Source organism: Triticum urartu, chromosome 5A, assembly GCF_056163025.1.
Source record: "Triticum urartu cultivar PI428250 chromosome 5A, HENAU_Tu73, whole genome shotgun sequence".
In the NCBI taxonomy this organism is placed as follows: domain Eukaryota; kingdom Viridiplantae; phylum Streptophyta; class Magnoliopsida; order Poales; family Poaceae; genus Triticum; species Triticum urartu.
This window is the reverse complement of record NC_141877.1, coordinates 356,362,326-356,434,414: the sequence shown is the minus strand read 5'-3', so window position 1 is coordinate 356,434,414 and position 72,089 is coordinate 356,362,326. Positions and strand designations below refer to the sequence as shown.

The 72,089-nt window shown below is 45.1% G+C and overlaps 1 protein-coding gene and 2 pseudogenes across 2 annotated transcripts; 2 read left to right on the top strand and 1 right to left on the bottom strand.

The window, feature by feature from the left end:
* Window positions 1-26,330: 26,330 nt before the first annotated feature.
* On the top strand, window positions 26,331-26,672 carry LOC147971376 (uncharacterized). The gene has a single exon (XM_087523944.1). The coding sequence runs from the start codon at window positions 26,331-26,333 to the stop codon at window positions 26,670-26,672; it is 342 nt and encodes a 113-aa protein (XP_087380070.1).
* A 9,727-nt stretch (window positions 26,673-36,399) lies between these two features.
* LOC125555944 (SKP1-like protein 1A) lies at window positions 36,400-37,421 on the top strand (annotated as a pseudogene).
* A 6,867-nt stretch (window positions 37,422-44,288) lies between these two features.
* On the bottom strand, window positions 44,289-47,375 carry LOC125555945 (putative L-type lectin-domain containing receptor kinase S.7 pseudogene; annotated as a pseudogene). Its single transcript, XR_015603305.1, has 2 exons — window positions 45,365-47,375; window positions 44,289-44,675 (listed from the first exon to the last, which is right to left on the bottom strand). The product of XR_015603305.1 is annotated as a putative L-type lectin-domain containing receptor kinase S.7 pseudogene (transcript).
* Between the last annotated feature and the right edge of the window lie 24,714 nt (window positions 47,376-72,089).

Sequence of the window (72,089 nt, the reverse complement as noted above, 5' to 3'; positions counted from 1 at the left end):
TCCCCTTTTATTACCTATATTACATGGGATGTTGTGAAGATTGCCTAACTTGCGACATTGCTTTCAATGCGGTTATGCCTCTAAGTCGTGCCTCGACACGTGGGAGATATAGGCGCATCGAGGGCGTTACAAGTTGGTAATCAGAGCCTTCCCCGACCTTAGGAGCCCCCATTGCTTGATCGTTTTTAGCAGCCGTTGTTGAGTCTAGAAAAATGTTTTGAGTCATTTAGGAATTATATATCGAAGAGTTTAGGAATTCTTTTTACTCCCCAGTCCCTTCATCGCTCTGGTAAGGCATCCTGACGTATAGTTTTGACTCTTCTCTTCTCAAATTTCACTAAAAAAATTTAGGATCACGCGGGTATCTTGGAATCGTTCCGATGGTTTTTTGACGAGAACATTGTTCTTGGTGCCTCCTGTCTTTAGGGGTTGTGGCAGTGTCCCGGGGAGTTGAGCTCCGAGGTGTTGTCGTCACAATTTTATCGTTGCAGTTCTGGAATACCTGAGTTTAGTACGCCGACATCGAAAATCTCTTTTATGCAGTTCGTTGGTGAGATAACCTTGACGCCACCCAGTACAGGGGCGGGAGTTCGGGAGTATTGCCATAACTTGTATAACGGATGCTTTTCGAAGGTTGAGGTAGATGGTTTCCGAAGTTTTTCTCGGTTATGTGTTGAAGGATGGATACAGCTGGATGTAGGATTTGCTAGATTTGGGTGAGATATTATGCTTCCCATGTATCCCCAACACCTGATTGCATAACCGAAAAGGTTCGGGAGTTTCATAGGTGGGAATTCTTGTATCTCTAGTTCTTCTTCCACGGATATTTGGTTAGAGATTGGGATTTCTTACCGAGTATTCGTTCTTGATCTGTACCTTGTTGATTTATTCCTCTACCTAAATTCTAAGTGGCTTCTCAATTTATGGATATGTGACCATTTCAAGTGGAATGCATTCGTTCTTATGTTCGGATGTGAAGACTATATGTTGCAATTTCAACCCGTTTGGTTGCTTCATTTGATCTGTCAATGTGCTAATGGTTGTCATCCTCTTCAGGATGGCTCCCGCTAAGAGCAGCAATCAAAATCAGAATCAGAATCAGGATCCGCCACCACCTCCACCTCCTCTGGAGGCATGGCAAGCTGTGATGGCCGCAACCAATGCAAACACACAGTTGATCATGCAAATTCTTCAAGAGCGCAATCAAGCGAACCAAGGCAACCAAGGCAACAATCAGAATCACTTTGCTACACTCAACCAGTTCCTTGCTAACGGGCCAAAGACTTTCAGCAATTGTGCTGAGGCAACTGATGCTGACGATTGGCTCATGGATCTGTGCAAGCATTTCGAGTGCAGTAACGTCAGGCCTGCGGACTTTGTCAAGTTCGCTTCCTTCCAACTCAAAGACCAAGCTGCAGAATGGTTCCAGCAGTACAAAGATTCTAGAGGAGGCCGTGTGATTACCTGGGATGAATTCCATCAAGATTTCAAAGCTCATCATGTTCCCCAGAGCGTGGTTGAAAGCAAGCGTGAGGAATTCCGCAACCTGAAGCAAGGCTCTTTGTCTGTCTATGACTACAACAAGTTGTTTCAGAAGCTCGCCCGCTTTGCTAAGCAGGACGTCCCTGACGAGAAGAGCATGATATACCAGTTCAGGGGTGGTCTCAGAGAAGAAATTCAGCTAGCTCTTGTTCTCTTTGAGCCCTTGAGGTACGATGAGTTCTACAACATGGCATTGAAGCAAGAGGCCGCTCAACTGAGGTGTGATGCTTCCAAGAAGCGAGTCAGAGATGCTACTCCTTCTTCCTCTACTCAAGTGGCCAAGCAGCAGAAGTATTGGCTTCCTCCTCCTCCGTTCCGTCAGTCGTATCAGAAGAGCAAAGGTGGCAGTGGATCTTCCCACCCACCCAACCCTGGCTTTCAGAACAAGACTTCGTCTCAAGCTCCAAGATCGAGTGCTCCGTATCACCGTCCGCTTTCAGAGGTCATGTGCAACAAGTGCCAACAGAAGGGTCACTATGCCAACAAGTGCTTCAATCAGAGGTGTCTTCCCCCTCCTCCTCCTGTGAGATCGGCAAGTACAGCTGTGGTCAAGCATAACCTCAAGTACGCCAAGGTTAACATGGTGAATGCAACTCAGGCAGAGGACTCGTCAGATGTCTTCATCGGTAACCTTCCTGTTAACGATGTTCCTGAAAAAGTTCTCCCCATACTTCCCCACCTTCCGTGGGGTTAGACAAGATGATCCTTTCTCCCCATTCCTCTTCAACATGGTGGTTGACGCCCTTGCTTCCATTCTCGACAAGGCGAAAGCCGTTGGGCACATTCGAGGTCTTGTGCCACACTTGGTGGGAGGGAATGGTGTATCTCTTCTCCAGTATGCTGATGACACCATTATCTGTTGGGGAACATAGTATTTCAAAGAAAATCCTACAATCACGCAACATCTATCAAGGAGAAGCATAGCAACGAGCGGGGGAGTGTTTCCACGTACCCTAGTAGACCGAAAGCGGAAGCGTTTAGTAACACGGTTTATGTAGTCGAACGTCTTCGTGATCCAGCCGATCCAAGCACCGAACGTACGGCACCTCCATGTTTAGCACACGTTCAGCTTGATGACGTCCCTCAATATCTTGATCCAGTTGAGGGTGAGGGAGAGTTCCGTCAGCACGATGGCGTGGCGACGGTGATGATGAAGTTACCGGCGTAGGGCTTCGCCTAAACACTACGACGATATGACTGAGGTGTGTGACTGTGGAGGGGGCACCGCACACGGCTAAGAGAAGACTTGGTGTGTCTTTGGGGTGCCCCCCTCCCACGTATATAAAGGGGGAGGAGAGGAGGCCGGCCATAGGGGGCGCCCGCCGTAGGGGAGTCCAACTAGGATTCCCAATCCTAGTTGGAGTCCCCTTCCTTTCCAAGAGAGGGAGAAAGAGGGAAGGAGGAAGAGGGGAGAAGGAAAGAGGGGGCACCGCCCCCCTCCCTAGTCCAATTCGGACTGGCCATGGGGGGGCACGGCCTCCCTTGTGGCCCTTCTCTCCTTTCCACTTAGGCCGATGAAGGCCCATGAACTTCCGGGGGGGTCCGGTAACCCCCGGTACTCCGAAACTTATCTGAAACGACCCAAACCATTCCAGTGTTTGAATGTAACCTTCCAATATATGAATCTTTAGCTCTCGACCATTTCGAGACTCCTCGTCATGTCCGTGATCTCATCCGGGACTCCGAACAAACTTCGGTTCATCAACTCACATAACTCACGATACAAATCGGCATCGAACGTTAAGCGTGCGGACCCTACGGGTTCGAGAAATATGTAGACATGACCGAGACACATCTCCGGTCAATAACCAATAGCCGAACCTGGATGCTCATATTGGCTCCTACATATTCTATGAAGATCTTTATCGGTCAAACCGCATAACAACATAGGTTGTTCCATTTGTCATCGGTATGTTACTTGCCCGAGATTCGATCGTCGGTATCATCATACCTAGTTCAATCTCGTTACCGGCAAGTCTCTTTACTCGTTCCATAATGCATCATCCTGTGACTAACTCTTTAGACACTTTGCTTGCAAGGCTCATAGTGATGTGCATTACCGAGAGGGCCTACAGATACCTCTCTGATACACGGAGTGACAAATCCTAATCTCGATCTATGCCAACTCAACAAACACCATTGGAGACACCTGTGGAGCATCTTTGTAATCACCTAGTACATTGTGACGTTTGATAGCACACAAGGTGTTCCTACGGTATTCGGGAGTTGCATAATCTCATAGTTTGAGGAACATGTATAAGTCATGAAGAAAGCAATAGCAGAAAAACTAAACGATCATTATGCTAAGCTAACGGATGGGTATTGTCCATCACATCATTCTCTAATGATGTGCTCCCGTTCATCAAATGACAACACATGTCTATGGTCAGGAAACTTAACCATCTTTGATTAACGAGCTAGTCTAGTAGAGGCATACTAGGGACACTCTGTTTTTCTATGTATTCACACATGTACTAAGTTTCCGGTTAATACAATTCTAGCATGAATAATAAACATTTATCATGATATAAGGAAATATAAATAACAACTTTATTATTGCCTCTAGGGCATATTTCCTTCATTATCATGGTCGAAGGAACCACTAAGGATCTGCAACATTCTGATTCGTATGTATCTTGCAACTCTTTATGTCTCCCTCCTTGACTTGATCGCAGATGGAATTGAAGTGTATCTTGATGTGTTTGGTTCTCTTGTGAAATCTGGATTCCTTCGCCAAGGCAATTGCTCCAGTATTGTCACAAAATATTTTCATTGGACCTGATGCACTAAGTATGACACCTAAATCGGATATGAACTCCTTCATCTAGACTCCTTCATTTGCTGCTTCCGAAGCAGCTATGCACTCTGCTTCACACGTAGACCCCGCCACGATGCTCTGCTTGGAACTACACCAATTGATAGCTCCACCATTCAATATAAATACGTATCTGGTTTGTGACTTAGAGTCATCTGGATCAGTGTCAAAGCTTCCATCGACGTAACCGTTTACGACGAGCTCTTTGTCACCTCCATAAACGAGAAACATATCCTTAGTCCTTTTGAGGTATTTCAGGATGTTCTTGACCGCTGTCCAGTGATCCACTCCTGGTTACTTTGGTACCTCCCTGCTAAACTAATAGCAAGGCACACATCAGGTCTGGTACACAGCATTGCATACATGATAGAACCTATGGCTGAGGCATAGAGAATGACTTTCATTTTCTCTCTATCTTCTGCAGTGGTCGGGCATTGAGTCTGACTCAACTTCACACCTTGTAACATAGGCAAGAACCCTTTCTTTGACTGATCCATTTTGAACTTCTTCAGAACTTTATCAAGGTATGTGCTTTGTGAAAGTCCAATTAAGTGTCTTGATCTATCTCTATAGATCTTGATGCCCAATATATAAGTAGCTTCACCGAGGTCTTTCATCGAAAAAATATTATTCAAGTATCCTTTTATGTTATTTTGAAATCCAGTATCATTTACGATCAACAATATGTCATCCACATATAATATCAGAAATGCTACAGAGCTCCCACTCACTTTCTTGTAAATACAGGCTTCTCCAAAAGTTTGTATAAAACCATATGCTTTGATCACACTACCAAAGCGTATATTCCAACTATGAGAGGATTGCACTAGTCCATAAATGGATCGCTGGAGCTTGCACACTTTCTTAGCACCTTTTGGATCGACAAAACCTTCTGGTTGCATCATATACAACTCTTCTTTAAGATATCCATTAAGCAATGCAGTTTTGACATCCATTTGCCAAATTTCATAATCACAAAATGCGGCAATTGCTAACATGATTCGGAGAGACTTAAGCATCGCTACGGGTGAGAAGGTCTCATCGTAGTCAACTCCTTGATCTTGTCGAAAACCTTTCGCAACAAGTCGAGTTTTGTAGACAGTAACATTACCGTCAGTGTCAGTCTTCTTCTTGAAGATCCATTTATTTTCTATTGCTTGCCGATCATCGGGCAAGTCAACCAAAGTCCACACTTTGTTCTCATACATGGATCCCATCTCAGATTTCATGTCCTCAAGCCATTTTGCGGAATCTAGGCTCATCATTGCTTCCTCATAGTTCATAGGTTCGTCATGGTCAAGTAACATGACCTCTAGAATAGGATTACCATACCACTCTGGTGCGGATCTTACTCTGGTTGTCCTACGAGGTTCGGTAGTAACTTGATCAGAAGTTTCATGATCATCATCATTAGCTTCCTCGCTAATTGGTGTAGGAATCACTGGAACGGATTTATGTGATGAACTACTTTCCAATTCGGGAGAAGGTACAATTACCTCATCAAGTTCTACTTTCCTCCCACTCACTTCTTTCGAGATAAACTCCTTTCTCTAGAAAGGATCCATTCTTAGCAACGAATATCTTGCCTTCGGATCTATGATAGAATGTGTACCCAACATTCTCTTTTGGGTATCCTATGAAGACACATTTCTCCGATTTGGATTCGAGCTTATCAGGTTGAAGCTTTTTCACATAAGCATTGTAGCCCCAAACTTTAAGAAATGACAACTTGGGTTTCTTGCCAAACCATAGTTCATATGGTGTCGTCTCAGCGGATTTAGATGGTGCCCTATTTAACGTGAATGCAGCCATCTCTAAAGCATAACCCCAAAACGATAGCGGTAAATTAGTAAGAGACATCATAGATCGCACCATATCTAATAAAGTACGATTACGACGTTCGGACACACCATTACGCTGTGGTGTTCCAGGTGGCGTGAGTTGCGAAACTATTCCACATTGTTTCAAATGAAGACCAAACTCTTAACTCAAATATTCACCTCCACGATCAGGTCGTAGAAACTTTATTTTCTTGTTATGATGATTTTCCACTTCACTCTAAAATTCTTTGAACTTTTCAAATGTTTCATACTTATGTTTCATCAAGTAGATATACCCATATCTGCTCAAATCATCTGTGAAGGTCAGAAAATAATGATACCCACCGCGAGCCTCAACACTCATTGGACCGCATATATCAGTTTGTATTATTTCCAACAAGTATGTTGCTCGCTCCATTGTTCCGGAGAATGGAGTCTTAGTCATCTTGCCCATGAGGCATGGTTCGCAAGCATCAAGTGATTCCAAAAGTCCATCAGCATAGAGTTTCTTCATGCACTTTACACCAATATGACCTAAATGGTAGTGCCACAAATAAGTTGCACTATCATTATTAAAATTGTATCTTTTGGCTTCAATAATATGAATATGTGTATCACTACTATCGAAATTCAACAAAAATAGACCACTCATCAAGGGTGCATGACCATAAAAGATATTACTCATATAAATAGAACAACCATTATTCTTTGATTTAAATGAATAAACGCCTCGCATCAAACAAGATCCAGATATAATGTTCATGCTTAACGCTGGCACCAAATAACAATTATTCAGGTCTAAAACTAATCCCGAAGGTAGATGTAGAGGTAGCATGCCGACGGCGATCACATCGACTTTTGAACCATTTCCCACGTGCATCGTCACCTCATCCTTAGCCAGTCTTTGTTTAATCCATATCCCCTGTTTTGAGTTGCAAATATGAGCAACAGAACCAGTATCAAATACCCAGGCACCGTACTACGAGCATTAGTAAGGTACACATCAATAACATGTATATCAAATATACCTTTCACTTTGCCATCCTTCTTATCCGCCAAATACTTGGGCCAGTTTCGCTTCCAGTGACCAGTCCCTTTGAAGTAGAAGCACTCAGTCTCAGGCTTAGCTCCAGACTTGGACTTATTCACTTGAGAAGCAACTTGCTTGCCGATCTTGTTGAAGTTCCCCTTCTTCCCTTTGCCCTTTGTCTTGAAACTAGTGGTTTTTTAACCATCAACACTTGATGCTCCTTCTTGATTTCTACCTTTGCAGCCTTTAGCATTGCGAAGAGCTCGGGAATTGTCTTATCCATCCCTTGCATATTATAGTTCATCATGAAGCTTTTGTAGTTTGGTGGCAGTGATTGAAGAACTTTGTCAATGACACTATCATCAGGAAGATTAACTCCCAGTTGAGTCAAGTGGTTGTGGTACCCAGACAGTCTGAGTATATGTTCACTGACAGAACTATTCTCCTCCATCTTGCAGGTGTGGAACTTATTGGAGACTTCATATCTCTCAATCCGGGCATTTGCTTGAAATGTTAGCTTCAACTCCTGGAACATCTCATATGCTCCATGATGTTCAAAACATCATTGAACTCCCGGTTCTAAGCCGTAAAGAATGGCACACTGAACTATTGAGTAGTCATCAGCTTTGCTCTGCCAGACGTTCATAACGTCCGGAGTTGCTCCTGCAGCGGGTCTTGCACCTAGCGGTGCTTCCAGGATGTAATTCTTCTGTGCAGCAATGAGGATAATCCTCAAGTTATGGACCCAATCCGTGTAGTTTCTACCATCATCTTTCAACTTAGCTTTCTCTAGGAACACATTAAAATTCAAAGGAACGGTAGCACGGGCCATTGATCTACAACAACATAGACATGCAAAATACTATCAGGTACTAAGTTCATGATAAATTAAAGTTCAATTAATCATATTACTTAAGAACTCCCACTTAGATAGACATCTCTCTAGTCATCTAAATGATCACGTGATCCATATTAACTAAACCATGTCCGATCATCACGTGAGATGGAGTAGTTTTCAATTGTGAACATCACTATGTTGATCATATCTACTATATGATTCACGTTCGACCTTTCGGTCTCAGTGTTTCGAAGCCATATCTGCGTATGCTAGGCTCGTCAAGTTTAACCCGAGTATTCTGCATGTGCAAAACTGGCTTGCACCCGTTGTATGTGAACGTAGAGCTTATCACACCCAATCATCACGTGGTGTCTTGATACGTCTCCAACGTATCTATAATTTTTGATTGCTCCATGCTATATTATCTACTGTTTTGGATGTTTATGGGCTTTATTATACACTTTTATATCATTTTTGGGACTAACCTATTAACCCAGAGCCTAGTGCTAGTTTCTGTTTTTACCTTGTTTTAGAATATTGCAGAAAAGGAAAATCAAACGGAGTCCAATTGACCTGAAACTTCACGGAACTTATTTTTGGATCAGAAGAAGCCCAGAAGACTTGGAGTGCACGTCAGGGGATCTACGAGGAGGCCACGAGGCAGGGGGACGCGCCCACCCCCCTGGGCGCGCCCTCCACCCTCGTGGGCCCCTCATGGGCCCCCTGACGTACTTCTTCCACCTATATATCTCCATATAACCTAAAAACATCCAGGAGCACAATAGATCAGGAGTTCCGCCGCCAGAAACCTCCGTAGCCACCGAAAACCAATTTAGACCCGTTCCGGCACCCTGCCGGAGGGGGCATCCCTCTCCGGTGGCCATCTTCATCATCCCGGTGCTCTCCATGACGAGGAGGGAGTAGTTCTCACTCGGGGCTGAGGGTATGTACCAGTAGCTATGTGTTTGATCTCTCTCTCTCTTGTGTTCTTGAGGTGATACGATCTTGATGTATCACGAGCTTTGCTATTATATTTGGATCCTATGATGTTTTATCCCCCCTCTACTCTCTTGTAATGGATTGGGTTTTCCCTTTGAAGTTATCTTATCGGATTGAGTCTTTAAAGATTTGAGAACACTTGATGTATGTCTTGCTGTGCGTATCTGTGGTGACAATGGGATACCACGTGATTCACTTGATGTATGTTTTGGTGATCAACTTGCGGGTTCCTCCCATGAACCTATGCATAGGGGTTGGCACATGTTTTCGTCGTGATTCTTCGGTAGAAACTTTGGGGCACTCTTTGAGGCTCTATGTGTTGGTTGAATAGATGAATCTGAGATTGTGTGATGCATATTGTATAATCATACCCACGGATACTTGAGGTGACATTGGAGTATCTAGGTGACATTAGGGTTTTGGTTGATTTGTGTCTTAAGGTGTTATTCTAGTATGAACTCTAGCGCTGTTTGTGACACTTATAGGAATAGCCCAACGGATTGATTGGAAAGAATAACTTTGAGGTGGTTTCGTACCCTACCATAATCTCTTCGTTCGTTCTCCGCTATTAGTGACTTTGGAGTGACTCTTTGTTGCATGTTGAGGGATAGTTATGTGATCCAATTATGTTATTATTGTTGAGAGGACTTGCACTAGTGAAAGTATGAACCCTAGGCCTTGTTTCAACACATTGCAATACCGTTTACGCTCACTTTTATCATTAGTTACCTTGCTGTTTTTATATTTTCAGATTACAAAAACTATTATCTACCATCCATATACCACTTGTATCACCATCTCTTCGCCGAACTAGTGCACCTATACAATTTACCATTGTATTGGGTGTGTTGGGGACACAATAGACTCTTTGTTATTTGGTTGCAGGGTTGCTTGAGAGAGACCATCTTCATCCTACGCCTCCTACGGATTGATAAACCTTAGGTCATCCACTTGAGGGAAATTTGCTACTGTCCTACAAACCTCTGCACTTGGAGGCCCAACAACGTCTACAAGAAGAAGGTTGTGTAGTAGACATCATGTCTCGGCACGACAAGCTATAGCAACGGTGCATACTCAGGGAGAACACTTATACCTTGAAATTTTGTGAGAGATCATCTTATAATGCTACCGCTGTACTAAGAAAAATAAGATGCATAAAAGATAAACATCACATGCAATCAAAATAAGTGATATGATATGGCAATCATCATCTTGTGCCTTTGATCTCCATCTCCATAGCACCATCATGATCACCATCGTCACCGGCTTGACACCTTGATCTCCATCGTAGCATCGTTGTCGTCTCGCCAACTATTTCTTCTACGACTATCACTATCGCTTAGTGATAAAGTAAAGCAATTACATGGTGATTGCATTTCATACAATAAAGCGACAACCATAAGGCTCCTGCCAGTTGCCGATAACTTTTACAAAACATGATAATCTCATACAACAATTTATATCTCATCACATCTTGACCATATCACATCACAACAAGCCCTGCAAAAACAAGTTAGACGTCCTCTACTTTGTTGTTGCAAGTTTTACGTGGCTGCTACGGGCTTCTAGCAAGAACCGTTCTTACCTACGCATCAAAACCACAATGATTTTTCGTCAAGTGTGTTGTTTTAACCTTCAACAAGGACCGGGCGTAGTCAAACTCGATTCAACTAAAGCTGGAGAAACAGACACCCGCTAGCCACTTGTGTGTGAAGCACGTCGGTAGAACCAGTCTCATCAACGCGGTCATGTAATGTCGGTCCGGGCCGCTTCATCCAACAATACCGCTGAATCAAAGACGTTGCTGGTAAGCAGTATGACTATTATCGCCCACAATTCATTGTGTTCTACTCATGCATATAACATCTACGCATAGTCCTGGCTCGGATGCCACTGTTGGTGTCGTAGTTTTGTCACGGTAGATGTCCTAGAGAAAGGACTTAGTTGTGGAGCCATCGCGACGGGTTAGCTTGAAGGGGTTAAAGCGGACACAAGGACGCAAGAGGATTTATACTAGTTCGGCCCCTTCGATGAAGGTAAAAGCCTACGTCTAGTTGTGATGGAATTGATGGGTGTTTCGATGACTAGGGAGCAAACAAGCTTCGCCTATGTCTCGAGTTGTGTCTGTTGTCCTTGAACCGCCGCCGGGTCGTCCCCTTATATACATGGGTGACTCCCATCGGTTTACAGAGTCCCAACACCGGCTCATAGATGTGTCCGGTTTGGTCTCTACTTATTCCTAACTTACAATACAAGTTACATATTGATGCCGGTTTACGGCTACAGGCTCTCAACCGATTATGGGTCTTGAGCCCTCATCTATCTTCATGGGCTTTAACCTGCTTAACTACTGATGAAGTTAATCCGGCCCAGATAGGCTGGTTTACGCCCAGTAGTAATATCCCCAACATTAGGCCCCAGATTGATTTGAACAGGTTCATGTCAATCCTTAGCAAAAATTTCATCTTCAACATCTTCTTGTAGTTTGGTGAACCGCCGTGATGTCATCTTCTCTGATTGCTGTAAACCGGCGTGACGTCATCTGTCATAAAGAAATTATCCATGATACCTTCTTGTTTAATAGATTTGCGATAATCGAGGCGACAGCTCTGTTTCCAAACTTGCGGCCCCTTGATTTTCGCGCCTGATCCTTGTCCTTTGCTTTACAAATAGGACCGAAGGGTCATTTCTTTTTTCCCCTTCGTGCCCTTCTGCTTCATCTTCCTCGCGTCGCCCAGTCTTCGGAGCTCCGCTGCCGCCGTCGACCTCTACACCAACCTTGGCCGCTGCATCACCCTGAGCGTACCAGAGCACCGCGGCGACCTTCCGCTTCTTCCTTAGCTCCGGTAAGTCTTCTATCCTTTCCATCATAGATCTGTCCTAGGGTTTCCATGTTCTCCCGTGTTCATCGCTTGCTTCTTGTTCATATGATAGATCCTTAGACGAGTCTGTGAATCTTCGCTCTGTGTAGCAGTAGTTTTTATCCTCCGTTTTCACTTTCGCATATTAAGACCATAGATCTTATCCGTACCTTCGCTTGTTGATTCGGCACTGCTCCTTTTGGGCCTTGAATATTTATCTCCTTTATAAACATGTTCCAGATCCAAAGCTGTAGTATAATCTTGCGAAATCTGTTTTTGTGTACTTACTCATCTGTAGTCTTGACTGTTCAATGCTTAGACCAGGAGGTTTAACTTTGTAGAAAAATTTGACAAACCGGTATATACCATTAGTCCCCTTGTTGAACCGCCGGATGTTGGTTTCTTCATGAAACTCCGGTTCAGATTAAATGCATTTTTGAATTGGGATCTTCTGCCTTGTATATTCCATCATGGCCAAGCAAGTATATGAGTGCAATTGGGTTCCTTCTCGCGTCACAGAGGATCAACTGGACGATCTAGTCCTGATTGGCGCTTTAGGCAGTAAAGATACCATACATTGGAGGGCTCCTGGCAAAGAATGCCCTCCCACACCTCGAGAAGGAGAGGTTGTTGTTTTCGTAGATCACTTAGCCCGGGGCTTTAAGCCGCCCGGTTCTAAATTTTACCGGGATGTTTTAGCCGATTTCCAACTCCATCCGCAAGACACTGGCCCCAACTCTATTACCAATATGTGCCACTTCCAAGTACTCTGTGAGGTGTTCATTCAAGAGGAGCCCATAGTGGAATTATTCAGAGATCTTTTCCATCTAAACTGCCGTACCGAGTTTACTGATGGCTCTAATACGGAGTTGGGTGGCATGGCAATTCATAAAAGGAAAGAGGTCACATACCCTCACGCCAAGCTGCACAGTCACCCCAAGGAGTGGAATCAGACATGGTTCTACTGCAAAGACACCTCCCCTGCTGGTGAGAATCCCTTGCCTGGCTTTCGTCCAGAGCGGCTCAGCAATACACACCCTTTTCCTCAAAGATTGACTGCCCAGGAGAGAAGCAAATATGCTCCCCAGCTGTCAAAGCTTAGAGCCTTTATGGCTAACGGTTTAACCGGTGTTGATCTCGCTCGCTATTGGATATCATGGAGCATACTGCCCCTTAGTCAGCGCTCTGGTTTGATGTGCGAGTATACTGATAGTGTTGATGACCCACTGCGACATTCAAAACTCCAACTCTCTGGTGAAGAAATCACAGAGGCTGTGCGCAAGATATTGAATGAACCGGAACATGTCTGCGCTAGAACCGGCCTGCTTCCCTTCTGTGCCACCAACAAACCGCCAGCTGTAAGACTTTGATTTTTCTCTTTGCTGAATCTGTTGTTGATATGTCTGGTCATTGTTTATAACATCAGTGTCTGCATAATCAGGGCGATGATCCGTTTTGGAGCAAAAAGCTGCCGCAGGAGAAACCAGAGAAACCAGACAAACCGGAAAGAGCAATCCGGCAAAAGACTAAAGCTGTGAAAAAGACTGCCCACAGGAAAAGAACCACTGCATCTTCTAATCCGGCCCCTGATGATGAGGTGGATAATCCGGACTTTGAGGTAGAGCTTGACTCACTTGGTCTATTTTTCATGCATCTTATTGATGATGATATTTGTCAGGATGATGCCGAAGCCAGCCACGTGGATGTTGCAGAGGTAATTATTCTCTCTTCCGATTCAGAAACTTTGCTTTCACAAAAAATCCATCAGGCAAACTAGAGAGTTAAATTTTCTCATCCTCTTGCTTATTTGGATCCTAAACTTCTTATGAAGACTCAACAACACGAAGCTCGCCGCACCACCCGGCACAGCGGCCAGGTAGTTACCTCCGCCGGTTTACCAAACAGTCCGGTTCGGAAATGTCATTCCGAGGTCTCTAATTCGCTTGTCAGTGCTTGTCCTAAAGCGGGCTGCTTTCATCAACCTCTTAATCCGTCTGACTCCGATTACCAGGTTATTTCCCACTCATCTTCTGGCGAGTCATCGGCTACTTAGCTCCCACCGCTCAAAACGGTGCTTGGGTAAGCTATATTTATTGTGATGTTTGCAGTATATTGCCTTATAACATATGCTGTATTTAATTTTGTTATTCTTCTCAGGGCCAAACCTAGCCAAGCAAGAAGGCCCGCCTGGACAAAGCGGCCGAAGAAGATGTCATTCTTGAACCGGGCAAAACACCCAATCTTGAAGCGGCTGTCCCTGAGGATATTCCCAATGATCCACCGCAGCCAGATGATGATCTTATTGTTGAAGAGATACCTACTGATACCTCAGGTCCTACCCATCAGCCCACAGGTTCCATCCGGATTGAACACTCCACCGGTCCAGCAAACCCTACTGACAAGCCAACAGCTCCAGTGCAAACCGGCGGTACCAGGGATGATGAGGTTGTCATTACTGGTACTGGCCATACTGAGCCAAGCAACCCTGTCGCTTTATCCAAACATTCTGCCAAGGAAGAGTTTGCTGCTTTTGGCAAAGGCAAGTGGAACGCCGACCTGACGACTTACGCTGCTCTGAACGCCCAAGATATCCATTCCGGCTATCTGAACCGGCTGTATACCAGCCGTGACTATGAAGCCGGTCTGGTTAACATGATGAAAGATAAATATGAGGTAACTTCCATATGCTCCTTCCTGCTTGTATGCTTTCATTCTTGCTGACTCTCCTAGCCCCTAAGGGCTGGTTTGAAATATTCTTTCAAACCGGGACTTAATAATATAAACCTTGATGCTTTGAAAATTTGCTGATGTAGCCCCCAAGGGCTGGTTCAACTTAGTGTAGTTAAACCGGTACTTTAAGAAATTGAAACTGCCGCATCAGAATACATATGATCAAATAGCCATTAGCCCCCAAGTGCCAAGTTGAATGCTTGTATTGATCTTGGGACTTTGTAAACAATTGAAAGATGAAGATCGAATACGCATTAGCCCCCAAGTGCTAAGCGCATAACTTGTTATGTGGTTGGTACTTGAATCCTTCTACCAATTTGTTGAAACATATATCTGTATGCCTGCAGGTGGAGCTGAAGGCGAAAGAAAACCAAGTCATCGATCTGCAAGAAAACCTGAAAACCCAACAGGCTGAAACCTCCAAAACAAAAGAGGAATTGGCCAGTGCCTTAAGCGCCATGGAACAACTTAAGGAGAACTTCAAGAAGAAACGGGCGGATTGGGACACTGAAAAGTCTGCTTTGGTCAAACGAGCAGAGGATGCCGAGGCTGCACTAAAACCAGTGACGGATGAACTGACTAGCATAAAGCAGCATGTTCATGCCATGACCACTGCTATCTTTGGTAAGCCAGCTTGCCTTCTGAATTGGTTCTGCCTTCTTACAGAGTCGCCGGTTTATTAACCCTTTATGGTATTTCAGGGACACGCATTGGTCACTTGGGGTCAGATGTGCGGAAGAAATTGAAAGCCACCTATACCTTGGTTGAACAATTGTATACTGGTGCCCAGCGGATCATCTGTACCGCGTCTCATAACAAACCGGCGCCCACTTTGATTCAAGATACTCTGATGAAACTGTCAGTGCTTCCTGCCTGGGTTGAAGAGCTGAAGAAATCTGCTGCTCGAACCAGTGCAATCAATGCTTTAATCCGAGCAAAAGCCTGGGTGCCGGATTTTGATCCTATTAAAGCGGCTCAGGGCTATCCCAGCTTGAAGAAAGACGGGTCAGAATTTGGTGAAGCGGATTTGCGAGCAATAAACCGGGAGGTACGTCCACTAGCTTGTCAACTGGCTGAGGAAGCAGACTTGTCTCATTATCAAGCCCAATATGATAGCCAGAACAAGCAAATAGCTGCACCAATCCATGAATCGGAAAATCTGATCCCTCCAATCCGTAAGCATACTTACGCTCCCGATATTAACCCGTCTTCGCTAATCCATGACGAAGCTGTATTTCAAGCTTTAATGGGAATCGACTGGACAACTGTGGATTTCCAGCCACTGGGTAGAGAAACGGAAGCTGAAGCGGCGTAGGATGACCCGCAACCATCAGGCCAGGCTGGTGGCCAAGCTTAAACCGGAAGCCGGTTTTAAAACTGCCTCTCCTTTGTGAAAAACAATTATGTTATTATGGGCACCATGTTGCCTTGTAATAGGCTAGCTGATACCTTTGATGTTGATATGCCTTCGTGCATAACTTGTTCTTCCCGTGGTAATGAACTTTCCAAAACACTTTCTAAAATAAGAAATTCGTCAAGTGCCACCGCGGTTGTACCGTCAGGCGGAATATGATGTCTGTATATATAAAGTCAAAACATCCAAAACAAAATTTTAAGTATATGATCAAAATTTTGAGATACATAATACCTGCCACCGTTGAGTGTGAAGTTGGCTTGGCCAACCTTGAAGCGGAGTTTTGCAAACCCACACTGTTGGAGGAAATAATAACTCTTGTATATGTATATGACACTGGTTACCATGTAAACCGTGCCGGGTTATAATAAACACCGTGTTACTCCATAAGAGGATGTTAACAACAAGGATCAAACCGGACAAATAGTCTCCGGATTGACGTGAACTGTGTTCCGTCAATTGATTGGTTAAAAAACTTTGTCGGTTTAAAGAACACAATAAAAAGCAAAAAACCCCCTTCAAAGAAAAGTATGAAGCAAAAGCAACGACAAAAACGTTTGCCAAAAAAGATTTATTTAAGCTGATCAAATGGTGTAACCATGGCCAAACACGACCAAGCTCCCGTTAGGTGTAACTATGGTTCTAGTTAGCCAGGTCCCCAAGTGATTCTTGTGGCATTTATGCCGACCAAATGGCGTGGTCATGGTTCGGGTTCGACCAAGCCCCCAAGTGATTCTGTGGCCTTAGGCCGATCAAGAGGCATGACTGGTTCAGACATGACCAAGTCCCCAAGTGATGTGATGGCTTTCTCCTATCAAGAGGCATGGTATTGGTTCGGACACGACCAATCCTCCAAGTGATATAACACGATGCTTTTAGCAAAGCGAACTCAAGGGGTAAACCGGAGGCCGCTTTAGAGCAACTCCGTGTAACCTCACATGATGTAAAAGAACAGATACCCCGCTTTAGCTGAGGTTCTGGTTTAATATCATAATATATACATTGTCGTAATATGTACATAAGTATAGCCAATGGCTCAGGTATAGTAAGGCCGAAGATGAGCTATATTCCATGGCCTGCTAGTCCCCTCCTCTGATGTACGTGAGTCCTTATGCTCTCGAATATCGATCAGATAGTACGACCCGTTGTGCAGATTCTTGCTGACCACGAAAGGCCCCTCCCAAGGTGGGGATAGCTTATGCATACCAGTCTGATCTTGGATGAGCCGAAGCACCAAATCTCCTTCCTGAAAGGCTCTGGTTCTGACTCGGCGACTGTGATAACGACGAAGATCTTGCTGGTAAATCGCCTATCAGGCGGCTGCGATGTCACGCTCTTCATCCAACCGGTCCAAAGCATCTTGCCGTGCTGTCTTGTTGTCCGCTTCAATATAAGCCGTGACACAAGGTGAATCATGACGGATATCACTGGGGAGAACCGCCTCCGCTCCATAAACCATGAAGAACGGTGTGTATCCTGTTGATCTGTTGGGTGTTGTATTGATGCTCCATAACACAGATGGTAATTCTTCCACCCAACAACCCGGCGTTCTCTGCAAAGGAACCATGAGCCAGGGCTTGATGCCTCTCAAGATATCTTGATTAGCTCTTTCTGCTTGACCATTGGACTGTGGATGTGCCACTGATGAAACGTCGAGCCGGATGTGCTCCCGTTCGCAGAACTCCTTCATAGCACCTTTGGACAAATTGGTACCATTATCTGTGATAATACTGTGCGGAAAGCCAAACCGGAAAATCACCTTTTTGATGAACTAAACCACCGTGGCCGCATCACACTTGCTAACAGGTTCTGCCTCCACCCACTTTGTAAACTTGTCGACCGCCACCAGGAGGTGGGTCTTCTTATCTTTGGACCTTTTGAAAGGCCCAACCATATCCAGCCCCCAAGTCGCAAACGGCCAAGTAATTGGAATCATTCTCAATTCTTGAGCCGGTACATGAGCACGTCTTGAAAACCTTTGGCAACCATCACATCGTCTGACCAGATCCTCCGCATCAGCATGAGCAGTTAACTAATAGAAACCATGGCGAAACGGTTTAGCCACCAGAGACTTTGAACCGGCGTGGTGACCACAATCTCCTTCGTGGATCTCACGCAAAATTTCATGGCCTTCTTCAGGAGACACGCAACGTTGAAAACCTCCTGATACACTGCAATGATGCAACTCACCGTTGATGATAGCCATGGACTTGGATCGCCGGATTATCTGCCGGGCCAGAATCTCATCTTCTGGCAACTCGCCCCGGTTCTTGTACGCCAGGTAAGGAAGCGTCCAATCCGGAATAACATGAAGAACTGCTACCAATTGAGCCTCCGGATCAGGAATAGCCAAATCCTCTTCACCAGGGATCTTCACCGACGGGTTGTGCAGCACATCCAGAAAAACATTGGGCGGGACCGGTTTGCGCTGAGAGCCCAGCCGGCTTAAAGCGTCCGCCGCTTCATTTTTCTGCCGGTCCACGTGGTCCACCTGATAGCCTCTGAAATAACCTGCAACAATATCCACCTCACGACGATATGCTGCCATGAGTGGGTCCTTGGAGTCCCAAGTGCCAGACACCTGCTAAGCCACAAGGTCCGAGTCACCGAAGCACTTAACTCGACTTAGATTCATCTCCTTAGCCATCCGGAGACCATGGAGCAAGGCTTCATACTCAGTTGCATTGTTAGTACAAGGGAACATTAAACGGAGAACATAACAAAACTTATCACCTCGTGGGGAAGTTAATACGACTCCAGCCCCTGAGCCTTCCAACTGCCTCGATCCGTCAAAATGGATGGTCCAATACGTATGATCCGGCTTTTCTTCAGGTGCTTGCATTTCCGTCCAATCATTGATGAAATCAACAAGTGCTTGATACTTAACCACTGTCCGAGGCACATACTTCAAACCGTACGGCCCCGGCTCTATGGCCCACTTTGCAATCCGGCCAGTTGCTTCCCGATTCTGGATGATATCTCCCAAAGGAGCAGAACTGACTACCGTAATTGAGTGCCCTTGGAAATATTGTTTAAGCTTCCGGCTTGCCATAAAAACTCCATACACCAGCTTCTGCCAATGCGGATACCTTTGTTTGGACTCAATGAGCACCTCGCTGATATAATAGACCGGACGTTGAACCGGATGCTCCTTGCCTGCCTCTTTTCGCTCCACCACAATAGCTACGCTGACCGCCCAAACATTAGCAGCAACATATAGCAGTAATGGTTCCTTGTCAACGGGAGCAGCGAGCACAGGCGGATTGGCCAATTGCCGCTTTAAGTCCTCAAATGCTTCATCAGCAGCAGGACTCCAGATAAACTGATCCGTCTTTTTCAACATCTGATACAAAGGGATTGCCTTCTCACCTAGGCGACTGATAAACCGGCTTAGCGCAGCAATCCGGCCTGCCAGGCGTTGAACATCATTAATACACTTCGGTTTAGCCAGGGAGGTGATAGCCGTGATCTTCTCCGGATTAGCCTCAATTCCCCTGTTGGACACTAGAAAACCCAATAGCTTGCCCGCCGGTACACCAAAGACACACTTGTCCGGATTAAGCATCATCTTGTATGTTCTGAGGTTATCAAAGGTTTCTCTCAAATCATCAATTAGAGTCTCCTTCTCCATGGATTTAACCACGATATCATCCACGTAAGCATGTACATTACGGCCAAACTGCTTATGAAGACAATTTTGTACACACCGTTGGTAAGTTGCCTGGGCACTCTTGAGCCCGAAGGGCATAGACACATAGCAGAAGGCTCCAAAGGGAGTTATAAATGCTGTCTTCTCCTGGTCCTTAACTGCCATTTTGATCTGATGATAGCCAGAATACGCATCCAAAAAACTTAAACACTCACAGCCCGCCGTAGCATCAATAATTTGATCAATACGGGGGAGAGCAAAAGGATCTGCTGGACAAGCCTTATTAAGATCTGTGTAATCCACACACATGCGCCAGGTGCCGTTTTTCTTGAGAACTAGCACCGGATTGGCAATCCACTCAGGGTGAAAAACTTCAACAATAAAGCCAGCTGCTAAGAGCCTGGCTACTTCTTCTCCAATTGCCTTGCGTCTTTGTTTGTTAAACCGGCGGAGGAACTGTTTCACCGGTTTATATTTAGGATCCACATTAAGTGTGTGCTCAGCGAGTTGCCTCGGTACACCTGGCATGTCAGAGGGCTTCCATGCAAAAATGTCCCGATTCTCACGGATGAACTCGATGAGCGCGCTTTCCTATTTCGGATCCAAGTTGGCACTGATGCTGAACTGCTTGGACGAATCACCAGGTACGAAGTCAACAAGCTTAGTTTCTGTTGCCGATTTGAACTTCAGGGCCGGATCATGCTCCGTAGTTGGCTTCTTCAACAGAGTCATGTCCGCCGGATCAACATTGTCTTTATAGTATTTCAACTCCTCGGTGGCACAAACCGACTCTGCATAAGCCGCATCTCCTTCCTCACATTCCAAAGCGATTTTGCGGCTTCCGTGAACCGTTATTGTCCCCTTGTGACCCGGCATCTTGAGCTGCAAATACACATAACAGGGTCGAGCCATAAACTTGGCGTATGCCAGTCGCCGAAACAGGGCATGATATGGACTTTGGATTTTCACCACTTCAAACGTCAATGTCTCCGACCTGGAATCATGATCATCCCCAAAGGCCACTTCAAGAGCTATCTTACCAACGGGATATGCTGATCTGCCAGGCAGTACACCATGGAATACTGTATTGGACGGTTTGAGATTCTTATCTGTTAGTCCCATACGACGGAAGGTTTCATAGTATAGGATGTTAATGCTGCTCCCTCCATCCATGAGCACCTTGGTGAACTTATAACCTCCCACCTGAGGCGCCACCACCAGAGCCAACTGACCCGGATTATCGACCTGGGGTGGGTGATCCTCTCTGCTCCATATGATTGGTTGTTCATACCAACGTAGATAACGGGGTGTGGCCGGTTCAATAGAGTTGACTGCCCATCTCTGAACCTTCCGATCTCGCTTGTCCAAGCTAGTGGTAAAGACATGGTACTGCCCACTACTCAACTCTTTGGGTTGCTCTGGTAACCTGACTGTTGCTGTTGTTGGTTGTAACCACCCTGGTTATTCTGATTATTTTGACCATTATGTCCGCCCGGATTACCATTAAATCCTAAACCGGAACTTCCTCCACCGTAACCCGGCCCGGACCCTGAGCCACCACCAGATCCGTGATCATATCGGAAATTATTAGAATTCTTGAACTCCTGCATAATAAAGCAATCCTTCCAAAGATGGTTTGTTGGCTCCTCCTTCATCCCATGTCTTGGACAAGGCTGGCTTAGCAAATAGTTCAGGTGGTTTGGGTTAGGGTTGGGTGCTCCACTACGATTTTTTGGCCTACCCTTGCGCCGCTGGCCATTGTCCTATGCGTTGGTATTAGCCACAAAATCCATGTTACCATCCGCTTTATGCTTGCCTCCTCCGCCATTGCCTACCCAATGATGATGCTGACCTTTGGAGTTGTTGTTCTTCTTCCCCTTCCCTGTCTTGTCATCATCAGATTCAGGATCCTTGGTACTATCAGAATCAGCATATTTTACCAAAGCGGCCATGAGGGTCCCCATGTCGGTGCAATGACGCTTCATCCGTCCCAATTTCAACTTCAGGGGCCCAAACTGGCAGTTGCCTTCTAGGGTTAATACTACAGTGTCAGCGTTGATGCGGTCTGAGGAGTGCAACACTTGTGAAACCCGGCGCACCCAATGAGTCGTTGATTCTCCTTCCTCCTAGACGCATGCAGCTAAGTCCACTATCGACATAGGCTGTTTACAGGTATCCTTGAAATTGTTGGTAAACCGGGCTCGCAATTGGGCCCATGAACTGATAGAATTAGCTGGCAGGCTTTTTAACCAAGTACGGGCCGTTCCTTCAAGCATCATGGTGAAGTATTTCGCACACGCCGTGTCATCCACATCCAACATCTCCATGGCCATCTCATAGCTCTCCACTCAAGTCTCTGGAGGTTGATCCGCCGTGTAATTTGGTACCTTGCGCGGGCCTTTGAAATCCTTGGGCAGGCGCACATTGCGTAAAGCGGGGATAAGGCAAGGCACCCCCAAAGAACTGGAAGCAACACCAGGTTCGATCAAGATGGTTGGACGAACCTGCGTGAGCTGCCGAGCCTGATGCTGTGCGGGTAACTCGGCCTCCCTGCGCGCTCGGGCCCGGTTCACCACTTCCTGAGCGTCATCAGCACCACCCGTCGGGTTGTTGCCACGGGGTGCTCCACGTCGTTCATTACTCGACACTGCTGGTTCCTCCATATGCCTGCTATAGCTCCGGCTTGGACGGGGGGTCGAGTGGATCCGGTCGCGGCTGTACGAGTACGCTTCCTGTTGGGCCAAAGCTATCCTCAGCAGTTCCTTGACCCGTCGCGTCTCTACTGCCTGCGGCGAGTCACCTTCAATTGGAATGGCCTCCATCCGTGCAGCAATGGCAACAAGATTGTCCATTGGGTTGGAGTAATGACCCGGAGGTGTTAAAGCATCCTGAGGTATAACGGTGTTTTGATGAGGCGGGTTCATCTGACGGGGCTGAACCGGTGCACCGGTCCCAGGGGCTTCTGCCCGGTTCCCCTCCAGCGGATTGCCGGTTCTTGGTCCTGGAGTGTTGAAAAGGTCTCTGGCCTCGAAAACCAGAGGTAAGCGGGATCGGTGCTTCCTCCTCATGACTTCATGCGACGCGCTCTGGTCCAACATAAGCCTGTAGGCCTGTGCGTCTAAAGCGGCCCGCTCCGCGGCCATTCTGGTGTCCTCAGCCGCCAGATCCGTCTTGGCCTGGGTGATTTGTTCCTTTACCTTTGCAATCTCCGTGTTATGAGCATCCTGGTCTGGCGGATTAACTTCTGCCATAAGCACAGCCAATGCATCAAACAGTTCTGACAGAACCTGAGCCGGCGGGCGCACAGGGCCCCCTGCCCCGGCAACCGTTGCCGCTGCTGAACCGGAGATCGTTGCCACAGCTGTCGAAGAATGAAGCGCTGCTTGTGTTCCGGTCATGAATATCCCAACCCGGTTAGGCAGATCAGAGGGGTCCGGAATACTGTCGCCATCAGAACAGCTCTCAATCCGGCCATCTTGTAGCTGATAAAGAGATTCGGTTTCTCCGGTCGAAGATTCGTCACCGGAACAAACGGCAGTCGCCCCGCGAAGCTCCGATCCGTCCTCATAACTCCCTCCATGGATCATTCCCACGAAGGCACGCTTCATGGCCGGTTTAACCCGGGCGGATCGCGCACGCTGAGCCGTCTCGACGAGGTCGGTGCAGATGTCCGGCTCAGGGCCCGGTTCACCGATCTTGCCAATGAAAACGTGAATGCTACCAAAGGGGACCCGGTACCCATACTCAATTGAGCCGGCCTCGGGGCCCCAGCCTGCGTCGTCGATGTAGAGCTTGCCGCGATGACTCTTAGTCAACTGGCCTACAGCGTAGCCCTCGAGTCCTTCAAAGCGGCCCTCCAAGAACCGGAAACCATCATGCGATAGCCCCACGGTGGGCGCCAACTGTCGTAGTTTTGTCACGGCAGATGTCCTAGAGAAAGGACTTAGTCGTGGAGCCATCGCGACGGGTTAGCTTGAAGGGGTTAAAGCGGACACAAGGACGCAAGAGGATTTATACTAGTTCGGCCCCTTCGATGAAGGTAAAAGCCTACGTCTAGTTGTGATGGAATTGATGGGTGTTTCGATTACTAGGGAGCAAAAACAAGCTTCGCCTATGTCTCGAGTTGTGTCTGTTGTCCTTGAACCGCCGCCAGGTCGTCCCCTTATATACATGGGTGACGCCCGTCGGTTTACAGAGTCCCAACACCGGCTCATAGATGTGTCCGGTTTGGTCTCTACTTATTCCTAACTTACAATACAAGTTACATATTGACGCCGGTTTACGGCTACAGGCTCTCAATTGATTATGGGTCTTGAGCCCTCATCTATCTTCATGGGCTTTAACCTGCTTAACTACTGATGAAGTTAATCCGGCCCAGATAGGCCGGTTTACGCCTAGTAGTAATATCCCCAACAGTTGGGGAACGTAGTATTTTAAAAAAAAATTCCTACGATCATGCAAGATCTATCTAGGAGAAGCATAGCAACGAGCGGGGAGAATGTCTCCACGTACCCTCGTAGACCGAAAGCGAAAGCGTTTAGTAACGTGGTTGATGTAGTCGAACGTCTTCGCGATCCAACTGATCCAAGCACCGAACGTACGGCACCTCCACGTTCATCACACGTTCAGTTCGATGACGTCCCTCGATCTCTTAATCCAGTTGAGGACGAGGGAGAGTTCCGTTAGCACGACGGCGTGGCGACGGTGATGATGAAGTTACCGGCGCAGGGCTTCGCCTAAGCACTACGACGATATGACCAAGGTGTGTAACTGTGGAGGGGGGCACCAAACACGGCTAAGAGAAGACTTGGTGTGTCTTTGGGGTGCCCCCTCCCACGTATATAAAGGGGGAGGAGAGGAGGCCATCCATAGGGGGCGCACGCCATAGGGGAGTCCAACTAGGATTCCCAATCCTAGTTGGAGTCCCCTTCCTTTCCAAGAGAGGGAGAAAGAGGGAAGGAGGAAGAGGGGAGAAGGAAAGAGGGGACGCCGCCCCCCTCCCTAGTCCAATTCGGACTAGCCAGGGGGGTCACGGCCTCCCTTGTGGCCCTTCTCTCCTTTCCACTTAGGCCCATGAAGGCCCATGAACTTCCTGGGGGAGTCCGGTAACCCCCGGTACTCTGAAATGACCCGAACCATTCCGATGTCCGAATGTAACCTTCCAATATATGAATCTTTACCTCTCAGCCATTTCAGGACTCCTCGTCATGTCCGTGATCTCATCCGGGACTCCGAACAAACTTCGGTTCATCAAATCACATAACTCATAATACAAATCGTCATCGAACGTTAAGCGTGCGGACCCTACGGGTTCGAGAACTATGTAGACATGACCGAGACACGTCTCCAGTCAATAACCAATAGCGGAACCTGGATGCTCATATTGGCTCCTACATATTCTATGAAGATCTTTATCAGTCAAACTGCATAACAACATACGTTGTTCCCTTTGTCATCGGTATGTTACTTGCCTGAGATTCGATCGTCAGTATCATTATACCTAGTTCAATCTCGTTACCAGCAAGTCTCTTTACTCGTTCCGTAATGCATCATCCTGTCACTAACTCTTTAGACACTTTGCTTGCAAGGCTCATAGTGATGTGTATTACCGAGAGGGCCCAGAGATACCTCTCTGATACACGGAGTGACAAATCCTAATCTCGATCTATGCCAACTCAACAAACACCATTGGAGACACCTGTGGAGCATCTTTGTAATCACCTAGTACATTGTGACGTTTGATAGCACACAAGGTGTTCCTCCGGTATTCGGGAGTTGCATAATCTCTTAGTCTGAGGAACATGTATAAGTCATAAAGAAAGCAATAGCAGAAAAACTAAACGATCATTATTCTAAGCTCACAGATGGGTCTTGTCCATCACATCATTCTCTAACGATGTGATCCCGCTCATCAAATGACAACACATGTCTATGGTCAGGAAACTTAACCATCTTTGATTAACGAGCTAGTCTAGTAAAGGCATACTAGGGACACTCTGTTTGTCTATGTATTCACACATGTACTAAGTTTCCGGTTAATACAATTCTAGCATGAATAATAAACATTTATCATGATATAAGGAAATATAAATAACAACTTTATTATTGCCTCTAGGGCATATTTCCTTCATTATCATGGTCGAAGGAACCATTGAGGATATCAAGAACGTCAAGTTCCTCCTTCTCTGCTTCCAGGAGATGTCGGGCCTCAAGATCAATTTCGCGAAGAGTGAGGTCATGGTGATGGGCTATTCTAGCAGTCAGAGCCAGAGTATCGCCAACCGACTTAACTGTCGGCTTGGCACTTTCCCCACGACCTACCTGGGGATCCCCGTTGCTCCCGGCTCTTCGTCGCGGACCTGAGACCCGCAGTGGGAAAATTCCGTCACCGCATTGAGCCCTGGCAGGGTAGATGGTTGTCTAAGGAGGCTCGAACGATCCTCATTAACTCCTCCCTATCCATCCTTCTCATGTTCATCATGAGCTTCTACAGCCTCCCTGAGACGCTCCACCATGAGATCGGCACGGTCCAGGCGAGATTCTTATGGGCAGGCGAGGGGGATGGGCATAAATACCACATGGTGCGGTGGACCAAAATCTGCAAGTCAAAGTAGCTGGGCAGTCTTGGCATCATGTCCTCCAAGTGGATGAACATCGCGCTCCTGACTCGTTGGCTTTGGTGCATCGCCAATGGGGACGGCGGCCTCTGGCTCCACATCATCCGGAATAAATACCTCTATGGCCAGCCCCTTGCTTTCTGCCAGCGGTCCGGAGGCTCTCAGTTTTGGCAGTCCGTCATCCAGCTTATGGCTGTGCTCCGCATAGGGACATCCATCTCGGTTGGTTCTGGCACGGACACCCTATTCTGGTTTGATAGGTGGGCTGGCGACTCCCCCTTCGCGGCCCGCTTCCCGGACCTATTCTCCATTGTAGTGGACCCTCGGGTCTCAGTTGAGGCGGCCCTTATTCACTAAGGGCGTCTCGCGTTCCGGCGCCCCTTTGGTCCCCCGGAGATAGCTGCATGGCATGAACTCTTAGACATTATCGCGCTCAACGAACCAGACCTGACGTCGCCACTCGACAGCATATCTTGGCACCTAGAGGCTTCTGGCCAATTCTCGACGAAGTCCCTCTACCGCACCATTGTCGCCACACCCGTGCCTGCCCCCCGGAGGCGGTCTGGCCGGTCAGACTCCCCCTGAAGATTAGGATCTTCCTGTGGCAATAGATTCGAGGGCATGTCCCCTCAGGCGTGGAGGTGCGAAAGCGCAATGGCCCCGGGGACGGATTGTATCCTCTCCGTGGGACCGAAGTAGATTCCAACCACATCTTCTTCTCGTGTGTCTCTGCCCAGTTTCTCTGGAGTTGCCTGTGCGAGGTGATCGGTGGTAGATGGTGCAATACAAACTTCTCGGACCTCTTCGTGGAGCTCCAGGCCTCGCCCCCAGCGAGTCGCCACATTAGGTGGTTGACCATCGGGGTCCTGGCATGGACGGTCCGCAATAAGCTTGTCATCAGTGTATTCCTCTTCGACGTGCTACTGACAAGGTGTTCAAAATGTGTGGTTTCTTGCAGCTCTGGTGGCCTCTTAGCCGCCCCCAGGATCGGGACGCCATTACCTCCATCATTGCTGATCTCCGTGCGATGGCCCTGTGCTTGACGCCGCTGCTTCCTCCACCACCTCCAGAGCCTGATTCGATTCTTCGTGGCTTGGCCATCCCTTTTTTATTCTCTCTTTTTGTTGGGTTTCGTAGTAATTTCAAAAAATTTCCTACGCACACGCAAGATCATGTGATGCATAGCAACGGGAGGGGAGAGTGTTGTCTACGTACCCAACGCAGACCGACTGCGGAAGCGATGACACGACGTAGAGGAAGTAGTCGTACGTCTTCACGATCCAACCGATCAAGCACCGAAACTACGGCACCTCCGAGTTCGAGCACACGTTCAGCTCTATGACGATCCCCGGACTCCGATCCAGCAAAGTGTCGGGGAAGAGTTCCGTCAGCACGACGGCGTGGTGACGATCTTGATGTACTACAGCAGCAGGACTTCGCCTAAACTCTGCTACAGTATTATCGAGGAATATGGTGGCAGGGGGCACCGCACACGGCTAAGGAATAGATCACGTGGATCAACTTGTGTCTAGAGGTGCCCCCTGCCCCCGTATATAAAGGATCCAAGGGGGAGGGCTGGCCGGCCAAGGAGGAGGGCGCAGGAGAGTCCTACTCCCTCTGGGAGTAGGATTCCCCCCCCCCCAATCCTAGTCCAACTAGGATTCCTCGGAGGGGAAAGAGGGAGAGGGGGGCCGGCCACCTTCTCCTAGTCCTAATAGGACTAGGGGAGGGGGGAGGTGCGCAGCCACCTTGGGCTGCCCCTTTCTCCTTTCCACTAAAGCCCATTAAGGCCCATATGGCTCCCGGGGGGTTCCGGTAACCTCCCGGTACTCCGGTAAAATCCCGATTTCACCCGGAACACTTCCGATATCCAAACATAGGCTTCCAATATATCAATCTTTACGTCTCGACCATTTCGAGACTCCTCGTCATGTCCGTGATCACATCCGGGACTCCGAACAACCTTCGGTACATCAAAATGCATAAACTCATAATATAACTGTCATCGTAACCTTAAGCGTGCGGACCCTATGGGTTCGAGAACAATGTAGACATGACCGAGACACGTCTCCGGTCAATAACCAATAGCAGGACCTGGATGCCCATATTGGCTCCTACATATTCTACGAAGATCTTTATCGGTTAGACCGCATAACAACATACATTGTTCCCTTTGTCATCGGTATGTTACTTGCCCGAGATTCGATCGTCGGTATCCAATACCTAGTTCAATCTCGTTACCGGCAAGTCTCTTTACTCGTTCCGTAATACATCATCTCACAACTAACATATTAGTTGTAATGCTTGCAAGGCTTATGTGATGTGTATTACCGAGAGGGCCCAGAGATACCTCTCCGACAATCGGAGTGACAAAACCTAATCTCGAAATACGCCAACCCAACATGTACCATTGGAGACACCTGTAGTACTCCTTTATAATCACCCAGTTATGTTGTGACGTTTGGTAGTACCCAAAGTGTTCCTCCGGTAAACGGGAGTTGCATAATCTCATAGTTATAGGAACATGTATAAGTCATGAAGAAAGCAATAGCAACATACTAAACGATCGGGTGCTAAGCTAATGGAATGGGTCATGTCAATCAGATCATTCAACTAATGATGTGACCTCGTTAATCAAAACTCATTGTTCATGGTTAGGAAACATAACCATCTTTGATTAACGAGCTAGTCAAGGCATACTAGTGACACTTTGTTTGTCTATGTATTCACACATGTATTATGTTTCTGGTTAATACAATTCTAGCATGAATAATAAACATTTATCATGATTATAAGGAAATAAATAATAACTTTATTATTGCCTCTAGGGCATATTTCCTTCAGTCTCCCACTTGCACTAGAGTCAATAATCTAGATTATACTGTAATGATTCTAACACCCATGGAGCCTTGGTGCTGATCATGTTTTGCTCGTGGAAGAGGCTTAGTCAACGGGTCTGCAACATTCAGATCCGTATGTATCTTGCAAATCTCTATGTCTCCCACCTGGACTATATCCCGGATGGAATTGAAGCGTCTCTTGATGTGTTTGGTTCTTTTGTGAAATCTGGATTCCTTTGTCAAGGCAATTGCACCAGTATTGTCACAAAAGATTTTCATTGGACCCGATGCACTAGGTATGACACCTAGATCGGATATGAACTCCTTCATCCAGACTCCTTCATTTGCTGCTTCCAAAGCAGCTATGTACTCCGCTTCACATGTAGATCCCGCTACGACGCTTTGTTTAGAACTGCACCAACTGACAGCTCCACCGTTTAATGTAAACACGTATCCGGTTTGCGATTTAGAATCGTCCGGATCAGTGTCAAAACTTGCATCAACGTAACCTTTTACGGTGAGCTCTTTGTCACCTCCATATACGAGAAACATATCACTAGTCCTTTTTAGGTATTTCAGGATGTTCTTGACCGCTGTCCAGTGATCCACTCCTGGATTACTTTGGTACCTCCCTGCTAAACTTATAGCAAGGCACACATCAGGTCTGGTACACAGCATTGCATACATGATAGATCCTATGGCTGATGCATAGGGAACATCTTTCATATTCTCTCTATCTTCTGCAGTGGTCGGGCATTGAGTCTTACTCAACTTCACACCTTGTAACACAGGCAAGAACCCTTTCTTTGCTTGATCCATTTTGAACTTCTTCAAAATTTTGTCAAGGTATGTGCTTTGTGAAAGTCCAATTAAGCGTCTTGATCTATCTCTATAGATCTTAATGCCTAATATGTAAGCAGCTTCACCGAGGTCTTTCATTGAAAAACTCTTATTCAAGTATCCCTTTATGCTATCCAGAAATTCTATATCATTTCCAATTAGTAATATGTCATCCACATATAATATCAGAAATGCTACAGAGCTCCCACTCACTTTAATGTAAATACAGGCTTCTCCGAAAGTCTGTATAAAACCAAATGCTTTGATCACACTATCAAAGCGTTTATTCCAGCTCCGAGAGGCTTGCACCAGTCCATAAATGGATCGCTGGAGCTTGCACACTTTGTTAGCTCCCTTTGGATCGACAAAACCTTCCGGTTGCATCATATACAACTCTTCTTCCAGAAATCCATTCAGGAATGCAGTTTTGACATCCATCTGCCAAATTTCATAATCATAAAATGCGGCAATCACTAACATGATTCAGACAGACTTAAGCATCGCTACAGGTGAGAAAGTCTCATCGTAGTCAACCCCTTGAACTTGTCGAAAACCTTTCGCGACAAGTCGAGCTTTGTAGACAGTAACATTACCATCAGCGTCAATCTTTTTCTTAAAGACCCATTTATTCTCAATTGCTTGCCGATCATCGGGCAAGTCAACCAAAGTCCATACTTTGTTCTCATACATGGATCCCATCTCAGATTTCATGGCTTCAAGCCACTTTGCGGAATCTGGGCTCACCATCGCTTCTTCATAGTTCGTAGGTTCATCATGATCTAGTAGCATGACTTCCAGAACAGGATTACCGTACCACTCTGGTGCGGATCTTACTCTGGTTGATCTATGAGGTTCAGCAGTATCTTGATCTGAAGTTTCATGATCATTATCATTAGCTTCCTCACTAACTGGTGTAGGTGTCACTGAAACAGTTTTCTGTGATGTACTACTTTCCAGTAAGGGAGCAGGTATAGTTACCTCGTCAAGTTCTACTTTCCTCCCACTCACTTCTTTCGAGAAACTCCTTCTCTAGAAAGGATCCATTCTTAGCAACGAATGTCTTGCCTTCGGATCTGTGATAGAAGGTGTACCCAACAGTCTCCTTTGGGTATCCTATGAAGACACATTTCTCCGATTTGGGTTCGAGCTTATCAGGTTGAAGCTTTTTCACATAAGCATCGCAGCCCCAAACTTTAAGAAACGACAACTTTGGTTTCTTGCCAAACCACAGTTCATAAGGCGTCGTCTCAACGGATTTTGATGGTGCCCTATTTAACGTGAATGCGGCCGTCTCTAAAGCATAACCCCAAAATGATAGCGGTAAATCAGTAAGAGACATCATAGATCGCACCATATCTAGTAAAGTACGATTACGACGTTCGGACACACCATTACGCTGTGGTGTTCCGGGTGGCGTGAGTTGCGAAACTATTCCACAGTTTTTCAAATGTACACCAAACTCGTAACTCAAATATTCTCCTCCACGATCAGATCGTAGAAACTTTATTTTCTTGTTACGATGATTTTCAACTTCACTCTAAAATTCTTTGAACTTTTCAAATGTTTCAGATTTATGTTTCATTAAGTAGATATACCCATATATGCTTAAATCATCTGTGAAGGTGAGAAAATAACGATATCCGCCACGAGCCTCAATATTCATCGGACCACATACATCGGTATGTATGATTTCCAACAAATCTGTTGCTCTCTCCATAGTACCGGAGAACGGTGTTTTAGTCATCTTGCCCATGAGGCACGGTTCGCAAGTACCAAGTGATTCATAATCAAGTGGTTCCAAAAGTCCATCAGTATGGAGTTTCTTCATGCGCTTTACACCGATATGACCTAAACGACAATGCCACAAATAAGTTGCACTTTCATTATCAACTCTGCATCTTTTGGCTTCAACATTATGAATATGTGTATTACTACTATTGAGATTCAATAAGAATAGACCACTCTTCAAGGGTGCATGACCATAAAAGATATTACTCATATAAATAGAACAACCATTATTCTCTGATTTAAATGAATAACCGTCTCGCATTAAACAAGATCCAGATATAATGTTCATGCTCAATGCTGGCACCAAATAACAATTATTTAGGTCTAATATTAATCCCGAAGGTAGATGTAGAGGTAGCGTGCCGACCGCGATCACATCGACTTTGGAACCGTTTCCCACGCGCATCGTCACCTCGTCCTTTGCCAGTGCCCGCTTATTCCGTAGTCCCTGTTTCGAGTTGCAAATATTAGCAACAGAACCAGTATCAAATACCCAGGTGCTACTGCGAGCTCTAGTAAGGTACACATCAATAACATGTATATCACATATACCTTTGTTCACCTTGCCATCCTTCTTATCCGCCAAATACTTGGGGCAGTTCCGCTTCCAGTGACCAGTCTGCTTGCAGTAGAAGCACTCAGTTTCAGGCTTAGGTCCAGACTTGGGTTTCTTCTCTTGAGCAGCAACTTGCTTGCCGTTCTTTTTGAAGTTCCCCTTCTTCTTCCCTTTGCCCTTTTTCTTGAAACTAGTGGTCTTGTTAACCATCAACACTTGATGCTCCTTCTTGATTTCTACCTCCACAGCTTTCAGCATTGCGAAGAGCTCGGGAATAGTCTTGTTCATCCCTTGCATATTATAGTTCATCACGAAGCTTTTGTAGCTTGGTGGCAGTGATTGGAGAATTCTGTCAATGACGCAATCATCCGGAAGATTAACTCCCAATTGAATCAAGTGATTATTATACCCAGACATTTTGAGTATATGCTCACTGACAGAACTGTTCTCCTCCATCTTGCAGCTATAGAACTTATTGGAGACTTCATATCTCTCAATCCGGGCATTTGCTTGAAATATTAACTTCAACTCCTGGAACATCTCATATGCTCCATGACGTTCAAAACGTCGTTGAAGTCCCGATTCTAAGCCGTAAAGCATGGCACACTGAACTATCGAGTAGTCATCAGCTTTTCTCTGCCAGACGTTCATAACATCTGGTGTTGCTCCAGCAGCAGGCCTGGCACCCAGCGGTGCTTCCAGGACGTAATTCTTCTGAGCAGCAATGAGGATAATCCTCAAGTTACGGACCCAGTCCGTGTAATTGCTACCATCATCTTTCAACTTTGCTTTCTCAAGGAACGCATTAAAATTCAACGGAACAACAGCACGAGCCATCTATCTACAATCAACATAAACAAGCAAGATACTATCAGGTACTAAGTTCATGATAAGTTTAAGTTCAATTAATCAAATTACTTAAGAACTCCCACTTAGATAGACATCCCTCTAATCTTCTAAGTGATTACGTGATCCAAATCAACTAAACCATAACCGATCATCACGTGAGATGGAGTAGTTTTCAATGGTGAACATCGTTTATGTTGATCATATCTGCTATATGATTCACGCTCGACCTTTCGGTCTCCGTGTTCCGAGGCCATATCTGCATATGCTAGGCTCGTCAAGTTTAACCTGAGTATTCTGCGTGTGCAAAACTGGCTTGCACCCGTTGTAGATGGACGTAGAGCTTATCACACCCGATCATCACGTGGTGTCTGGGCACGACAAACTTTGGCAACGGTGCATACTCAGGGAGAACACTTCTTGATAATTCAGTGAGAGGTCATCTTATAATGCTACCGTCAATCAAAGCAAGATAAGATGCATAAAAAGATAAACATCACATGCAATCAATATAAGTGATATGATATGGCCATCATCATCTTGTGCTTGTGATCTCCATCTCCGAAGCACCGTCATGATCACCATCGTCACCGGAGCGACACCTTGATCTCCATCGTAGCATCGTTGTCGTCTCGCCAATCTTATGCTTCCACGACTATCACTACTGCTTAGTAATAAAGTAAAGCATTACATCGCGATTGCATTGCATACAATAAAGCGACAACCATATGGCTCCTGCCAGTTGCCGATAACTCGGTTTACAAAACATGATCATCTCATACAATAAAATTCAGCATCATGCTTTGACATATCACATCACAACATGCCCTGCAAAAACAAGTTAGATGTCCTCTACTTTGTTGTTGCAAGTTTTACGTGGCTGCTACGGGCTTAAGCAAGAACCAATCTCACCTACGCATCAAAACCACAACGATAGTTTGTCAAATAGACTCCGTTTTAACCTTCGCAAGGACCGGGCGTAGCCATACTTGGTTCAACTAAAGTTGGAGAGACAGTCGCCCGCAAGCCATCTATGTGCAAAGCACGTCGAGGGAACCGGTCTCGCGTAAGCGTACGCGTAAGGTTGGTCCGGGTCGTCTCGTCCAACAATACCGCCGAACCAAAGTATGACATGCTGGTAGGCAGTATGACTTGTATCGTCCACAACTCACTTGTGTTCTACTCGTGCATATAACATCAACATAAATAACCTAGGCTCGGATGCCACTGTTGGGTTTCGTAGTAATTTCAAAAAATTCCTACGCACACGCAAGATCATGTGATGCATAGCAACGGGAGGGGAGAGTGTTGTCTACGTACCCAACGCAGACCGACTGCGGAAGCGATGACACGACGTAGAGGAAGTAGTCGTACGTCTTCACGATCCAACCGATCAAGCACCGAAACTACGGCACCTCCGAGTTCGAGCACACGTTAGGCTCGATAACGATCCCCGGACTCCGATCCAGCAAAGTGTCGGGGAAGAGTTCCGTCAGCACGACGGCGTGGTGACGATCTTGATGTACTACAGCAGCAGGGCTTCGCCTAAACTCCGCTACAGTATTATCGAGGAATATGGTGGCAGGGGGCACCGCACACGGCTAAGGAATAGATCACGTGGATCAACTTGTGTCTAGAGGTGCCCCCTGCCCCCGTATATAAAGGATCCAAGGGGGAGGGCTGGCCGGCCAAGGAGGAGGGCGCAGGAGAGTCCTACTCCCTCTGGGAGTAGGATTCCCCCCCAATCCTAGTCCAACTAGGATTCCTCGGAGGGGAAAGAGGGAGAGGGGGGCCGGCCACCTTCCCCTAGTCCTAATAGGACTAGGGGAGGGGGAGGTGCGCAGCCACCTTGGGCTGCCCCTTTCTCCTTTCCACTAAAACCCATTAAGGCCCATATGGCTCCCGGGGGGTTCCGGTAACCTCCCGGTACTCCGGTAAAATCCCGATTTCACCCGGAACACTTCCGATATCCAAACATAGGCTTCCAATATATCAATCTTTACGTCTCGACCATTTCGAGACTCCTCGTCATGTCCGTGATCACATCCGGGACTCCGAACAACCTTCGGTACATCAAAATGCATAAACTCATAATATAACTGTCATCGTAACCTTAAGCGTGCGGACCCTACGGGTTCGAGAACAATGTAGACATGACCGAGACACGTCTCCGGTCAATAACCAATAGCGGGACCTGGATGCCCATATTGGCTCCTACATATTCTACGAAGATCTTTATCGGTCAGACCGCATAACAACATACGTTGTTCCCTTTGTCATCGGTATGTTACTTGCCCGAGATTCGATCGTCGGTATCCAATACCTAGTTCAATCTCGTTACCGGCAAGTCTCTTTACTCGTTCTGTAATACATCATCTCACAACTAACATATTAGTTGTAATGCTTGCAAGGCTTATGTGATGTGTATTACCGAGAGGGCCCAGAGATACCTCTCCGACAATCAGAGTGACAAAATCTAATCTCGAAATACGCCAACCCAACATGTACCATTGGAGACACCTGTAGTACTCTTTTATAATCACCCAGTTATGTTGTGACGTTTGGTAGTACCCAAAGTGTTCCTCCGGTAAACGGGAGTTGCATAATCTCATAGTTATAGGAACATGTATAAGTCATGAAGAAAGCAATAGCAACATACTAAACGATAGGGTGCTAAGCTAATGGAATGGGTCATGTCAATCAGATCATTCAACTAATGATGTGACCTCGTTAATCAAATAACAACTCATTGTTCATGGTTAGGAAACATAACCATCTTTGATTAACGAGCTAGTCAAGTAGAGGCATACTAGTGACACTTTGTTTGTCTATGTATTCACACATGTATTATGTTTCCGGTTAATACAATTCTAGCATGAATAATAAACATTTATCATGATTATAAGGAAATAAATAATAACTTTATTATTGCCTCTAGGGCATATTTCCTTCACTTTTAGGGCTTGTTGAGCTGTGCCCTCAGCGTAACCCTTTTTTATATTATTTGTCGTGAGACCTGGGTATGGTGTGCGTGTTCTGTTGTGATACTTTGTGGCTTTGATGGTTTGCTTTATTTATAAAGCAGGACGAAAGTCTTTTTGGTATGAGCACGTACTTCTACCAAAGAGCGAAAACAGAGACACCAGTGAAGGGAGGAGCGAGCACTCGCCGATGAGATGTCCGGCCTCTTCTCCTTCTTGTGTGATCCGTGGCAATGGCCGCCGGTTGCCGCTTCGACTGGTCACCACGTCGCTGGAAGAGGCGCGCGTAGCAGTTGCCGCTTTGACCGGTCACCGCACCGCTGGAAGAGGCGCGCGTGGTGATCACCACGCCCTGGACGCGGCCACTGCGCCGCAGGACACGCCTCCGGTGGCGCTCACCACGCTCCTGGTGACGGCCTTGGCGCCGCTGAATTTTTTTGAATTTACTCTATGGTGTAGGGGTATCCGGGAGCTGAAATACCGTTCTCAATGTTTGAAAGGCATTACATACTCTTGACTGATTCCGTGAGATCGATCATTGTCGCGTCCGAGAAGAGATCCGATCCATCTGGAAACCTGAGTAGTACATCGTGTCGGTCTCTTGTTGCCTTGTCTGGCCCTTTACATACGGGAGCACCCAGGTGGCCTGAACCAAATCGATCCAAGCTTACGATCAAGATCAAGAGTCGACGAGATCCAAGCAAGAAGGAACCATGGCTTCGACGGCGGCGGACGCAGGCAGCAACGGCGAGGTGGTTGCCGTGGGCGACAAGAGCAACAAGATGTTCACGCTGATCAGCTCCGACGGCGAGAGCTTCGAGGTCACGGAGGAGGTGGGCAAGATGTCGCAGACCATCAAACACATGATCGAGGACGGCTGCGCCGACAACGGGATCCCCCTCCCCAACGTCCCCGCCAAGACCCTCAGCAAGGTCATCGAGTACTGCAACAAGCACGTCGTCGCTGCCGCTGCCGACGACGACAACAACAACGCCAGCGCCGGCGCGAAGGAGGACCTGAAGAGCTTCGACGCCAAGTTCATCGCCGTGGACCAGGCGACGCTGTTCGACCCATCCTCGCCGCCAACTACCTGGACGTCAAGGGGCTCCTGGACCTGAGTTGCCAGACGGCGGCTGACATGGTCAAGGGCCAGCCGGTCGAGGGCATACGCAAGATGTTCAACCTCGAGAACGACTTCACGCCGGAGGAAGAGGCGGAGATCAGAAGGGAGAACCCCTGGGCGTTTGATCTTTGAAGCTGTATAAGATTTCGTAGGTTTTCTTGCTTATGAATTAGTAATGGATGATTAGGCTGGTTTGTTTACTTGGTGGTTTGGAGCGGTGAAAAACTATACTCCTATCTACTAATAGTGTACTCCTTACTATATTTATTAAACTAGTGTACTATCTCTGTTTTACCCTAAAATCTAAAAAGTGCACGAGCACTATTTAAAAAGAACGGGCGGCCGGCTTCTAGCCGTTCTTCTTTTGGTTGCATTGACTAAAACATGCACTTCTACATGATATCGAAGCCAAGAGATATTGAGTTCAAGACCCGGCTGACGCAATTAAATTGCAGTCCACTTTCGGTCTATATTTAGACCTGAGAGAGCCACACGTAAGGGGGGAAGTGTTGACATATAATGTGTTGCCTAGTCTCTTTTATAAGATCGGTCTTTTGGTTGCATTAGTTAGAGCGGTGAGGTGTGATTCCGACAGACAAGGTTTGGATCGGCGGCGGAGTGGCGAGGAGGGGAGGTCTTCCGACCATGTGGCAGCTGGCCAAGTGCGCATCCATAGTTTAGAAGTGCATGCGAGGAAGGGAACGGGCTTTTACTTTTGGCCGGCCGCTCGCGAGCGCTAGTCAGTCACCGACCGGCGGCTAGACGCGCCCTAGTATAAAAGGACTACCGCTTCCATCACTAAAATTGCCTCGTAGTTGTCAATAATTACGCCTCATGACATGGGTAAGTGAAGAAAATGATTCGTTTTTATTTCAAAATCGCCGCTAGATTCTGTTATTATATAATGATACACTCCAGTAACACGAGCACATAAGCAGCGCGATGGATGAGGCAGCAGTCCTCCACACGGGAGATCAGGTTTTGATCCCTGGTTCTGACTCCCTTTTCTCCCCTTTTTCCCTTCTAGCATGTGGTAATGTGCGCGACATGGCGCCCCTGTTTTCTATTTCAATTTTTGCTTTTTATTTACTTTCTAATTTTTTTTGTTTTTTCTTCTCTAATTTAATCCAGGAATTCCAAAAGAACTAAATTACAAAAAGTTTTGAGTTTTCTAAAAAATATTGAGAAATCATAATTGTTTGTGAATTCAAAAACATTCAAAAATCATAAAATGTTCATGATTTCAACAAATTGTTCATATATTATAAACAAATTCACAATTCCAAATAAATGTTCATGATATATAAAAATGTTCATGATTTAAAAAATGATCCAATATTCAAAAAATATTCGGGAATTTGAACAATTTTTTATAGAAAATGTTCATAAAAATTAAAACAAATCCATAAAATAATGAACAAAACAAATTGTCGCTTACGTTGAGGTTTTATTAGGGAATCTGTGGAGGTTGTTTTATGATTTTATTTAGTCCCTCAAGTCGGGTAAAAAGAGGTTTCATGTTTTATACAACGTTGAGCCCCCAAAAAATTGGCACAACTTCCTATAGGTTAGTTTTTGTAAACTACTTCTTCCGTTCCGAATTACTTGTCTTAGATTTGTCTAGATACAGAGGTATCTAGCACTAAAATGAGTCTAGATACATCCGTATCTAGACAAATTCAAGACAAGTAATTCGGAACGGAGGGAGTATATGAAAATGACTAAATGTCTATTTCGCCTCCATATACATCTATGTTAACTCTGGTACCACAGTACTGGTTGCGGTAAACACCGCTATGCTAGGTTAAGGCGAGATACATCATTCATCAGTCTAGCTCAAGCAGGGTTCATCAATGCAATTTGCTCAGCCAAAACATATTTCATTGTGGCGCCTTAGGAAATCAAGTCGTGATGAGACCAACACATTTTTAGTTTTTGAAATGAATTTATAAACCCTTATATCATCATGAGATCACTCAGACATACTTTGTGAAATGACATTTTAAAAGTCCTTACCTCACCCTTGCATTTGGTTCAGACCTTTTTAAATCTACCGCAGCTGCATAATCTGATAGTTTTTCTCCCATTGCAACGACAGGCATATTTGCTAGTAATATCAACGTAAAAAATGCTCTTATACTATGGGGCGGAGGAAGTAGAATATAAGATGCATCAATTTTCGTAAAAGTCAAATATAAGTATTTTTGATCAAGATTATAGAATAAAATATGAATATCTACAATATAAAATTAATAAAATTCAATTTTTCATGACAAGTCTAATGATACTGATTGGATATAGTATCTATGAGATATTCAAGGCGGAATTAATACTTGCTTTTTTATTTGTTTGGGTAACATTATCCCGTCGCTTTTTGAAGCAAATAGTGTAGTTAAGAAATCATTTTCACACCAGACAATCGGCGACAAACAATTAACTCTTTTTTTGCGGGTGACAAACAAATAACTAGCTCAATATGTGTGTGTCAATCACACACCTTTGTTAAAACATGCGCCCCACGAAGATTATTTTTTTTGTGGGTAACCCCCACGAAGATATTGCATAAATGTTTATCCAAACCAACGTATAAGTGGGTGTGCTGGTGGTGTGTGTTTCATTACCCTATAGGTTGACGGCAGGGTCAGCGTTGGTGTAGGAAAATAATAAGCAACCCTTTTTTTTAAGTTGAAGCAAAACTTAAGGTACACTACATGTGTTTATCAATAGGTGTATCCTAATTTTAAATTTCTATCCATCCTCTACTTGATTTTTTTTCATAATTTGTTAAAACTTACTAAGATGATTTTCGTTAAGTTCCAAAATTTGGATTGCATACGTAGCGGTTCTGAAAATCCACTCTATGAGATATTGCCACCATCTCATGGCATGCATCTCCACCGCACGTTTGTGCGCCTTTTAAGCGTATAATTTTCTGCAATGCAATGCAGAATACTTTTTTTTGAACAATCACAGAGGGGGAGAGGATCCCCACCTGAATGCACTGCTCAAGGTGCCATCGTGGCAAGTTGTTACAGAGATGCGCTAGAGCGTGAGGCAAGGTAATGCCGCCAAGACACAGCAGCAGCCTTCTGAGCATGTGTTAGAATTGTGTCGAATATTATTGTATAAGGTAGGTTACAGTTGGACTTGGTTTTGGACTGTGTGTAGACAGGGTAGGAGTTGTGTCCTAATAGGACACCTGTATCCTAGGCCTCTCATATATATCGGGGGTAGACACACGATATAACCTATGCCAACATAATAGCACGGGCACGCGGGGGGAGCCGGCGGCGTGTGCCGGCGCCCGAGCGGCCGGGGTGCGGTATTGTGACGGTGTCATGGGGAGGAGCGCCCGTAGTCATGCCCCGGGGATGTAGCCATATCGGTGAACCTCGTTAACAAATCTTGGTGTCGTGCCTCGTGTGATTGCTTGGTCCTCGGTAGATCGACGGAACGCCTCGGATTTATTCTAACAAGTGGTATCATGAGCAAGGTTCGAAGAGACCGTGGAAGTTGATCTAGAGGATCTGCCGCAGAGATCGGAAGTTGATCGGCGTGTGGCCGAGAGATTGAAAGTTGCGGCCACGGTGGATAGCAACTGGTTTGATCGGATCGGTGACATGATCAACCAATCTGCGTGGATTGGCAGCAAGGCAATCGGAGAAGCACGTAGATGCGTCAGCATGGAACTCGTAGGATTTCGATCGGACTGGAGGCTCGGGCGGCGTGTACTACATGGGAACGGCGTCTCGTGAGCGATCGTGGCCGAGTTCTCGGCGAGATCGTATCGAGAGAGCAGCAGCGTGCAGATGACTAGGACAGGCGGCCCGGTCCGAGGCGCAGTGCTAGGCAGGCCCAAGGCCGTGGTGTGCCACGTTCCAGGAGCTGGTCTCCAGCGCGACGTGCACGTTGGCATAGCAGCTGGGCGCTGGCAGCAGCCGAGGCGCGCGGGCAAAGGCCCATGTCAGGGTGGAACGCAGCTGGAGCTTGGAGCGCTAGCGATCGAGGCGCAGGCTAGGTGAGCTACCGTGCGTGGAATATGCATGCGTGGGCATGGCTGATGCTGGAAGTGCAAAGGCACGAGAGATTTGTTAAGGAAAAAGATCGATTCCCTGGAGAGGTGTTGCGGTGTATTGGTACAGGATTCGTTTGGTACCATGTTGATCTCAAGTGTGGAGAAGAATAGAACTAGAAAATTAGTCAAAGAAGTTGTGTTACGGGTGTGGAGCTGAGCTAGTTAATTGTTGAGTGGTTCCTACACGTGCACGGAGACTACAGGGACTGTTTTTGAGGCTCTTTTCTTGTATGCTAAGGAGATGATGTCATGGCAGCAGCATTGTTGTTCGGTACAACAATCAAATGGGAGTCGAGGATGGCGACGTGCGTATAAGTCTTGGAGGAGTCTGAAGCACGCCGTGACAGGATCATGCAAACACAGGGCGTCAAGGCAATGCACCAATGTGCGGGCGGACACGATGCAGGGTGGAGCATGGTTGCAGTCGGATAATTTCGGCTGGGTCGGACTGGACTGTCTGATGGACCGACATGGATGTTGGTCAAAGCAGAAGACGGCGGTGATTTCAGCGACGACGACATAGGAGCGTGATGCTGATGGTGGCCGACTTCTGGGGCGTGGAAACACGTGGTGCAGGCCTGAGGGCTTGTGCGGCTTCGACGGACTATGGCGCAGGGTTAATTCAAGGTTGTGTACACATGCGAGCTTGAAGACGACAGGGCGTGGGGTAGCATGGCGCAGCTACATGGAGTCATGTTGAAGGTGGAGCTGAGGTTTGGTGGAAGACTTCACTCTGTGCTGATGGAGGGGCTACGGCGTAAGTCGACAGAGAGTCGAAGCCTATTTCAGTGGGATAGCGAGAGACACGTGGATTGGACTGGGTACCAGTGGTCTGATGGAGACGTGATACTCGGCATCGGTCGATGATGATCGGTGGTTCTCTGCAGTGGGGGTTGAGGCAGTGGGGGCTAGCTACCCGGGAGACTCGACCAGGACAGCAGAGGCTCGACGCGGTAATAGCAGCGAGGTGTGCGGTAAGCACGGGACATAGCGACAGACCAAGGCACTAATGGTGAGACATGTGGTCGGACAAAGTGTGCAGGGGTGCTGAAGCAGTGTTGACGAGTACCAGATTCAAGTTGGTGACTGGGTCTATCGGTGCTAGTTGATGGACAGGAGTTGACCATGGAGAATCTGAGAAAGTGATAGAGAGTCTGGAATTGTCAAAAGCTGAGAGAGTACATGGCCGTATATTCTGTGGTGTTCAGTGCACATGGCAAAGTGCGGATGACAAATATAGAAGAAGGCGGAGTGCTATAGCGGTGGGACATGTCAGAGACTATCCGGAAGAAGGGTGAGACAACTGCGAATTTGACTCAGGGTGACACAAGGTGACGGTGAAATTCCTTCAAGTTTCAGACAAGCAGTCAAGAAAGAGCGGTGACGTTGAGTTCGGGTAACTCTTATATTTGACGTCCAATATGTGAGTTGTTCATTTTCATGCAGACAGTGGTCGGTGTGTGATGGTGTTGAACGGATTCTCCGGAAGTTGGGAGCACAAAGTAGAGTAACGAGGAACTTAATTTTTGCTCGAGTATTGACTGTGATGAAGACGAGAAGGGACTACAGTTGCAGGTGGAGTCACATGGAGTCTGGGAGTAGCAGCGGTGCTCATGGCGTATCTCAAGTCCAATGTACATGGAGGTTTGACGCATGGATGAATCCAAGGTGGTGGAGAATATTCGCCAAGGTGGAGTTTGTTAGAATTGTGTCGAATATTATTGTACAAGGTAGGTTACAGTTGGATTTGGTTTTGGACTGTGTGTAGACAGGGTAGGAGTTGTGTCCTAATAGGACACCTGTATCCTAGGCCTCTCATATATATCGGGGGTAGACACACGATGTAACCTATGCCAACATAATAGCACGGGCACGCGGGGGGAGCCGGCGGCGTGTGCCGGCGCCCGAGCGGCCGGGGTGCGGTATTGTGACGGTGTCATGGGGAGGAGCGCCCGTAGTCATGCCCCGGGAATGTAGCCATATCGGTGAACCTCGTTAACAAATCTTGGTGTCGTGCCTCGTGTGATTGCTTGGTCCTCGGTAGATCGACGGAACGCCTCGGATTTATTCTAACAGCATGCTTAGTAAATCTAAAACACCACTAAAGAGTGAAATCTGCTACAATGTTTCTGACAGTGAGGGAGGGGGATGGAGATCATTCCAGAAAGTGGCGGCGTTCCACGAGTCCGCAGCTTCCAAAGAATGGTGATGGCGACATCCGGCCAAATATTCGCATCAAGACCGGAGGGGGTCTTGACATCCCAAATGTCAAAGATAGTGGAGGCGGCTGAAGGCCGAGCAGGAGCCGAACTTGGGCAGCGGCAGGACAGGTGAGGAAGATGTGGGAGGATGTTTTTGTTGTAGAGGTTGGCCTTGGAGTTCAAACGGTCCTGGCATTGGGGCAGACGGTCGAGTTAAGGATGTTTTTGTTGTAGAGGTTGGTCTTGGAGTTCAACCTGTCCTTGAGAAGTAGCCATCCCAAGATCCTGAGCTTGATGGGGGCGTTGGTGTTCCAGATGGTGATGGAGTGCTGATCGAGGTCCTCCTCATGGTCATGGGTGAGGTCATACGCATGTTTGGTGGAGAAGCCAACGCCCCTAGATTTGATAGATGACCCAGGCCAAACCCACAATTTTGAATGATAAACATAGGAATCTTAGATCTGTCCTACAGAACATGACCAACGTCATAACTTTATGCGAACAAAACTGTCAGCTAAAACTTCATTCACCTATCATCAAATGCATGTTTCTTCCGTAAAGAAAAAAAGAATCATCAAATGCATATTCCAATTTAGTGACAAAGCAAAAGAGAGAAAAAAAGAGACATGTTTAACAGGTATACAGGTCATGCACTCAAGTGGAACCCTGACAATATCAGGATAAGGATAAAAACAAGGAATTCACAGCAAGCCAGCAAGTACGTGGTATAAGCGTCTTTTTAACCCATATAAGACGTAGCAAGTTTGGGAGGAAATCTGTAGCATTTGCCCCCTTTGTACAGAGCTGCAACTTTACAACGTTGTCAAGAGATGAGGGAGAAACACATGTTCGACGGCCTGTCTTACAAACATGTAGAGGGAAAAATCCTGGATGGTGCTACAAACATGCCAAGTAATCAGTGTATTTTCCACCGAGTTCAACACGGCCTCTGGAATTCATGAGTTCTCCATGAAAGAATTCGACACGAACTCACCGAGCCGTAACCATATTTCCTTCTGCAGTGGGATAGTGTCAACATCTACAAACTTCACAAACTATCACCAAAACTTCAGAGTTCGCCAACATGATTAGTCTTCGCGGCAGCTTTACCTGCACATCAGAAGTTCACGAATCAAGAATGGAAAATCTGATAATACAAGCATGGAAAATCACAGTAGAGCAGTTTGTTCATCTTGTACAATCTTGGGCTCCTGCATGTTATAATATAAAAAGCAGTAGCTCAATTTGGCACACTCTTTTCATTAGATAATGCTGCAAGCAAGGCAAAGATCAAAGCACTAGCGTGTGCTTCAGCTACCGCTCTGCTGTAGTGAGGCGGTGTTGGTGCAAATTACAATTGATTTCTATCAGCAGGTAGCAGTTCTGGTGCCAACACACATATGAGAAGCTGGATCTGTTCCTTCAACCTCAGGGACACTTAGGCTGAATCCCTCCGCTCCATAACTCCTCCACGGAGCGGAGTGGCATTCAGTAGAAATTTGGGGAGCGGCCAATACGTAGCTCCGCGCGCTCCGCTCCCTGATGAAGGAGCGGGCGATTGCCGAACACAGCCTTAGTCTCATAAATCATCCACAATACTAACTGACAAACTAAACATGCTGAAGTGCTGAGCTAATGCTAGCGTCATTCAAATTCAATAGACTACATGGACTAGTTGTTCGCATAATTTGGACTAGAACATAATTGAGCAGCAATATCATAGATTAAACAGAATGCACAAAGTAAAAGTATATGGATCACATATGAAAGCCATTATATACCTGCAAAAAACTTCTTACCTAGTTTATATCGATTTTCAGCTCAAAGAGATCACTTGAAACTGTACTCTGATTGCACTCAGAAACTATCCCCTCAAGATCCATAGGTGCATTTGAAACGAAAACAAGCAGCGGCTTCTTTTTCGGAACAGGCAGTGGCTCACTCTTGCCCTCCAGTATGCCTAGAACATTCCTCATGACAGGTCTCTCTTCTGAAAAGGGATTCACACAGCTCAAACCTAGAAGAAGCAGCCTCGTCATTTGCTCTGTGTCATACTCCCCATTCAGGCTCATATCAACAGCATCTAAAAGTCTGCCCTTAGAGTGCAAATTCCAAACCCAATCAACAACATTCAGCATGTTCATGCTGCCAGGAGCTTCTCGGTCTATTGGCCGCCTTCGTGTGCAGATCTCCAGCAGTACAACCCCATAGCTGTAGACATCGCTCTTTTCTGTGGCTCTTCCCATCTGGAGGTACTCAGGGGCAAGGTAGCCAACAGTCCCTGCTGCTAAGGTTGACCGAGGGCTGGTACTAGGATCCTTCAACCTTGCAAGCCCAAAATCCCCCAACTTGGGATTGAAATGCGAATCCAGAAGTATGTTACTGCACTTGATATCCCTGTGGATCACCTGCTTGTCATGTTCTTCATGTAGGTATGCAACCGCAGAGGCAATGCCGACTGCCACATTGTAGCGCCGAGCCCAGTTGAGAGTGGGATAACGGTGGACACCTGAGCAAGAGTGGAGAGCCATGTCCAGGCTGCCATTTGACATGAACTCGTACACAAGCAGCAGCTCGTCCTTCTCCGCGCACCACCCTCGCAGCTGAACCAGATTAGGGTGCTTCAGGTCAGCGATTATGGTAAGCTCGGCGGTGAACTCGTTGTGGCTCTCCGTGGATTGCTTGGAGCGCTTGACCGCATATGTGACCCCAGAGCGCGGGCACACCGCCTTGTATACAGTACCGAAACCACCACTGCCAACCACTAGGGAAGGATCAAATCCCTTGGTCGCCGAGAAGAGATCTTGGTACATGAACTGCCTTGGATGGCCCGCTGCTTTTGCTCTGACGCCGCCGTTGAACCCTCCAGGACGAGACCTCCACTTCTTCATAGACAATATCACAAACACCATGACTGCACCGAGAAACACGATGGGCAAAGGAATGCCGAGCCCCATTGCAAGCCTTCTGCGGTGCCCATCCTTACGGCTGGCGACAGCGACATCCCCCGACGCGGGGGCCCTGCGGACGCTGTCGGACACGCTGTGCGAGGGTCTGGACGCGAGGTCGACGGCGCGCAGCCCGTTCGTCTGGAAGCTCCAGCTGTGGATGACGAAGCCGCCATCGGTGCTCCCGTTGTCGGACGAGCATGAGACCTGGAAGCCGACGAACATGAACTCCGCGAAGCGGGCCGCGAGGGCCGTGGCGTTGGATACCACCAGCGCGGGCGTCGGCGGCCGCAGACTCGCGTGGCTAAGGAACACCTCCAGGCGAGGCCGGAGCGCGTCGTAGATGATCCACGAACCGACCTCGTTGCCGTTCCGCAGGTCCACCGCCCCGGTGGAGTTCCCGCCGACGTGCTTGCCAGCGGAGGACGTGTGCACGCGATTCTTCGACGCGTCGAACGACACCTCGAGCGGGAGAGACCTGTTCCCGCCCGTGCCCTCGGCGGCGGCGACCGGGTCGGGGAGGAGCACGAAGGAGAGGCGGGAGGCGGGGCGCGCGGAGGCCGGGGAGGCGAAGAGGAAGGAGGTGGAGAAGGAGGTGTTAGGGGGAAACGGGAGAGGGAGCGGGAAGAGGGCGTGGGAGGAGGGCGGCGGGAGGGACACGGAGGCGGAGCGGAGCGAGGCCCCGCCGAGGAGGGTGAGGTTTCGGAGGGAGAAGGACGGGAAGGAGAAGGCGACGGTGGTCGCCGCGTCGGCGGTGGGCGGTGGCTGGACGGGGAGGAGGAAGAAGACGACGGCGAGGAGGTAGAAGGGAGGAGGTCTTGGAGCCATGGCGTCTGGCGTGCCGGTGGCCGGTGGCCGGTGACGAGGTCAATGCGGGGTGGAAAAGGGAAAGCGGGGCCTTATATAGGGGAGAGTGTGGGGTCAATCTGTCAGAGACAGTGAGAGCGCGCAACGCGAAAGATGACGGAGAGAGACGGTTGCCGATGGGTTTGCTTGCTTTTCCATTATTTTATTTTCTGTTTTTCACGATGAATGATTGAATGCCGTTCCCAAAATTTGATGTTTACGCATTCAAAATAAATAAAAAATTGAACCTTCAAAATAAAAAAAGATGTCTAGGAATGAATTCTAGAAAATAAGAAAAAGAAGCGAGTTACTGAAAATAAATGCAACACGGTCGATCCTTCATTTGCTTAATTTTTGTCCCGATTGAACACTTTCATGTATTAAGGCTAACCAAAACAAAAAAAAATACTAAATTTAAATGGTTATTTGGGTTCCAAGAAAATGTGAACCAACAAATTGTTATTTTTGCTTTTCTTCTAACCCTAAAGTTACACAAAATACATTTGTTTATTCATATATTAGTTCTAAAACCCAAGAAATTCACAGAAAAAAAGGTGCAATTACACACAAAAATTGCAATCCCGCAAAAATTGCAATTACACTAAATAAAAGATAATAGCATAAAAGTAATTTCAGTTGCACCAAAAAGGTGTAGCTGCAACAAAAACAAATGAGCAAAACACTTACAAACATAACAACTTTTTTATATACACACAAAGCACAATCGTGTTTCAATAATAGTATCCTAAGCAAAGATGGCCGAGGACAAGAATTCGGACCCTTTCTTTACAAAGCACACAAAATCCACTCTCGTCTCTGCCTATATCCATTGGTTGAAAAGCCGGCTATGGTTTTGTTTTAGTAATAAAAAAACTAATTCCATAATTCTGGTAATGAATGCATGGAGGCCCTCCTACGAAGGGGTTTAAGCTTGCCAAAATAATAGCCCCGTAATTAGTAGTGTTGAGTCACTTTTGTCTTCATGCCCACACGCAGCATGCTGATTGTGTATGAGAGGTGCTTCGAAATAACTTGTATATGTAAAATCATAAGCACACTAGAAATGTTGGAAATATGCCCTAGAGGCAATAATAAAATGGTTATTATTATATTTCCTTGTTTATGATAATTGTCTATTGTTCATGCTATAATTGTGTTATCTGGAAATCGTAATACATGTGTGAATACATAGACCACAACACGTCCCTAGTGAGCCTCTAGTTGACTAGCTCGTTGATCAAAAGATAGTCATGGTTTCCTGACTATGTACATTAGATGTCATTGATAACGGGATCACATCATTAGAAGAATGATGTAATGGACAAGACCCAATCCTAAGCATAGCTCAAAGATCATGTAGTTCGTTTGCTAGAGCTTTTCCGAATGTCAAGTATCATTTCCTTAGACCATGAGATTGTGCAACTTCCGGATACCGTAGGAGTGTTTTGGGTGTGCCAAACGTCACAACGTAACTGGGTGACTATAAAGGTGCACTACGGGTATCTCCGAAAGTGTCTGTTGGGTTGGCATGAATCGAGACTGGGATTTGTCACTCCATATGACGGAGAGGTATCTCTGGGCCCACTCGGTAATGCATCATCATAATGAGCTCAATGTGACCAAGTGGTTGATCACGGGATCATGCATTACGGTACGAGTAAAGTGACTTGCCGGTAACGAGATTGAACGAGGTATTGGGATACCGACGATAGAGTCTCGGGCGAGTAACGTACCGATTGACAAAGGGAATTGTATATGGGATTGATTGAATCCTCGACCTTGTGGTTCATCCGATAAGATCATCGAGGAGCATGTGGGAGCCAACATGGGTATCCAGATCCCGCTGTTGGTTATTGACCGGAGAGTCGTCTCGGTCATGTTTGCGTGTCTCCCGAACTCGTAGGGTCTACACACTTAAGGTTCGATGACGCTAGGATTCTTGAGATATTAGTATGCGGTAACCCGAAAGTTGTTCGGAGTCCCGGATGAGATCCCGGACGTCACGAGGAGTTCTGGAATTGTCCGGAGGTGAAGAATTGTATATAGGAAGTCCAGTTTCGGCCACCAGGAAAGTTTCGGGGACGTCACGAGGAGTTCTGGAATTGTCCGGAGGTGAAGAATTGTATATAGGAAGTCCAGTTTCGGCCACCGGGAAAGTTTCGGGGGTCACCGGTATTGTACCGGGACCACCGAAAGGGTCCCGGGGGTCCACCGGGTGGGGCCACCTATCCCGGAGGGCCCCATGGGCTGAAGTGGGGAAGGGAACCAGCCCCTGGTGGGCTGGTGCACCCCCCTTGGGCCTCCCCCTGCGCCTAGGGTTGGAAACCCTAGGGGTGGGGGCGCCCCACTTGGCTTGGGGGGCAAGCCACCCCCCTTGGCCGCCGCTGATGGCCCACAAGTATAGGGGGTCTATCGTAGTTCTTTCGATAAGTAAGAGTGTCGAACCCAACGAGGAGCAGAAGGAAATGATAAGCGGTTTTCAGTAAGGTATTCTCTGCAAGTACTAAAATAAGTGGTAACAGATAGTTTTGTAATAAGGTAAATTGTAACGAGCAACAAGTAACAAAAGTAAATAAGGTGCAGCAAGGTGGACCAATCCTTTTTGTAGCAAAGGACAAGCCGGAACCAACTCTTATAATAGGAAAAGCGCTCCCGAGGACACATGGGAATATCGTCAAGCTAGTTTTCATCACATTCATATGATTCGCGTTTGATACTTTGATAATTTGATATGTGGGTGGACCGGCGCTTGGGTGCTGTTCTTACTTGAACAAGCATCCCACTTATGATTAACCTCTATTGCAAGCATCTGCAACTACAACAAAAGTATTAAGGTAAACCTAACCATAGCATGAAACATATGTATCCAAATCAGCCGCTTACGAAGCAACACATAAACTAGGGTTTAAGCTTCTGTTACTCTAGCAACCCATCATCTACTTATTACTTCCCAATGCCTTCCTCTAGGCCCAAATAATGTTGAAGTGTTATGTAGTCGACGTTCACATAACACCACTAGAGGCTAGACAACATACATCTTATCAAAATATCAAACGAATACCAAATTCACATGACTACTCATAGCAAGACTTCTCCCTTGTCCTCAGGAACGAACGTAATTACTCACAAAGCATATTCATGTTCATAATCAGAGGGGTAATAATATGCATGTAGGATCTGAACATATGATCTTCCACCAAATAAACCAACTAGCATCAACTACAAGGAGTAATCAACACTACTAGCAACCTAGTAGCACCAATCCCGGACTTTGAGACAAGAATTGGATACAAGAGATGAACTAGGGTTTGGAGATGAGATGGTGCTAGTGAAGATGTTGATGGAGATTGCCCTCTCCCGATGAGAGGAGCGTTGGTGATGACGATGGTGATGATTTCCCCCTCCCAGAGGGAAGTTTCCCGGTGGAACAGCTCTGTCGGAGCTCTAGATTGGTTCCCCCTTGGTTCCGCCTCGTGGCGGCGAAGTCTCGTCCCGAAAGATTGCTTCTTATTTTTTCTCATCGAAAGACTTCATATAGGAGAAGATGGACGTCGGAGAGCCACCAGGGGGCCCACGAGGTAGGGGGCGCGCCCTAGGGGGGGCGCCCCCCACCCTCGTGAGAAGGGTGTGGCCCCCCTGGCCTTCATCTTTGGCGAGGATTTTTCTTTATTTATTTTAAGATGTCCTGTGAAGTTTCAGGACTTTTGGAGTTGCGCAGAATAGGCCTCTAATATTTGCTCCATTTCCAGCCCAGAATTCCAGGTGCCGGCATTCTCCCTCTTTATGTAAACCTTGTAAAATAAGAGAGAATAGCCATAAGAATTGTGACATAAAGTGAAATAATAGTCCATAATGCAATAAATATCGATATAAAAGCATAATGCAAAATGGACGTATCAACTCCCCCAAGCTTAGACCTCGCTTGTCCTCAAGCGAAAAGCCGATAACAATAAATATGTCCTCATGTTTAGAGGTAGAGGCGTCGATAAAAATAAAATACGGACATGAAGGCATCATGATTATTCTCATAACAGCAACATATATAGATTTTGTCATGTGATTACTTATGTTCAAGTGATGATCTATTCACAATGCAAAAGTATAAATCATAAACCATATTGGGCTCCAACAAACTATAATCTCAGTCATTGAAGCAATTGCAATTTATCATAACATCGGAAAGAGTCTATGTCAGAGCTAAAAAGCAAGTCCACATACTCAACTATCATTTAGTCCTCCATAATTGCTAACACTCACGCGATACTTGTGGTTACGGAGTTTTAATTGGACACAGAGAAAGATAGGGGCTTATAGTTTTGCCCCACAACCTTTTACCTCAAGGGTAATGTCAACAATAATGGTTCATGCTCCCCTATATCCAATTAGATATATATATCATGTTCTTTCCAACATGCTGAGCTTGCCGAAGGATAAAATAAAAAAAAGAAAGGTGAAGATCACCATGACTCTTGCATAAGGTAGAAGATAATAATAAATGATAGGCCCTTCGCAGAGGGAAGCAGAGGTTGCCATGCGCTTTTATGGTTGGATGCACAAAATCTCAATGCGAAAGAACATCACTTTATATTGCCCCTTGTGATATGAACCTTTATTATGCAGTCCTTCGCTTTTATTACTTCCACATCACAAGATCGTATAAAGCTTATTTCTCCCACACCAATCAATCATACATATTTAGAGCAATTTTTATTGCTTTGCACCGATGACAACTTACTTAAAGGATCTTACTCAATCCATAGGTAGATATGGTGGACTCTCATGGCAAAACTGGTTTAAGGGTATTTGAAAGCACAAGTAGTATTTCTACTTGGTGTTGAGAATTTTGCTAGCATGAGGGGGAAAGGCAAGCTCAACAAGTTAGAGGATCCATGACAACGTACTTTATCTCAGATATAAGAAAGACATAACTCATTACGTTGTCTTCCTTGTCCAACATTAACTCTTTAGCATGTTATATTTTAATGAGTGTTCCCAATCATAAAAGATGTCAATGATAATATATCTATATGTGAAAACCTCTCTTTCCTTATTACTTCCTATTAATTGCAACAATGACCAAAGCTATGTCTGCCAACTCCCAACAACTTTTAATCATCATACTCTTTCTATGTTAAGTCATTACTCTCAATAAGATCAATATGAACTTTTTGTTTCTTTTTATTCTTTTTCTCTTTCTTTTATTCACCCAAGATCATGGCAAAATAATCAAGCCCTTGACTCAACACTAATCTTTATTATATATAGCTCACGGACTCGATTACAAAGAGAGATCATAAAGCAAAACTCAAAACTAGATCATGCCATAAACTTTATTCTACTAGATCAAGATACTACTAATAGGATCGAACTAAGAAAAACGGTAAAGATAGGAGTTGTGATTGTGATACGATACCGGGGCACCTCCCCCAAGCTTGGCAGTTGCCAAGGGGAGTGCCCATACCCAGATACTCAATTCTTCTTTGTTGGAGGAGACGGTGGAGGTGTTGTTGATGATGCGGACTTGTCATCCATCTTCCAAGGCATAGGTTCACCATCATAGAAAGATGATCGAGTCTCCGGAATCCTCAAATCTGCAGCCAAACTCATTCTTTTGAATCTATATTCATACTCACAGGTTTGGTTTTGAAGGTCATAGACTTGGGCTTGGAGGTGTTCGATCTTCTCATGTAGCTTGAAGATGGCCTCCTCGGTATTCTTGGCATCCGGCTTGTAGTTGTTGGTGAACTCCGCGAGCATCATGTGGCTAGCGTTGATTCCACGCTCCACCATCCTTTGGCACTTGAAAACTTGTTGCTCCACTGCTTCGAGCCTCGTCTCCATGCTTCCGGTCCCTTTTGGTCCCTCTTCATCACGGATGTGCAGCAACCTATCACGCATCTCAATGGTTTGAGGGTGTCGCAACACCTCCGCGAGGTAAGGGTTGATGACCTTCTCGAAGAACTTGTCCTTGGAGGCGCTTGGGGCCGTCATGATAACCTAGATCTGTCAGAAAAACAGCTTGAAACAAGAATAGGAGATTTTTGCGTGATACGGGAGTCAAAACCTTCGGGAGAATATATAATGAATTTTTACCGACCAAAATACGTAACATGCAAGAAAATGGAGTCCGGAAGGCACACGAGGCGCTCACGAGGTAGGGGGCGCGCCCAGGGGGGTAGGGCACGCCCACCACCCTCGTGGGGCCCTCGTGTCCTTCCCGGACTGCTACTTATTTTTCTTTTTTTTCTAAATATTCCAAAATGGAGAAATATTTCCTTAAAAATTGTTTTGGAGTCGGTTTACTTACCGTACCACATACCTATTCCCTTTCGGAGTCTGAAACATTCCGGAATGTGTCCCTTATGTATTCCTCCGGGGTTACGGTTTCAATAATATTGGTTTCAATATTTATGGGATTACCTGAGATATAGTGTTTGATTCTTTGACCGTTTACCACCTTCGGATTTGTGCCTTCGAAGTTGTTGATTTTTATTGCACCGGAACGATAGACCTCCTTGATAACATAGGGGCCTTCCCATTTAGAGAGAAGTTTTCCTGCAAAAAATCTTAAATGAGAGTTGTATAGAAATGCATAATCACCTACATTAAACTCACGCTTTTGTATCCTTTTGTCATGCCATCTTTTAACTTTTTCTTTAAATAACTTGGCATTTTCATATGCTTGGGTTCTCCATTCACCAAGTGAGCTAATATCAAATAACCTCTTCTCACCGGCAAGTTTGAAATCATAGTTGAGCTCCTTAATAGCCCAATATGCCTTATGTTCTAGTTCGAGAGGTAAGTGACATGCTTTTCCATATACCATTTTATATGGAGACATACCCATAGGATTTTTGTATGTAGTTCTATATGCCCATAATGCATCATCAAGTTTCTTAGACCAATTCTTTCTAGACCTATTAACAGTCTTTTGCAAAATTAATTTGAGCTCTCTATTACTCAATTCTACTTGACCACTAGACTGTGGATGATAAGGAGATGCAATTCTATGATTAACATCATATTTAGCAAGCATTTTACGGAAAGCACCATGAATAAAGTGTGAACCACCATCAGTCATTAAATATCTAGGGACTCCAAACCTCGGAAAAATAACTTCCTTAAGCATTTTGATAGAAGTGTTATGATCAGCACTACTAGTTGGAATAGCTTCTACCCACTTAGTAACGTAATCAACAACAACTAAAATATGTGTATATCCATTAGAGGCAGGAAAAGGTCCCATATAATCAAAGCCCCAAACATCAAACGATTCAATAACAAGAGAATAATTCATAGGCATTTCTTGACGTCTACTAATATTACCAATTCTTTGACATTCATCACATGACAAGACAAACTTACGGGCATCCTTGAAGAGAGTAGGCCAATAAAAACTAGATTGCAATACCTTATGTGCAGTTCTATCTCCAGCGTGGTGTCCTCCATAAGACTCGGAATGACACTTGCGTAGAATCTGTTCCTGTTCATGCTCAGGTACACAACGTCTAATAACACCATCTACTCCTTTATAAAGATGTGGGTCATCCCAAAAGTAATGTCTCAAGTCATAGAAGAATTTTTCTTTTGCTGGTATGTGAAGCTAGGTGGTATAAACTTAGCAACAATATAATTAGCATAATCAGCATAACATGGAGTACTACGAGAAGTACTTATAACATTTAATTGTTCATCAGGAAAGTCATCATTAATAGGTAGTGGGTCATCAAGAATATTTTCTAACCTAGACAGGTTGTCTGCCACGGGGTTCTCAGCTCCCTTTCAATCAATAATATGCAAATCAAATTCTTGTAGCAAGAGAACCCATCTAATAAGTCTAGGTTTAGCATCTTTCTTTTCCATAAGGTATTTAATAGCAGCATGATCAGTGTGAATAGTTACTTTAGAATCAACAATATAAGGTCTGAACTTATCACAAGCAAATACAACTGCTAAAAGCTCTTTTTCAGTAGTAGCATAATTTCTTTGAGCATTGTCTAGAGTCTTACTAGCATAATGAATAACATTTAATTTCTTATCAACTCTTTGCCCTAGAACAGCACCTACAGCATAATCACTAGCATCGCACATAATTTCAAAGGGTAAATTCCAATCAGGTGGCTGAACAATAGGTGCAGAGACTAATGCTTTCTTAAGTATTTCAAATGCTTCTACACAATCATCATCAAAGACAAATGGTATATCTTTTTGCAATAAATTAGTCAGAGGTCGAGAAATTTTTGAGAAGTCCTTAATGAACCTCCTATAAAATCCGGTGTGACCAAGGAAACTTCTTATACCTTTGACGTCCTTGGGACATGGCATATTTTCAATAGCATCAACCTTGGCTTTATCAACTTCAATACCTCTTTCAGAAACTTTGTGCCTGAAGACAATACCTTCATTAACCATAAAGTGGCACTTTTCCCAATTCAAGACAAGATTAGTTTCTTCACATCTCTGCAAAACTCGATCAAGATTGCTCAAGCAATCGTCAAAAGAAGAACCATAGACCGAAAAGTCGTCCATGAAAACCTCACAAATCTTTTCACAAAAGTCAGAGAATATAGCCATCATGCATATTTGAAAGGTAGCAGGTGCATTACATAAACCAAAAGGCATACGTCTATAAGCAAAAGTACCAAAAGGGCATGTAAAAGTAGTCTTTGATTGATCTTTAGCCGACACAGGTATTTGAGAGAAACCAGAATAACCATCTAGAAAGCAATAATGTGTGTGTTTGCATAATCTTTATAGCATTTGATCAATAAAAGATAAGGGGTAATGATCTTTCTTAGTATCTTTATTTAATTTGCGTAAATCAATTACCATCCTATAACCTGTGATAATTCTTTGTGGAATCAATTCATCTTTATCATTAGGAACAACAGTAATACCTCCCTTCTTAGGGACACAATGGACAGGACTTACCCACTCACTATGAGCAACGGGATAAATTATACCTGCCTCCAGAAGCTTGAGTATTTCTTTTCTTACCACTTCTTTCATTTTAGGATTCAGACGTCGTTGAGGATCATGAACTGGCTTGGCATTTGCTTCCAAATTTATTTTATGTTGACATAGAGTGGGACTAATGCCCTTAAGATCATCAAGAGTATATCCAATAGCAGCACGATGCTTCTTCAGAGTTTTCAATAATCTTTCTTCTTCATGCTCTGAAAGGTTAGCACTAATAATAACAGGATATATCTTCTTTTCATCAAGATAAGCATATTTAAGATTATCAGGCAACGGTTTAAGCTCAAACACGGGATCACCCTTGGGTGGAGGAGGATCTCCTAAAATTTCAACAGGCAAGTTGTGTTGCAGAATAGGTTCCTGTTTAAAGAATACTTCATCTATTTCCCTTCTTTCATTCATGAACATATCATTTTCATGGTCTAGCAAATAGTGTTCTAAAGGATCACTAGGAGGTACAGCAATAGAAGCAAGACCAATAATTTCATCCTTACTGGGTAATTCTTCCTCACGATGTTGTTTACTAAATTTAGAGAAATTAAACTCATGAACCATATCATCCAAACCAACAGTAACAATATTCTTAGTGCAGTCTATGGTAGCATTGACAGTATTTAAGAAGGGTCTACCAAATATAATGGGACAAAAGCTATCTTGTGGAGAAGTAAGAACAAGAAAATCAGCAGGATATTTATTTTTCCCACACAAGACTTCAACATCTCTAACAATTCCAATTGGTGCAATAGTATCTCTATTAGCAAGTTTAATTGTGACATCAATATCTTCTAACTCAGCAGGTGCAATTTCATTCTTAATTTCTTTGTATAAGTCATGAGGTATAACACTAGCACTATCACCCATGTCACATAAGCCATTATAACAATGATCTCCTATTTTAACGGAAATAACAGGCACGCCTACCACAGGTCTATGTTTATCTTTATCACAAGGTTTAGCCATTCTAGCAGTTTCACCTTCAAACTGAATAACATGCCCATCAATATTATCAGACAAGAGATCTTTAACAATAGCAATATTAGGTTCTACTTTAACTTGCTCAGGAGGTGTATATGTTCTAATATTGCTTTTACGAACAACAGTTGAAGCTTTAGCATGATCCTTTATTCTAACAGGGAAGGGTGGTTTCTCGACATAAGAAGTAGTAACAATAGGATCATTATAAGTGACAGTCTTTTCTTCAACTTTAATAGGTCCAGCTACTTTTACTTCTATGGGAGGATGATATTTAAACCACTTCTCCTTAGGGAGATCAACATAAGTAGCAAAAGATTCACAGAAAGAAGCTACTATCTCATAATCAAGTCCATATTTAGTGCTAAACTTACGAAAAATATCGGTATCCATAAAAGATTTAACACAATCAAACTTAGGTGTCATACCTGACTCCTTACCTTCGTCGAGGTCCCAATCTTCAGAGTTGCGTTTAATTCTATCCAATAAGTTCCATCTGAATTCAATAGTCTTCATCATAAAAGAGCCAGCACAAGAAGTATCAAGCATGGTTTAATTATTATGAGAAAGCCGAGTATAAAAACTTTGCATAATTATTTCTCTCTGGAGCTCATGATTGGGGCATGAATATAACATTGATTTAAGCCTCCCCCAAGCTTGAGCGATGCTTTCTCCTTCGCGAGGCCAGAAATTATATATATAATTGCGATCACGATGAACAAGATGCATAGGGTAATACTTTTGATGAAATTCCAGCTTCAATCTTTTATAGTCCCACGATCTCATATCATCACATAGCCTATACCATATCAATGCGTCTCCCTTCAAAGATAAAGGGAAGACCTTCTTCTTAGCAACAACATCGGGTATACCTGCAAGCTTAAATAATCCACAAACTTCATCCACATATATTAAGTGCTCATCAGGATGTTTTGTTCCATCTCCTGTAAAAGGATTAGCTAGCAGTTTTTCCATCATAGCCACAGGAAATTCAAAAGGAGTTTCATTAATAGGTTCAGTAGGTTGAGGAGCAACTCTTTGCTCTACTGGACAGGGTGAAGATACCCCGAACAAGCCCCTCAGAGAATTACTTTCCATAGTAACAAGTGACAGTAAATTTCAGCACACTATATAAAATTTTCCTTACCAAATTCCACTTACCAAAGGCGCTACACTCCCCGGAAATGGCGCCAGAAAAGAGTCTTGATGACCCACAAGTATAGGGGATCTATCGTAGTCCTTTTGATAAGTAAGAGTGTCGAACCCAACGAGGAGCGGAAGGAAATGATAAGCGGTTTTCAGTAAGGTATTCTCTGCAAGTATTGAAATAAGTGGTAACAGATAGTTTTGTAATAAGGTAAATTGTAACGAGCAACAAGTAACAAAAGTAAATAAGGTGCAGCAAGGTGGCCCAATCCTTTTTGTAGCAAAGGACAAGCCGGAACAAACTCTTATAATAGGAAAAGCGCTCCCGAGGACACATGGGAATATCGTCAAGCTAGTTTTCATCACGTTCATATGATTCGCGTTTGATACTTTGATAATTTGATATGTGGGTGGACCGGTGCTTGGGTGCTGTTCTTACATGAACAAGCATCCCACTTATGATTAACCTCTATTGCAAGCATCCGCAACTACAACAAAAGTATTAAGGTAAACCTAACCTTAGCATGAAACATATGGATCCAAATCAGCCCCTTACGAAGCAACGCATAAACTAGGGTTTAAGCTTCTGTCACTCTAGCAACCCATCATCTACTTATTACTTCCCAATGCCTTCCTCTAGGCCCAAATAATGGTGAAGTGTTATGTAGTCGACGTTCACATAACACCACTAGAGGCTAGACAACATACATCTTATCAAAATATCAAACGAATACCAAATTCACATGACTACTCATAGCAAGACTTCTCCCTTGTCCTCAGGAACGAACGTAATTACTCACAAAGCATATTCATGTTCATAATCAGAGGGGTAATAATATGCATGTAGGATCTGAACATATGATCTTCCACCAAATAAACCAACTAGCATCAACTACAAGGAGTAATCAACACTACTAGCAACCTAGTAGCACCAATCCCGGACTTTGAGACAAGAATTGGATACAAGAGATGAACTAGGGTTTGGAGATGAGATGGTGCTAGTGAAGATGTTGATGGAGATTGCCCTCTCCCGATGAGAGGAGCGTTGGTGATGACGATGGTGATGATTTCCCCCTCCCAGAGGGAAGTTTCCCGGTGGAACAGCTCTGTCGGAGCTCTAGATTGGTTCCCCCTTGGTTCCGCCTCGTGGCGGCGAAGTCTCGTCCCGAAAGATTGCTTCTTATTTTTTCTCATCGAAAGACTTCATATAGGAGAAGATGGACGTCGGAGAGCCACCAGGGGGCCCACGAGGTAGGGGGCGCGCCCTAGGGGGGGCGCCCCCCACCCTCGTGAGAAGGGTGTGGCCCCCCTGGCCTTCATCTTTGGCGAGGATTTTTCTTTATTTATTTTAAGATGTCCTGTGAAGTTTCAGGACTTTTGGAGTTGCGCAGAATAGGCCTCTAATATTTGCTCCATTTCCAGCCCAGAATTCCAGGTGCCGGCATTCTCCCTCTTTATGTAAACCTTGTAAAATAAGAGATAATAGCCATAAGAATTGTGACATAAAGTGAAATAATAGTCCATAATGCAATAAATATCGATATAAAAGCATAATGCAAAATGGACGTATCAACTCCCCCAAGCTTAGACCTCGCTTGTCCTCAAGCGAAAAGCCGATAACAATAAATATGTCCTCATGTTTAGAGGTAGAGGCGTCGATAAAAATAAAATACGGACATGAAGGCATCATGATTATTCTCATAACAGCAACATATATAGATTTTGTCATGTGATTACTTATGTTCAAGTGATGATCTATTCACAATGCAAAAGTATAAATCATAAACCATATTGGGCTCCAACAAACTATAATCTCAGTCATTGAAGCAATTGCAATTTATCATAACATCGGAAAGAGTCTATGTCAGAGCTAAAAAGCAAGTCCACATACTCAACTATCATTTAGTCCTCCATAATTGCTAACACTCACGCGATACTTGTGGTTACGGAGTTTTAATTGGACACAGAGAAAGATAGGGGCTTATAGTTTTGCCCCACAACCTTTTACCTCAAGGGTAATGTCAACAATAATGGTTCATGCTCCCCTATATCCAATTAGATATATATATCATGTTCTTTCCAACATGCTGAGCTTGCCGAAGGATAAAATAAAAAAAAGAAAGGTGAAGATCACCATGACTCTTGCATAAGGTAGAAGATAATAATAAATGATAGGCCCTTCGCAGAGGGAAGCAGAGGTTGCCATGCGCTTTTATGGTTGGATGCACAAAATCTCAATGCGAAAGAACATCACTTTATATTGCCCCTTGTGATATGAACCTTTATTATGCAGTCCTTCGCTTTTATTACTTCCACATCACAAGATCGTATAAAGCTTATTTCTCCCACACCAATCAATCATACATATTTAGAGCAATTTTTATTGCTTTGCACCGATGACAACTTACTTAAAGGATCTTACTCAATCCATAGGTAGATATGGTGGACTCTCATGGCAAAACTGGTTTAAGGGTATTTGAAAGCACAAGTAGTATTTCTACTTGGTGTTGAGAATTTTGCTAGCATGAGGGGGAAAGGCAAGCTCAACAAGTTAGAGGATCCATGACAACGTACTTTATCTCAGATATAAGAAAGACATAACTCATTACGTTGTCTTCCTTGTCCAACATTAACTCTTTAGCATGTTATATTTTAATGAGTGTTCCCAATCATAAAAGATGTCAATGATAATATATCTATATGTGAAAACCTCTCTTTCCTTATTACTTCCTATTAATTGCAACAATGAATGCATGGAGGCCCTCCTACGAAGGGGTTTAAGCTTGCCAAAATAATAGCCCCGTAATTAGTAGTGTTGAGTCACTTTTGTCTTCATGCCCACACGCAGCATGCTGATTGTGTATGAGAGGTGCTTCGAAATAACTTGTATATGTAAAATCATAAGCACACTAGAAATGTTGGAAATATGCCCTAGAGGCAATAATAAAATGGTTATTATTATATTTCCTTGTTTATGATAATTGTCTATTGTTCATGCTATAATTGTGTTATCTGGAAATCGTAATACATGTGTGAATACATAGACCACAACACGTCCCTAGTGAGCCTCTAGTTGACTAGCTCGTTGATCAAAAGATAGTCATGGTTTCCTGACTATGTACATTAGATGTCATTGATAACGGGATCACATCATTAGAAGAATGATGTAATGGACAAGACCCAATCCTAAGCATAGCTCAAAGATCATGTAGTTCGTTTGCTAGAGCTTTTCCGAATGTCAAGTATCATTTCCTTAGACCATGAGATTGTGCAACTTCCGGATACCGTAGGAGTGTTTTGGGTGTGCCAAACGTCACAACGTAACTGGGTGACTATAAAGGTGCACTACGGGTATCTCCGAAAGTGTCTGTTGGGTTGGCATGAATCGAGACTGGGATTTGTCACTCCATATGACGGAGAGGTATCTCTGGGCCCACTCGGTAATGCATCATCATAATGAGCTCAATGTGACCAAGTGGTTGATCACGGGATCATGCATTACGGTACGAGTAAAGTGACTTGCCGGTAACGAGATTGAACGAGGTATTGGGATACCGACGATCGAGTCTCGGGCGAGTAACGTACCGATTGACAAAGGGAATTGTATACGGGATTGATTGAATCCTCGACCTTGTGGTTCATCCGATAAGATCATCGAGGAGCATGTGGGAGCCAACATGGGTATCCAGATCCCGCTGTTGGTTATTGACCGGAGAGTCGTCTCCGTCATGTTTGCGTGTCTCCCGAACTCGTAGGGTCTACACACTTAAGGTTCGATGACGCTAGGGTTCTTGAGATATTAGTATGCGGTAACCCGAAAGTTGTTCGGAGTCCCGGATGAGATCCCGGACGTCACGAGGAGTTCTGGAATTGTCCGGAGGTGAAGAATTGTATATAGGAAGTCCAGTTTCGGCCACCAGGAAAGTTTCGGGGACGTCACGAGGAGTTCTGGAATTGTCCGGAGGTGAAGAATTGTATATAGGAAGTCCAGTTTCGGCCACCGGGAAAGTTTCGGGGGTCACCGGTATTGTACCGGGACCACCGAAAGGGTCCCGGGGGTCCACCGGGTGGGGCCACCTATCCCGGAGGGCCCCATGGGCTGAAGTGGGGAAGGGAACCAGCCCCTGGTGGGCTGGTGCACCCCCCTTGGGCCTCCCCCTGCGCCTAGGGTTGGAAACCCTAGGGGTGGGGGCGCCCCACTTGGCTTGGGGGGCAAGCCACCCCCCTTGGCCGCCGCTGATGGCCCACAAGTATAGGGGGTCTATCGTAGTTCTTTCGATAAGTAAGAGTGTCGAACCCAACGAGGAGCAGAAGGAAATGATAAGCGGTTTTCAGTAAGGTATTCTCTGCAAGTACTAAAATAAGTGGTAACAGATAGTTTTGTAATAAGGTAAATTGTAACGAGCAACAAGTAACAAAAGTAAATAAGGTGCAGCAAGGTGGACCAATCCTTTTTGTAGCAAAGGACAAGCCGGAACCAACTCTTATAATAGGAAAAGCGCTCCCGAGGACACATGGGAATATCGTCAAGCTAGTTTTCATCACATTCATATGATTCGCGTTTGATACTTTGATAATTTGATATGTGGGTGGACCGGTGCTTGGGTGCTGTTCTTACTTGAACAAGCATCCCACTTATGATTAACCTCTATTGCAAGCATCTGCAACTACAACAAAAGTATTAAGGTAAACCTAACCATAGCATGAAACATATGTATCCAAATCAGCCGCTTACGAAGCAACACATAAACTAGGGTTTAAGCTTCTGTTACTCTAGCAACCCATCATCTACTTATTACTTCCCAATGCCTTCCTCTAGGCCCAAATAATGGTGAAGTGTTATGTAGTCGACGTTCACATAACACCACTAGAGGCTAGACAACATACATCTTATCAAAATATCAAACGAATACCAAATTCACATGACTACTCATAGCAAGACTTCTCCCTTGTCCTCAGGAACGAACATAATTACTCACAAAGCATATTCATGTTCATAATCAGAGGGGTAATAATATGCATGTAGGATCTGAACATATGATCTTCCACCAAATAAACCAACTAGCATCAACTACAAGGAGTAATCAACACTACTAACAACCTACTAGCACCAATCCCGGACTTTGAGACAAGAATTGGATACAAGAGATGAACTAGGGTTTGGAGATGAGATGGTGCTGGTGAAGATGTTGATGGAGATTGCCCTCTCCTGATGAGAGGAGCGTCGGTGATGACGATGGTGATGATTTCCCCCTCCCGGAGGGAAGTTTCCCCGGCGGAATAGCTCTGTCGGAGCTCTAGATTGGTTCCGCCTCGGTTTCGCCTCGTGGCGGCGGAGTCTCGTCCCGAAAGATTGCTTCTTATTTTTTTTCTCATTGAAAGACTTCATATAGGAGAAGATGGATGTCGGAGAGCCACCAGGGGGCCCACGAGGTATGGGGGCGCGCCCCCCACCCTCATGAGAAGGGTGTGGGCCCCCTGGCCTTCATCTTTGGTGAGGATTTTTATTTATTTCTATTAAGATGTCTCGTGAAGTTTTAGGACTTTTGGAGTTGCGCAGAATAGGCCTCTAATATTTGCTCCTTTTCCAGCCCAGAATTCCAGCTGCCGGCATTCTCCCTCTTTATGTAAACCTTGTAAAATAAGAGAGAATAGCCATAAGTATTGTGACATAAAGTGAAATAACAGTCCATAATGCAATAAATATCGATATAAAAGCAAGATGCAAAATGGACGTATCAGCCCCCCTTGAGATCCAATCTCTAGGGCCGGCGCCCCCCTAGGGGCCCTATATATAGTGGGGGAGGGAGGGCAACTGTACCCTAGCCCCTGGTGCCTCCCTCTCCCTCCCGTGACACCTCTCCCTCTCGCTGAGCTGGCGAAGCCCTGCCGAGATCACTGTTGCTTCCACCACCATGCCGTCGTGCTGCTGGATCTCCATCAACCTCTCCTTCCCCCTTGCTGGATCAAGTTGGAGAAGACGTCTTACCAACCGTACGTGTGTTGAACGCGGAGGTGCCGTCCGTTCGGCGCTAGGTCATCCGTGATTTGGATCACGACGAGTACGACTCCATCAACCCCGTTCTCTTGAACGCTTCTGCTCGCGATCTACAAGGGTATGTAGATGCACCCCCTTTCCCTCGTTGCTAGATAACTCCATAGATTGATCTTGGTGATGCGTAGAAAATTTTAAATTCTGCTACATTCCCCAACAGTGGTATCAGAGCTAGGTCTATGCGTAGTTTCTATGCACGAGTAGAACACAAAGCAGTTGTGGGCGTCGATATTGTCAATTTACTTGCCGTTACTAGTCTTATCTTGATTCGGCGGCATTGTGGGATGAAGCGGCCCGGACCGACCTTACACATACGCTCACGTGAGATTGGTTCCACCGACTGACATGCACTAGTTGCATAAGGTGGCTAGCGGGTGTCTGTCTCTCCTGAAGGAAATATGCCCTAGAGGCAATAATAAAGTTATTATTTATTTCCTTATATCATGATAAAAGTTTATTATTCATGCTAGAATTGTATTAACCGGAAACATAATACATGTGTGAATACATAGACAAACAAAGTGTCACTAGTATGCCTCTACTTGACTAGCTCGTTAATCAAAGATGGTTATGTTTCCTAACCATGAACAATGATTTTTTATTTGATTAACGGGATCACATCATTAAGAGAATGATCTGATTGACATGACCCATTCCATTAGCTTAGCATCCGATCGTTTAGTATGTTGCTATTGCTTTCTTCATGACTTATACATGTTCCTGTAACTATGAGATTATGCAACTCCCGTTTACCGGAGGAACACTTTGGGTACTACCAAACGTCACAACGTAACTGGGTGATTATAAAGGAGTACTACAGGTGTCTCCAAAGGTACATGTTGGGTTGGCGTATTTCGAGATTAGGTTTTGTCACTCCGATTGTCGGAGAGGTATCTCTGGGCCCTCTCGATAAATGCACATCACATAAGCCTTGCAAGCATTGCAACTAATGAGTTAGTTGCGAGATGATGTATTATGGAACGAGTAAAGAGACTTGCCGACAACGAGATTGAACTAGGTATGGGATACCGACGATCGAATCTCGGGCAAGTAACATACCGATGACAAAGGGAACAACGTATGTTGTTATGCGGTCTGACCGATAAAGATCTTCGTAGAATATGTAGGAGCCAATATGGGCATCCAGGTCCCGCTATTGGTTATTGACCGGAGACATGTCTCGGTCATGTCTACATTGTTCTCGAACCCGTAGGGTCTGCACGCTTAAAGTTACGATGACAGTTGTTATGAGTTTTATGCATTTTGATGTACCGAATGTTGTTCGGAGTCCGAGATGAGATCACGGACATGACGAGGAACTCCGGAATGGTCCGGAGATAAAGTTTGATATATATGATAATAGTGTTTGGTCACCGGAAGGGTTCCAGAAATCACCGGAAGGGGTTCCGGATGTTTCCCGAAATGTTTGGGTACGAGAACACTTTATTTGGGCCAAAGGGGAAAGCCCACAAGGTTTTTGGAAAACGCAAAAGGAAGTTTTGCGGAGTCCAGGGGCCAGACGCCAGGGTCCCTGGCGTCTGGGTCCAGACGCCGGGATCCCTGGCGTCTGGCCCTGGAGTCCGAGAAGGACTCTTGCCTATCGTGTGAAACTGACTTTGTGAAGGCTTTAACTCCAAGTTTCGACCCCAGGGCTCAAGATATAAATAGAGGGGCAGGGCTAGCACCAAAGGTAGATCAAGAAACACAAGTTGATCCACGTGATCTATTCCTTAGCCGTGTGCGGTTCCCCAGCCACCATATTCCTCGATAATACTGTAGCGGAGTTTAGGCGAAGCCCTGCTGCTGTAGTGCATCAAGATCGTCACCACGCCGTCGTGCTGACGGAACTCTTCCCCGACACTTTGCTGGATCGGAGTCCGGGGATCGTCATCGAGCTGAACGTGTGCTCGAACTCGGAGGTGTCGTAGTTTCGGTGCTTGATCGGTCGGATCGGGAAGACGTACGACTACTTCCTCTACATTGCGTCAACGCTTCCGCAGTCGGTCTGCGTGGGTACGTAGACAACACTCTCCCATCTTGTTTCTATGCATCACATGATCTTGCGTGAGCGTAGGAATTTTTTTTGAAATTACTACGAAACCCAACAGTGGCATTCGAGCCAGGTTATTTATGTTGATGTTATATGCACGAGTAGAACACAAGTGAGTTGTGGGCGATATAAGTCATACTGCCTACCAGCATGTCATACTTTGGTTCGGCGGCATTGTTGGACGAGACGACCCGGACCAACATTACGCGTACGCTTACGCGAGACCAGTTCCCCCGACGTGCTTTGCACATAGGTGGCTTGCGGGCGACTGTCTCTCCAACTTTAGTTGAACCAAGTGTGACTACGCCCGGTCCTTGCGAAGGTTAAAATGGAGTCTATTTGACAAACTATCGTTGTGGTTTTGATGCGTAGGTGAGATTGGTTCTTGCTTAAGCCCGTAGCAGCCACGTAAAACTTGCAACAACAAAGTAGAGGACGTCTAACTTGTTTTTGCAGGGCATGTTGTGATGTGATATGGTCAAGAAATGATGCTGAATTTTATTGTATGAGATGATCATGTTTTGTAACCAAGTTATCGGCAACTGGCAGGAGCCTTATGGTTGTCGCTTTATTGTATACAATGCAATCGCGATGTAATGCTTTGCTTTTATCACTAAGCGGTAGCGATAGTCGTAGAAGCACGAGCTTGGCGAGACGACAGCGATGCTACGATGGAGATCAAGGTGTCACGCCGGTGACGATGGTGATCACGACGGTGCTTCGGAGATGGAGATCACAAGCACAAGATGATGATGGCCATATCATATCACTTATATTGATTGCATGTGATGTTTATCCTTTTATGCATCTTATCTTGCTTTGATTGACGGTAGCATTATAAGATCATCTCTCACTAAATTATCAAGAAGTGTTCTCCCTGAGTATGCACCGTTGCAAAAGTTCTTCGTGCTGAGACACCACGTGATGATCGAGTGTGATAGGTTCTACGTTCAAATACAACGGGTGCAAAACAGTTGCACACGCGGAATACTCAGGTTATACTTGACGAGCCAAGCATATACAGATATGGCCTCGGAACACGGAGACCGAAAGGTCGAGCGTGAATCATATGGTAGATATGATCAACATAACGATGTTCACCATTGAAAACTACTCCATCTCACGTGATGATCGGTTATGGTTTAGTTGATTTGGATCACGTAATCACTTAGAGGATTAGAGGGATGTCTATCTAAGTGGGAGTTCTTTAATTAATTTGATTTACTGAACGTTAATTTATCATGAAACTTAGTACCTGATTAGTATCTTGCTTGTTTATGTTTGATTGTAGATAGATGGCTCGTGCTGTTGTTCCATTGAATTTTAATGCGTTCCTTGAGAAAGCAAAGTTGAAAGATGATGGTAGCAATTACACGGACTGGGTCCGTAACTTGAGGATTATCCTCATTGCTGCACAGAAGAATTACGTCCTGGAAGCACCGCTTGGTGCCAGGCCTGCTGCAGGAGTAACGCCGGATGTTATGAACGTCTGGCAGAGCAAAGCTGATGACTACTCGGTAGTTTAGTGTGCCATGCTTTATGGCTTAGAATCGGGACTTCAACGACGTTTTGAACGTCATGGAGCATATGAGATGTTCCAGGAGTTGAAGTTAATATTTCAAGCAAATGCCCGGATTGAGAGATATGAAGTCTCCAATAAGTTCTATAGCTGCAAGATGGAAGAGAACAGTTCTGTCAGTGAGCATATACTCAAAATGTCTGGGTATAATAATCACTTGATTCAATTGGGAGTTAATCTTCCAGATGATTGCGTCATTGACAGAATTCTTCAATCACTGCCACCAAGCTACAAGAGCTTCGTGATGAACTATAATATGCAAGGGATGAACAAGACTATTCCCGAGCTCTTCGCGATGCTGAAAGCTGCGGAGGTAGAAATCAAGAAGGAGCATCAAGTGTTGATGGTCAACAAGACCACTAGTTTCAAGAAAAAGGGCAAAGGGAAGAAGAAGGGGAACTTCAAAAAGAACGGCAAACAAGTTGCTACTCAAGAGAAGAAACCCAAACCTGGACCTAAGCCTGAAACTGAGTGCTTCTATTGCAAGCAGACTGGTCACTGGAAGCGGAACTGCCCCAAGTATTTGGCGGATAAGAAGGATGGCAAGGTGAACAAAGGGACTACGGATCAAGCGAAGATTGGTTAAGAACGAGGTGACGATGCGCGTGGGAAACGGTTCCAAAGTCGATGTGATCGCAATCGGCATGCTACCTCTACATCTACCTTCGGGATTAGTATTAGACCTAAATAATTATTATTTGGTGCCAGCGTTAAGCATGAACATTATATCTGGATCTTGTTTGATGCGAGACGGTTATTCATTTAAATCAGAGAATAATGGTTGTTCTATTTATATGAGTAATATCTTTTATGGTCATGCACCCTTGAAGAGTGGTCTATTCTTATTGAATCTCGATAGTAGTAACACACATATTCATAAAGTTGAAGCCAAAAGATGCAGAGTTGATAATGAGAGTGCAACTTATTTGTGGCACTGCTGTTTAGGTCATATCGGTGTAAAGCGCATAAAGAAACTACATTCTGATGGACTTTTGGAACCACTTGATTATGAATCACTTGGTACTTGCGAACCGTGCCTCATGGGCAAGATGACAAAAACACCGTTCTCCGGTACTATGGAGAGAGCAACAGATTTGTTGGAAATCATACATACAGATGTATGTTGTCCGATGAATATTGAGGCTCGTGGCGGATATCGTTATTTTCTCACCTTCACAGATGATTTAAGCAGATATGGGTATATCTACTTAATGAAACATAAGTCTGAAACATTTGAAAAGTTCAAGGAATTTCAGAGTGAAGTTGAAAATCATCGTAACAAGAAAATAAAGTTTCTACGATCTGATCGTGGAGGAGAATATTTGAGTTACGAGTTTGGTGTACATTTGAAAAATTGTGGAATAGTTTCACAACTCACGCCACCCGGAACACCTCAGCGTAATGGTGTGTCCGAACGTCGTAATCGTACTTTACTAGATATGGTGCGATCTATGATGTCTCTTACTGATTTACCGCTATCGTTTTGGGGATACGCTCTAGAGACGGCCGCATTCACGTTAAATAGGGCACCATCAAAATCCGTTGAGACGACGCCTTATGAACTGTGGTTTGGCAAGAAACCAAAGTTGTCATTTCTGAAAGTTTGGGGCTGCGATGCTTATGTGAAAAAGCTTCAACCTGATAAGCTCGAACCCAAATCGGAGAAATGTGTCTTCATAGGATACCCAAAGGAGACTGTTGGGTACACCTTCTATCACAGATCCGAAGGCAAGACATTCGTTGCTAAGAATGGATCCTTTCTAGAGAAGGAGTTTCTCTCGAAAGAATTGAGTGGGAGGAAAGTAGAACTTGACGAGGTAACTGTACCTGCTCCCTTATTGGAAAGTAGTACATCACAGAAAACTGTTTCAGTGACACCTACACCAGTTAGTGAGGAAGCTAATGATAATGACCATGGAACTTCAGATCAAGATACTACTGAACCTCGTAGATCAACCAGAGTGAGATCCGCGCCAGAGTGGTATGGTAATCCTGTTCTGGAAGTCATGCTACTAGATCATGATGAACCTACGAACTATGAAGAAGCAATGGTAAGCCTAGATTCCGCAAAATGGCTTGAAGCCATGAAATCTGAGATGGGATCCATGTATGAGAACAAAGTATGGACTTTGGTTGACTTGCCCGATGATTGGCAAGCACTTGAGAATAAATGGATCTTCAAGAAGAAGACTGACGCTGACGGTAATATTACTGTCTACAAAGCTCGACTTGTCGCAAAAGGTTTTTGGCAAGTTCAAGGGGTTGACTACGATGAGACCTTCTCACCTATAGCGATGCTTAAGTCTGTCCGAATCATGTTAGCAATTGCCGCATTTTATGATTATGAAATTTGGCAGATGGATGTCAAAACTGCATTCCTGAATGGATTTCTGGAAGAAGAGTTGTATATGATGTAACCAGAAGGTTTTGTCGATCCAAAGGGAGCTAACAAAGTGTGCAAGCTCCAGCGATCCATTTATGGACTGGTGCAAGCCTCTCGGAGTTGGAATAAACGCTTTGATAGTGTGATCAAAGCATTTGGTTTTATACAAACTTTCGGTGAAGCCTGTATTTACAAGAAAGTGAGTGGGAGCTCTGTAGCATTTCTGATATTATATGTGGATGACATATTACTGATTGGAAATGATATAGAATTTCTGGATAGCATAAAGGGATACTTGAATAAGAGTTTTTCAATGAAAGACCTCGGTGAAGTTGCTTACATGTTAGGCATAAAGATCTATAGAGATAGATCAAAACGCTTAATTGGACTTTCACAAACAACATACCTTGACAAAATTTTGAAGAAGTTCAAAATGGATCAAGCAAAGAAAGGATTCTTGCCTATGTTACAAGGTGTGAAATTGAGTAAGACTCAATGCCCGACCACTGCAGAAGATAGAGAGAATATGAAAGATGTTCCCTATGCATCAGCGATAGGATCTATCATGTATGCAATGCTGTGTACCAGACCTGATGTGTGCCTTGCTATAAGTCTAGCACGGAGGTACCAAAGTAATCCAGGAGTGGATCATTGGACAGCGGTCAAGAACATCCTGAAATACCTGAAAAGGACTAAGGATATGTTTCTCGTATATGGAGGTGACAAAGAGCTCGTCGTAAATGGTTACGTTGATGCAAGCTTTGACACTGATCCGGACGATTCTAAATCGCAAACCGGATACGTGTTTACATTGAACGGTGGAGCTGTCAGTTGGTGCAGTTCTAAACAAAGCGTCGTAGCGGGATCTACATGTGAAGCGGAGCACATAGCTGCTTCGGAAGCAGCGAACGAAGGAGTCTGGATGAAGGAGTTCATATCCGATCTAGGTGTCATACCTAGTGCATCGGGTCCAATGAAAATCTTTTGTGACAATACTGGTGCAATTGCCTTGGCAAAGGAATCCAGATTTCACAAGAGAACCAAGCACATCAAGAGACGCTTCAATTCCATCTGGGATCTAGTCCAGGTGGGAGACATAGAGATTTGCAAGATACATACGGATCTGAATGTTGCAGACCCGTTGACTAAGCCTCTACCACGAGCAAAACATGATCAGCACCAAGGCTCCATGGGTGTTAGAATCATTACGGTGTAATCTAGATTATTGACTCTAGTGCAAGTGGGAGACTGAAGGAAATATGCCCTAGAGGCAATAATAAAGTTATTATTTATTTCCTTATATCATGATAAATGTTTATTATTCATGCTAGAATTGTATTAACCGGAAACATAATACATGTGTGAATACATAGACAAACAAAGTGTCACTAGTATGCCTCTACTTGACTAGCTCGTTAATCAAAGATGGTTATGTTTCCTAACCATGAACAAGTGGTTGTTATTTGATTAACGGGATCACATCATTAAGTGAATGATCTGATTGACATGACCCATTCCATTAGCTTAGCACCCGATCGTTTAGTATGTTGCTATTGCTTTCTTCAT

Excerpts from the sequence above, each read along its gene's own strand:
- LOC147971376 (XM_087523944.1), top strand. The coding sequence starts at position 26,331 with ATGTCCTCCAAGTGGATGAACATCGCGCTCCTGACTCGTTGGCTTTGG.